The sequence below is a fragment of the Charadrius vociferus genome, unplaced genomic scaffold, assembly GCF_000708025.1.
Source record: "Charadrius vociferus isolate BGI_N301 unplaced genomic scaffold, ASM70802v2 scaffold240, whole genome shotgun sequence".
NCBI lineage: Eukaryota > Metazoa > Chordata > Aves > Charadriiformes > Charadriidae > Charadrius > Charadrius vociferus.
In genome coordinates, this window is record NW_009646417.1 from 433,455 (window position 1) to 496,190 (window position 62,736).

Below are 62,736 nucleotides of genomic sequence, written 5' to 3' on the forward strand. Positions count from 1 at the left end.
CTTGGAGATGTGCCTAGGAGGGCATCCACGGCTTAGAGGGGAGCCCAGCTTAAGCTCTGAGGCTCACAGACCATTCGGTGTGGCAGGTTTGAGAGAAGCTGGACCAGAAATGAAATGGTCTGTGCTTATTAGGCACCTGACTCATGAGACTGGTAGCTGGTGACAAAGTTCTGAGGGCTCTGATTTTGTCTTGAAGCAGCTCAACACAAGCCATGGTAAAACTTCCGTAAAAGGCAGGAGACTGTTTCATATGTGTGAGTTTTACAAATTGTAGATAACACTGACATTCCTCTGCTTGCCTTCAGGATTGCCTTTTTGAGGATGTACTCAACCTAAGTTTTGAAACTTTGAGGCTGGAAGCATGTGGATGGATTTTTTTTTTTAAAAATGCAAGCTCAAAAAATTAAACCTGAGAGCCTGGAATTAGTGAAAAATGTTGTGTGGATGAGGGTTGGAGCCAGGATACCAGCTGTAACATGGCTGCGGCAAATTCATGCACTGGGGCAAGCGAAATGCCTAGTGCAGAGCAGCTGCATGGCATAGCTGACATGTGCATATGCTTGTGCTCTGACTGTGCTGCTGGGTGGTGGGAAACAACAGTTAGACATGTTGGACCTAAGGGGAGGATGATAGATTGCTTGCAAAAGCAACTAAATTGGCAGGAAAGCATAAATTTTCCAAAGAAAGTGTTCTTTGCGAACTATCCCCCACCCCTTTCCTGTGCAGGAAAAGACAATTTCTGTTTTGAAATTAAAGAGCTATAGCTAGAGTAAAAGGAAGAAGAAAAGAAAATGGGATTGATGGTGTTACTTGCTGAGCTGTGAAACGTGAGCAGTGATTGCTCTCTGTACTTCTAGAGCTGTTGGAAAGCACAGACACCTTTACTTACCATGTTGCTACCACTGGTCTTTCCAGGCCTATTTATGTAGGAATACTTTTTCAGTAGAAGCTAAAGCCTATAATTATTTTAATACAATCACACCAGTGTTGCTGGTCCAGCTTGGCATGCAGAAACTAATCCAAAAGGGTACTTCTTACGGGGGAAAAGGTGAAGATGCTCTTCATCCCTGTCTTGCCGGAAGATAAGCATGTCTGCACAGGAGCATTTGTTGGTGTGCTGAGCAAAACCCAGTGGGAGTCAGGGGTGTGAGACAGCCTGTCCTGCAGAGAGCCACCAGGATGCACAGCGCTGTGGGCCTGACTTTCCACAGCAGGAGCAGCAAGACTTTGTGCAGCCTGAGAAGGTGTGCTGGGACAGGAGGGGTCCTGGCTCACTGATTTTGAATGTGGACTCCTGGGTGTTGCTGCAGATCTCCAGTCACAAGTGAGACAGGAGCTCTTCTCCTGCTGCACATAAGGCTTTCTGTGAGGGACCCGCTGATGATACAGATACTTGGTGTGCTGGACCTGGAGCTTCGTCTCGCGTGTTGAAAAAAACTGTTTCTGAAGCCTCATGAGAACAAAATCTTGGAGATCCTGAAGAACTTGCACCCCTGGTTGGCTGTTAGGAACAACAAGCAGTTTTCTGTCCCGCATGCAGTCCAGTCCCTGGATCCCAGTGGGTACGGGGGTACCTGTTGCTTAGCCAGTGAGTTGCGACCTAGCAGGCTTGGCATGCCCTGTGATCACCCCAGCAGCACAGTCCTGGCTGCCAGGGCTCACAGCTTCCAGTGATATTGTCTTCTTGGAAGGATAAATGCAGAGCCATTCCCAAACCTGGTTAAATTCCTCTGCCACAGCAAAAAGGGATGAGTGGTAATTTGGGCTACAGTGGGGCAGGTGACATTATGCAGTGCTCATTGCAGACGTGTGGGGACCTCAGTCAGTGCGGGCTGCAGGACACGTGAAGAACTGTCCGAAATTAACTCAGAGCAATTAGCAGGTTGTCCTTGAGGACTCTGCAGAGGGTAGAGGAGATTCCTGAGCTCTAGACAGAGTGAGGCCTGAGCCTCTCTGTAAGGAGAAAAAAAGCGGAACATGGGGGAGGAAAAATGAGATGAAAAAGGCAGAATGAGCATGGCAAAACCAATCATGTCAATGCACTCTGATTTCCTCTTACAAAAGGTGGTGAGCCTGGTGGATGTGGAGAAGCAGGAGACGTCATTTATCTTGACTTTAGGAAAACGTTCAGTCCTGTCCCACACACTTAAGGGAATATGCACTAGATGATACACCTGTCTGGGATATATAGACTATACAGGAGAGCTTACGTGACAGTTAATTATAAAAATTTGAGGATTCATTGAGAAAAATTTTGCAGGGTTCTTCCTGCCGTCTGATGCTGTTTGGTATTTTTGTTAGTAATTAGGACAAAGGAATAAATGACAAACAGGAAACCAGGAGGAGCAGGAAGCCTGCAGAAGCACAGAGCTCTGGTTTGAAATTGCCTTGATGACCTGAAGGAATGGCATGGGAAAACCAGGATGCAGTTCAGTAGTGAGAGGTTCAGGTCTTCAGATGACGCAATACCATCAGACCTGACTCAGTTCTGCAGAAAAGTGCCCAGGGGCTGCAGTTCATTCCAGGCTGAGCACGACCCAGTGACATGCTGTAGCAAGAAAATGATAAATATGAACAGGAGAGTATCTGGTAAATTATAAAGGAAGCATCTGTTCATCCATGTTAGTAAAATAGATGTATGCCAGTTTTAGGTACAACCGCTCTGGAAAAATACAGATCAGCCAAAGAGAGCGGAAGCGAGGAGGACAAATTCATCAGCTGTTGAGAAAATGTGGCTGACAGAAGGAGAATGAGGTAAAAACTGGAGAACGCTGGGAGGTGATGTGTCAACTGCGGAGGAAAGCTTGCTGCAGGAGGAAGGGAATAATCTTTTTCCTGCGATCTGGCTAAATAGGATAAGAAGCAAGGGACATTGATTGCACAAAAGGAGATTTAATTTTGAAAGCAGATAAAAGCTTTGTAATCATAAAGGCAGATGAATGCTGGTATAACTTCCACAGGAAGATGATGGTCTGTTCCATTTCTGGAGAATTTCAGAAAAAGATCCTTAGGGAAGGATGTAGAGAAATTAATTAGAAGAATAGGAAAAAAGATAGACTCCCAAGACCTGTGACAATATGTGTCTGTTCCATGAATTTATCCTTCCTGGGAGACACGTAGGTGTATAAATAGGGTGGTGGGAGTCTATTTCGAGCTTAAGCCTGCAGCACTCAAGAAGTAGATATTCCCCATTTTTCACAAACCACTTACCCGTTTGAGGACTTTCTTGCTAACCTCATGCTGCCTTATCACTGTGGTGAGCAACCATGCTGTTTGGAAACTGAGTACACTGTCACAGAGATTTTGGCTTTTGAGGCCTGGCGAGGGTTTACAAAAGCTGTGCTGACTCTCCACCTATCTCACTTTTGTCTGTGTATCTGCTAACTTTGTTCCATTGTTTACTTCTTTAATGTCATTTTCCTTTCCCCAGCCTCCCCTGAAAACCTTGTTTTCTTGCTTTCCTCATATGGTTAGATTTAAATGAGAGAGTTGACACTGTAATCCAGCAGTTTTTGTTGCTTTAAGTCAGCTGCTGGAGTGGCCAGTCATTTTCTTTCCCCTGAGCATGGCCTGTCTGGTGAGTCCCTGGCAGGCAATGTTGTGTAACAGGAACTTCTCCCATCTCCTTCACACTCAACACACGGGGAAAGTTCTGGTCTGCTTTCACCGTATCTGCTTGGGATGCTCTCCCTTGAGATCACTGGGCAAATTTCACAAGGTCATAGCATGGTTGAGGTTGGAGGCACCTCTGGAGATCTAGTCCAACCTCCAGCTCAAAGCAGATTCACCTACAGCAGGTTGCTTGGGGCGTTGTCTGGTTGGGTTTTTAATATCGCTAAGGATGGAGACTCAACAGTTTCTTGCAGCAACCTGTGCTAGTGTTTAACCAACCTCACAGTAAAAAGTTTCTTCTTACATTTAACTGCCTGATCAAGCTCAGGCTGAAGGGGTTGTGGTTCCCCAGATCCTCTGTCTTGCCCTTTCAAAGATGAGGGTGACATTTGCTTTCTTCTAGTCCTCAGGGACATTCCCCAATTGCCATGACCTTTCCGAGAAAACCAAGAATGACCTTGCAACAACATGGGCCAGCTTCCTCTTCTCCTGTAGGTCCTTCCCATCAGGCCCTTCTTCATGTCCAGTCTGTTTAAATGTTCCCTGACCTTATTCTCCTTCACCAAGGGTAAGTCTTCCTTACCTTGGACTTCCCACAGGTCTCAGGGGCCCAGGATGCCTGAAGGCTGCTCTTAGCAGTAAAGACTGAGGTGAAGGCGGAATTCAATGCCTCAGCCTTTCCTGTGTCCTTTCTTATGAAGTCCCCATTCCCATTCCTCAACAGGCTCACATTTTCCCTAGTCACCCTTTTTATGATGTTATACTGGTAGAAACCTTTCTAGTTACCCTTGCCAGATTCAAGTCCAGGTGGGCTTTAGCTTTCTTAAGCCCAGCCCTCCATCTTTACACAGTGTCTCTATAGCCCTCCCAGGACATTTGTCCCTGCTTCCACCTCCTGTGTGTATCCTTTTTATGGTTGAGTTTTATGAGGATGTCTTGGTTCATCCATGCATGTCACCTGCTGTCTTTGCTTCTTTTCTTGCATCTTGGGATGGACCGTTATGAATGTGGAGGAGGTGAACCTTGAAAATCCTGCTGTGGTTGTGCTTGAGAGAATTTAGTAGCTTTTGTGCCACTTAGAAATTGTTCTTCATCCCCTTAGTTGCACTATTTTATATTAAATCGGCCTAAACTTATGAGCCCCTTTCCATTTTCTTCATTTAGCTGCAACTTTAACTTCTCTTGCTCCCAGTATAGTGCTGTTGAGTATTTCCATGCCACCTGCAAGGACTTAACTATTTCAGCTGCTTCTTCTATCCCTCCTTTGTAACAATCTTCCTCATTTGTGCTTGGAACTACTTCCTGAGCCAAAACAAAGCTGCAGTTAATTCTCAGGCTTTCTGCCTTCTCTGGGCAAAAGGAAAGGTTTACATTTCCCTTAAGAAAAGAGCTGAAATGCTGGAGATCTCTTACGACACCTGCATCTTCCTGGTGCACCAGTGAGCAGCCTCCTAGGTGCCAGAGGACTGGAAGATAGCCCGTGCAGTACCACTGCCTGCTGTTGGCAGTTGTCGGGGACAAGATAACCTGCTAAATGTTCATCTCCATGATCAGTTCTTAGCAATATTTCCTCCAGAATGACAGAAGTGTATTTCATACAGCCTTACTGAAAACCTTTCACACCCCAAGACAAGAAATGCTTAAAATGAGAAAGGACAGCATGACCCTTTCTGCGCAAGGTTTGTATGGCTGTATGAGGGTTTGGCTTTGATTTATTGATGTACATTCTCTTGGGAAGAACTTGTTATAAATGAGGTGTCACCGAGCAGGAGAGGACAGGAGAGAGGAGCATTTGCCTTGTGATAGAGACTTTCATCATGGGGAAGCAAGAGCTGCTAGCTAGCAGGATGAGATGAAGATGGTCCCAAACCTATGGAGCAAAGGGTTGTCTTGCCAAAGCCTCCACCTGCTCTTGCAATAGTCTGACAGCGCAGTAATTCCCTTCGTGTTTTGAAGGGTCTCCTCTAGTTTCTTTGCAGGCTACAAAGCAGGGGCTGCCTCTGCATCTGTCTGGTGGTGCATGGGACTTGGTTTAACACCCATATCATTAGTGACCCTGTCATTAAGAGCCTTACAAGCCCAACCCAGCAGGCTTCCCCTGGGCTGCTGGCGAGTCCTCTCTGGGGGCAGGAGGTGGGTGTCTCTGAAAATACTCCTTGCTCTGCTGGTTCTCCAGGCCACGCACGGAGAGCTGTAAGCAGAAGTCTCCAGGGGTAGGTCAACCTAAAGAGGGTGGTGCAGGGCACCAGGAGAGTGAGGGTGTCTCCCTCCTGGGGGTTTGCAAGGCACAACTGGAGAAAGCTGCAGCCATATTGATGTGTCGCTGGGGGTGGCCTTGCTCTGAGCCAGAGGGTTGTCTTAGTCCCTTACTGCTGCTCATGATGAAAGAGGAGGGTGGGAACAGGGTGGGGTTGTGAAGAGCTGACTGCTCTGGCAAAATCACCTGGGAATAATATTTGTGTGGGGTAGAACCAATGATGACTGGACCAGACCATGCTCCAATAGGGCGACTGATCATGCCCGAGTCTGGTCCGTGTTAGCATGACAGAGTCTGTCTCATCTTCCAAAACCCTCCTGGGATGAGTGTGTGCTACTTGCAGAGAACTGTATCTTATTACAATACTTGATTTAGCAAGAGGGACACATTTGCCCACTCTGCTGTTTCTAACCAAGCCTTTTTCATTACCATGAAGGCTGGTGGCAAACAAGGACACATTGGATGGGAAATTGAAACCCAGCAGTGGTTGCTTGTAGCTAGAAAGTGGCACCTGCAGACTAGGGCAAGAAGCAGGCGCCTCTCTCGCTGCTTGCTTCTCTTGTGATCACTGTGCTCCTATCAGGGTTGCAGCCAACAGCCTTTTCTCTGCCTAAGTCAAGAAGAAAAGGTGAGAAATGCATGTGGAGCGGTGTGAGGCTGAAAGTTTTAAAGCCATCTGGAAGTGAGAAGTTCCTCTGCACGCTGTTTTGTCGATGCCTGGTGCTTTGCATGCTCTTGTTTAACTGCAGGGGCAGGGTGCATTGGCATGTGGCCTGCAGTACCGGGTCTCAGGCAGAGAGATCTTTGCCCCGTGACAGAAGCATTAGTAGTATTAGAGTAAATATAATGATGCGGTATATTTGTCTTTGCCAAAACTGTGCCAGTCTAGCTGGGTGGACCTGGGACTTGGTTAGTCAACTGCTAACAGCAGCTGTTTCCCAGTGAAATGTGCTTGTATGTGAGTCTTGCTTGTGTACCGTGTCCAGGTGACATATGTCTTCTGCAGGAGGTGTAAGAAATATTGACCTTGCTGCCCTGATGTATGTATTGCACTGCTCCCCAGCTGTGCCCTGATGCTGGCTAGGTAAGAGCAGAAAGTTTTGGAGTAGCCTGCTCCATAGCTGTTCCTCTGTTGAGATTCAGCAAGAGGCAAGATGTGGCAAGAAGCACATCTCTCTCTGATCAGAAGAGGCGCCAACAGTCTCTTTAAAGTGGAGACACTAAAGCCAAGACCTTGTGTCTCTGTGAAGGCTGCACAAGCCTGGTTTAGGTGCAGGTAGCTGATGTCTTCCCGCTTCAACATAAATCTATTGTGTGGACAGCAGAGTGAGGAGAGGGGAAGTGCTTTTTATGGATCTCTCTTAGACAGTCTGCTCCGTATGGAGTCAGGTAATGAAATTTACAGCGCATTGCAGAAAACCAGCAGTATTTCATGATATATTAATTGCCTTATTTAAAATCATGTATTTAACTGCTTTCTTTCTACAAGTCCTGGGGTACTGGGAATGGGAATGCGTCTCCTATTTCCCATGAACAGCCTGGTGTTCAGTGTAGGGCAGTGTTGAAGCTGACTTCATGTACATCTTGCTCTCCTCATCTGGCTCTAAGCACTATCTAATTGCCATTGCCAGAGACGAGATAGCTGAGAGGGCTTTTCAAGTCTTCCAGAGAGACTCTTCTTGTCTTTTGGCAGCAAGTGACATTATTCATTTTTTGGATGGGGAGGGCTGAATATTGAGAGGATCAGCTGTGTGGAAGAAAAAGACAGAGAGGGGAGGAGAGAGGATTTTGCAGGAGTGGCGAAGGATAAGATGAATGAAACTGAGTTGAAGACAATAGGAGAGAAGGAACCATAGAAAATCATGGACCTAGGCAGATTTCGGGAAGGCTAGTGATTCTTGCTTTTGTTTTATTTTATTACTTGGAGGTGAGAGTGCATGTAAAGATTTTATTTCATGAGTTGCTGATACAGGACTGAGAAGAGGCTGTGTGTCTTCTCTGGAGCCTTCTAGTTGTGTATCGTTGTGCCAGTTTCAGTCTGCTTATTTGCATGGAGTTTGAATCTCTTGTGGCACTCTCCTTGGACACTTGCAAACAATGCTGTCAAGAGGCAAGTAAGGCTGCCATATGGGGTTTTTGGCCGTAGAAACATCACCAAAAAATGATGAGGTTGAAAGGGAAAAGGCATTACCTATGCAATACAAGTTTAGCATTCCAAAACAGAAAATGAAAAGGGAAATGAAAAGTTTTCATGGCATTTCAGATTCAAATGTTCATTGTAACTTTCAAAATCCCCCTTATTAGCATTTGCATTCCTTCCTTTCTCCCCTTTTATCTCTTTTTGACCCTGCATGCAAGACAAGGAATGAGAGGTAAATTATTTGTTTCTGTGGGTCTCTCTGCTTTTCAAATTATTGCTGTGAAGAGATGGGGACCTCAGGAAAGTCTTCAGAACTGTAAATTCTCGTGATTCCCTGTCAAGAAGCACAGGGGAGAAAGAGACTTGCCAGGCTGGATCACCTGAACATCTGAAGTGCTTTTCAGAGTGGCAGGTGAGGTATAGGCAGCGTTTGGAAACCTGCCTATGAACAATAGAAAACAGTACTTAAAAGTGTTTTGGAAGATTGTCATGTTATGTGCTTTCTTGAGGAGTGCATTGGGGTCAGGTCTCCAGAGGTATGGCTGGATTTCAGCCCATGGCCCCTGATGCCAGGGCAGCTTTCATGCAGGCAACACAGGCCACGCGGAGCACAGGTCTCAAGGAGAAGGGAGGCTTCTTGTGCAAGACTCGGGGAGTGTGAAGCAAACATAACCATTATTAATTCATTGGTGTGTATTTGTACCCTGCTCAGAGGTGAGCAGCCCAAGAAAAGAGAAAACAATTGTTTGGTGAGGGGCATGTACCACACATGTTGTGCATGATGAACTGGAAGGCTCTAAGCCCAGGCATGGGGTGTTCTGAGGAGTGTGGGCATCTCAGTGTGTTTGGATGGGGAGAGGATGCAAGATTGTCCCTTCAGGAGATGATGTGCCAGATTCTGGTCTCCAGAAGAGCTCTGGCTGTTCTTTGATCACTGCAATAGTCCCGAGATCAGGGGCAGAGACAGGCAGTCTGTTCTTCCCTTGCTTACCTGAAGGCAGGCAGAGCTGGAGAGCTTTCTGTTAGAGCTTACAAACTGTTACTCAGTCTAGAAATTCTGCATTTGCTGAATTAAGTGCTGCTTCTGCAATCTATGCAGCCTTTATGTGCCCTGCTTCCATACCAGGATTGTAGTACAGTCTTGTATGTGTTGGTGTGGGGACAGAAGGGGCCAAGGACTTGTGTCTCGATGGATGCACGTTCAGTGGATGCATGCTGGGTGCTGCCAGGCCCCTGGATGTGCTGTGCACAAAGGTGGAGAGAGGGGCTTAGTTCAAATCTGGAGCCTGCTCCCACAGGAAAGAGGTGCTGGGATGGCCTGGAGGCAGCTCTGGGCATGGAGAGCCAGCTCCCTGCAAACAGGGAGGTGGTTTCTAGCCTGGGTAGCTTGAAAAACTTTCTGCAGACAGAGACCTCAGACACCTTTCCTGAAGGAGCTCCAGGTGGCCTAGCCAAGAGGAGAAGTTTCTTGTGCCCACTAGGCTTGTTCAAATCCATGAGTTCTCCAGATGCCATTTTGTGCTGCTTTGAACACTTTTGTGCCTCAGTTTTCTTCCTTTTCCATGATGTTGTCTGATCTGCTTCTGAAGGTCCCACCCCTTTTGCTCACCATCATCTTCCGCTCTGCACCTGGATGGCATGGTCTATTCCCTCTATGTGTCCTTTTTGCAGTGCCATCCACTTGTTGAGGTTAATAGGGGAAATAGGGCCTGCCCGTTTTGATGAGGGCAGTAGGGAATGTTTCAGCTCAAATGTTGCACCAAATGAATGAACTCAAACTTTTGGCTTTCATCTACCATTACACCACTCTTAATAGTGATCCTGAACAGTGATACATTTGAAAGGAGCTACTCTGACCTATTAATGGCAGGAATGATGGCCATTGGTAACCAGCTTGGCTTGCAGCGCGGCTTTTGGTACTGTAATACAACAGACTGCTCCGTGGTAGTGGTATCTCATTCAGCTGTTTTGCCCTGTATGTTAAGAATTGCAACTCTGACATTAAGTATTGCAATTGGAAATTGCTTAAAATGGAGATACTGGCTGCCCTGCTGAGGGGGTTAGTGTAGCCAGTGTGAGTGCACGTAGCCCTGCCACACTCAGGATGCAGCAGGTTTACTGCACATGAAATCACAACATTATGTGATTTCTCTGTTCCAGCTCTGTGAGTCTGTCTCCTGTCCAGATCAGTGTCAGCCATAGCTCTGTCGTCGTTGCTAGGCTTTTATCGAGTCTGCCTGGGAAACGCCGCTGATTATGTCTTTCCCTCTCCCACTCTTGTGACTATTAGAAAGTTTTACAGCTGCCTAATTGGAGACTTCTCTGATGTGGTTAAAACACATGGTTTTTGACTCTCTGTCTCCCTTAGACTTTGAAACAAGATGATTTATATGCTCTTTGAAAGAACTTTTTCCGTGTTTGAAGCCTACTGTCATGGCTTCCCTCCATCATCTCCACCCTGAAGCTTTTAGGATTTCTTAGCAGGTCACACACCTTTGATCACTGGTCTGTACCACTCTCCACTGAATTCTCCTCTAACTGTCTGGCCTCTTTCCTAAGAGCAGTGCCCAAAGCTGAAGTCTTTTGTCTGGTCTTTGTGTTGCTGATGATGGGAAACATAAGCTGAACTGAAATCCCAGTGCAGGCATGTGGAGTGGGGCAGGAGCACACAGTCCAGCATCATCCTCTCTGCACGCTTGTTGTGTATCGTTTCCGTCCTGGAAATACAGACAGCTCATGCCATGGTTAAGTAGTTCTGCACAGAGCCAGACTACCGCATTCCTTGCTTGTATTTTCAGAGCAGGGAACATGCCTGTAAGGAAAGAAAATACACAGAGAACATCCAGGTTGGTAAATGGTGGGATTGCCCAGCCTTTCCCCTCACATAAAGTCAGTGGAAAATTGTCACTGACGCTGAGCCAGTTGCTGAATCTAGATGGATAGCAGCAGACACTCTTGGCTCCAGAAAGGGCCATGCATGCTTAGCCCTTGGCATCCGTTTAGCGGATGGGGGCCTAGCAGCTGATAGTTCTGCTCTGTGCACCTGGAAATCAGAAAGTGAGTGCCCTTCCTGGCAGCCAGCAGTGGGATGCATGGAGGTCCTGGCTCCCACATCTTCTGGTGCCACCTCTCCCCTCCCACGGTGGGGATCCACTCTTACATTTTGTGTGTGTGACATGATAGAAGATGCTGGGTGGTAGATGGTGCATGCTTTGGAGTTTGCTGGTCTCTAGGGACTGGGAAAGAGCAGAAGGTTGGCATGCACTGAAGAGCGTGCAGTGTAGGAGCTGGGGGATTTCCTGTCCCCAAAGTACTTGGTCGGGTTACAAACCCATCTCCCATCAGACCTTGATGTAGTCTAATTTCCTCCCTGCTCTAACTGGGTGCAGCACAGCCTGTGACGTTCATGCTTACTCACAGGGGAATGAGGGAAGGTCTGGTTTGTAGCTACTCCTCCTTTCCTGGAGTGACACTGTCACACTGCCTGGCTGTTGTTCCCTGGGTGAGCTGAGGGGATCTCACTGCTGCCAAAGACACTCCAATTCCCTCTGCTTCCAACTGTGATGTGATTCCCATCCATTTGTGCTCTGTTTGACCCACATCAGATACTTTTTATGATCTGACTCTGCTCAAGTGCACAGGTTTGTTTTTTTTAAAATCTGCCCCTGGGTTAATTTTCTGTTCTTTGTGCAAGAGAAAGCCGCTCGTGGATGGGACTGAAAGTGCCAGAAAACAAATAGGCCAGGAGTGTGTGCTGAAGAGGTTAGCTTATAACAGCGTGTGGAGTCACACCCACAAACTGGTATTTCCAGGAGATAAGGTGCCCATCGATCTTCTTTCAGGCCTTCCTCAGGGTGTAAGGCAAATAACTTCCTGGTCTGTACTCCCACCAGCTCCTGGCACGATTGATGCCAAGGATATCAAAGATGGTAAAAGGCAGAATAAAGTGCTGCCAATGTATTGAGTTTCTAGACTGTCAGGGCTGACCTGGCTGCTGTGACTCTTTCACAAAGTTCTGTGCACCTGAGGAGAATGTGCTCTCAGTTGGGTCTGGATTAGGCTACCATATGTCTGGGTTTCCTCAAACATATTTCACTTTTTCCATGTGCCTATTTTGTCTAGGAGCAAGAGAAATTAATCCAGAATTCACAAATTTCCTGCACAGTGCAGGCAAATCTGTAATACTAGGGTAAGTGGGATGCAATGGGGCAAGCGGAAACATGCTGGCCTATGGTGAAGCACATGTTCAGTCAGTTGGACGTGCATATGCCCGTTTGTTTTGTCTGACATTTCCTGGAGAGCACTAAATATGCCGCAGCATAGCTCTCTGAAGACTGCTTCTGAGTGCTGCAGACATCCCTAGACTTCACAGCCCTTTTACAAGCTCACACTTTCAGCAAGGAGCTAGGACCTTTACAGTCAGGTTTCACAGATGAGTCACGAAAAGCTCACTTCTCATAAACAAGGTCGTAAAAGAGTCAGAGCCCTTCAATGAGTCAAAGAGGCAAAGTCCCTTCGATGCTGCTGCATTGTGGTGGACCTGGATTCTCCATCTTTAACTGTCTTGTTCTTTAGAGGTCACATAAGCATTTCCATGTTCACGTCTGGGAAGCACAAAAAGGCCAAGTGGGCTGCCCTTGAGGGTGTCAAAGTGCCCCAGTGTCTTTCTGGGCACCTTTTCAGGTGCCAGGAAGAGGAATCCCCACCTGTTCTGAGCACTGGGCTGAGAATTGCTACTGCTTTGCTGGTTTATCTTGTACTATCAGACCAAACTGCTGAGCCAAGGGCAATATAATTGTGTCTTAAAAAAAAAAAAAGGAACAAAAGGTCTTGCAAGCAGCAAACTTACAGATCAATTTTAGGTCAATTCCCTTCTGGTCTTCCTTGCACGAGCTGTTGCTGAGTGTGCTGCTGCATTTGTGACTTAACCTGTGCATACACAGAAACAGTAGGGATAGTTGCAGGCCAATTATTCAGTGAAGCCTGCACTCTGTACTGCACATTGAAGACATCTCCAGAGGTTTCTGTGCCTCAGGGCCCCATTATGCTGGGGCAGTTGTCTGAATCACTACTGCTTGCAAAGGGCTGGACCAGGGAAAGTTTCCACAGTCAGTTTGGATTCCGGCAAGACCCCTGTTCTTAGCACGTGCAACTTGCAGCCCTGACCTCACTTTCTTTGTCTCCTTCTGCTATATTCTGGACCTTGGGCAAGAGATAAGGACCTTTCTATTTCAAGGCCAACTTGCATGAAGGTTCCTCTGCTCTGTAGTGGAGGCTCTCCGCACAATCAGATCTGTCTTTCAGGGTGGTTCACGTTGTGTCCTCCTTCTTCTAGCTCAGAGCCAAGCACCCAGAAATGCCTGTTGTGAGAGGTTTCAGGCAATCATTTAAAACTATCTCTATGTCCTTGCTCTATCTCTTGCAGTTGCATTATCCAGCTTAGGGAGGCAGAGGTGCTGCTTCCTCTTTTATGCCAGCAGTGAGGAACTATGAAGCAAATGGATGCATTTTACTACAAGTCATGCAGAGCACTGCATATTCTTTCATGAGATGATAATGCTCCCAGGACTAGAGTTGCACATCTCAGTGGGAAGAACAAGTCTAGGAAACACTGTCCAGCCTGAAAAAGCTTGCACTGATTGCCCGCTGCAACCTGGTAAGCAGAGATCTGAGGAGTGCTTGCAGGGATCTCTGTATCCTACTCCAGGACCTCTTGCCAGCTTCAGAAGAAAAATTTCCATAATGTTCTTTGTTGGAAGAGGTGGGAGTGACAACCGCAAGGTCCTAGGACTTGGTCTTTGAGAGCTGGTTGAGGGCAGGATAGTGCTAAGCACATTCTTTGCATCAGCTCTATGGTTAGGAACATATGGATACTAATACAATCTGCAGTATCTCCATCCTGTTACCCTCTCCTACCAGAGAGAAGCTGGTGATACTGGGGGTTAGGTCAGGCTGATGGGGAGGGAAGGCAGGAGGCTGATTCTTGGACTGCAAAGACTGTGCTGCCTTCCTCCTTTCTTTTTCTAGGATGCAGAGGGCTCTATGCCATGCTGGTGGACGACCGGTCCCTTCATCCATCCCTTTCATCCTTTTGTCAGTTCAGCATCAAACTCTGTGTGAGGTAGTGGCACTGGAGTCCTGAACAGCAAGTGAGGGAGAATCTTTTACCTCTTTGACCAGATGAGAGGATCCAGACCTCAGGTCCAGCTGCTTCTCAGGATGGGGATATGCTGCCCATGGGCACTGCCCAGTGTGCAGGGATGGTCTGCGTGCCTCTGCTGTGGGCACCCTGGCTCCTTCCTGGCCCACAGGCAGGTGGGGTGAGCTAGGGACTCCAGAGCTGTGGCTTCAGGCCTTACGTGGTGCTGCACACCCAGGATTTTCAGGACCTTGGGCTCTGGCCATGCTGGCTTGCCCTGCTCAGACAGGGCTTTGCAAGGAGACACCCTCTGTACACTGGGGCGAGCCCCCCAGTGCAGGGAGAAAGTGAACCCCGTTAGTCCTAACAAACATCCAGGGAAAGCATATTGTTAAGGGACTATGCAAAACAATTAATTTAGGGCTCTGTAAAATTCACTAACATGTTTTTCTTTTTTGAGGTGACGGTGCAAGTCTTTGCAACGAAAATACACTCCTGTCTTGTTGACAAAATGTTGGGGTATTTTCCCTCACTTTCTCTCCCCCATCCCGTATACCAGTTGCTATTTGCACATTTTTGAAAATGGTTGCCCCTCCAAACAGCAGTTTTCATGGAATGGGGAAGAAATGCGTTGTCATCACTCTCTATCAGAGGAACAGGTGGGAGGGCTGAGCCTGCAAGGCAAACTTCAAGTTTATTGGGTTGAAAGTCCACATCATATGAATGTGCATCTTGGTATGTTGACAGGGGCATTTTTAGGCCAGTACAAGGTACACATGGCTGAGATCCAGAGGCCCTAAAATCACAAAATAGTTGAGGTTGGAAAGGATCCCTAGAGATTATCTAGTCCAACTCTCCTGCTCAAAGCAGGGTGAACTAGAGCAGGTTGTTCAGGACCACGTCTGGTCAGGTTTTAAGTATGTCTGAGGATGGAGACTCCACAACTTCTTTGGACAACTCATGCCAGTGTTTGACTACCCTCACAGAAAAAGAATCTTTTTGCAAGCTGCACCAGAACAGGTTCTCTGAGACCTGGATGGGAGATGCTGAGAAAACCATGTTTCCTACCCTTGCCTGTCCACAAGCGTTTTTCACACAGCTCTGCCTTTGTTGTGGTGCTTTCTGCTCTCCTTTTTGCAAGGAAGGGAGCGGAGATGCCTCTCTTCCCTCTGGCCAGTCCCCAGGCTCCACCTTTACTCCTGGAGGGTAGACATGGCTTGCAGTCATATTGTCTCTCCGAGGAACACATGTGACATTGCATCAAGCACAATGAGCACAATGAAGGGTGGAGGGTGGTCAAGATGGTTGAAGTACCAGATGGGGAGTGAATAAACCAACACCTTCCTTTGAGGAAAGTAGAGGGAGGAGGAGGAAAAGTGGTGGCTGGAAAACCTGCTGCTTTACCAAAAAAACAAGGAAGAGACTTGTCGCTGTTGTCTGAGGCCCCTTCTGTCCTGCCACGCAAGCACAGGAGCTGAGCAAAGAGTCTGGGACAGGACTGCTGATGGAAAAGGGCTACCAGTGGCCTGTGACTGGTTCCTACATTGTCCTGACAGCGGTGGAAGGGCAGATCTGGGCAAGCTGCATGAATGCAGGCTGAACTGGGGACCTGCTTGGGGGATAACACTTTCTATGCTCCTATACCTATACATCCATCTATGTATTCAGTATTGGGCCTTACATTCATACACAACACAGCATTTGGTGAGTTTAGAGCTCTGGTGAACAACTAGGAATGTTGACCTCTTTCCTCTGCAAGCATCTTCTTGTAGGTGCCATAGCTTGCACTGTCCAATAACTGAGATCTGTCAGAACCCTGGCCGTGCTGTTCGCATTAACAGACAGGTGGAAGATTGTCTCTTGCTGAGAAACCACATCTTTTCAGCTGCAGGGCTTGTAGCAGGCAGGCTGTGCACACAGGGGCTTATTTTACTTAGTGAAGGTGTGTCCTGGTTTGAGGTAAAACAGAACCAATTTTCTTTTCAGTGATTTTACTTTTCACTTAAGTCTCTCCTGACCAACTAACTGTCTGAAATTAATGGCATATTTTTCAGACAGTGTCCACTTCTAGCAGATAAGGTCTGATGTTTACAGTTAATATGAAGGAATGGTATGCAGAGAGACTCTTGCTTATACTTATTGCTATAACAATCAAGATCAGCTAAGTTTGCTGTTTGCCCCGTTGGAGGGTCGGAAGCAGAAAAGCATAGAGGGGTCGCACCTGTGGGGAGGAACGGACAGGACAGGGGACCCAAAACTGACCAACGGGGTATTCCATCCCATCTGCCCCACACTCAGTATAAAAGCAGAGGGATCAAAGGGTCAGCCTTCTTTCTTCTGTGGCCGGTGTCTGAGGAGGACTCTGTTCATCTGCCTTTGATCCTGATCCATGCAGTTCTGAATCCAGAACTGGAATCCAGTTCACGTCCGTTGCAGAGTCCAGTCTGGGACTTTCCCAGTGCCTGCTGGTGACGTGGTCATCATCTTGGGAGCTTGATACTAGTTTCATATACATTGTATATACTTCATTATTTTCTTATTAATATTATTATATTTTCTTATTATTATTTTACTATTAATATTTCATTAGTTTTAGTTTCTTTTTCAATCCATAAATCTCTCTCTCTCTCTCTCATTCTCCTATCCCTTGGGAGAGAAGTTAAAGAGAGCATCTGTCATTTATTTTAGTGGCCAGTCCAGCCCAAACCATGACAAGATGTGAGCTTTTTCAGTTGCAAATTGTAAAGTTTCAGTATGGTTTCATGGCACTGTGCCCTTGGTTTTCTCCAGTTCAGCCTCCTGTTCAGAGCAGGACTATTATGAACATTAGATCGAAGAGGATATGGCTTTGTCTAATTGAGTCATGAAAGGATTTCCAGAGACAGAGACGTATCACCACTCAAGCAATCTTGAGGGCAGAACACTCCTCCACACTCCTTGCATACAAGTTTTTCCTAATGTCCACATGCCTGCTTTATATGGGATCAGCATCTCCCACTGTATGAGATCAGTCTGTTGATACTGCACCTATTCAGGCTGTTTTTCACTGTATGTTATCCAAGAGTTTTTTCTTTTAATGCTGAGCTTTCTGCTGTGGCTGCAATTCTGTCAAGAGGGACACTGTTCCGCTGGGATTGTCTTTGCCAATTTTATGATATTCCCAGTCATATCTTGCCCTGCTGTCTGAATTGTAGGTGCTTGGAAATCCATTCCTGTGGCAGCTGAACCTTAATTCTACAAATTGAAACAGGAGAGAGCTGTCTTTCCTAAGCACCATCCGAACTTCGGCATTTAATTCCTTTTATTTCCTTTATTCCTTATTCACCATTACCATTTTACAGGCATCTGTAAAAGACATTTGCATGTATCTTGCTCTGTGTTCCTGCTGTCCACAGGAATGATATCGCAATAATGAGTATCTTCCGTGTGCTTGGTGACTCCTTTCTGCAGAGGAGCCTTGAACATCCAGACCACACACTCTCTCCCACCTCAAGAGCAGTTTAGCTAGATGTTTCTTGGAGCCGGGCAATTAATTTCCTTTTGGAAAGACAATGTTCGTGCTGTAAGAAGGAACTGCTGCATCCAGACAATACAGGGATTTTTTTTCTCTGGTGTGAGTAAACCTAACCACTAAAGCTGTAACGAATGTGAAGTTGTTTGAGAACACTGCACTTCTGGGGCTGTTTGGGGAGCCAGCCAATTGCATATAACATCCACTTTCTTTCTGCCTGTGAACATCTCTGCTTCCAAGATTATCTTCCCAGGGCCGCTGCTTTCTTTTTCAAATAACTTGCATTTCTTCATGTTTGTTTGGGATAATTAGCTCTCACTGCATCAGAGATCCTTTGCACCTAATGTTTTCTGCACAAGAAATTTAATCAGCTAAGAATATGGACAAATGCAGAGTTAACATAGGTAAAACATAGCAAGGTAAAAGTGAGCAATGAAAATGACTGTGAAAGCAACCGGTGAACTGCCAGGACTGATTTTTTACAGGCATGTGTATTTATTCAAGGTGGGGTTGGCTCTGAGCTGTGCCAGTAGATTGGGAGGAGGCAGGGAATAGGACAGGACTTGTGTCCTAGCACTGTTCACAGCCCAAATCTTCCAGTGTGACGTGGGATGTGAGCTTTGTGGATCTTTATGTTGACGGATGCTTGTAAAGCTGCAGTTCGACTGACCAGGATGAAGCAATACGGATTCCTAGCACTTAATAGTCATCCCATAAGGATGCAGTACCATGCCAGCAACAGGTACATTTTGGTTTAGAATTGCTTAGACCCCTGCTTGTCAGGTGATGATGCACTTGGCTTTCTGCCATTGAGTACATGCGCCCCTTCAAACTCTTAGCCACATGAGCGAGCAGTCTAAGTCTTGCTGAAACTCAAAAGCTGGTTGTTTGGGTTCCCCTCTCAAAGTGGAGTATTGTTGATCCAGTGTCACCAATAATACCATTCACCCAATGCACGTTAAACAGATCAATCTGGGGCGAAACCAAGCCCTCTCCCAGTCTTTGCCCATACTCCCAGCTGATTGCATGTATTTCATTTAAACACCATTTAAAATGCTGTCTGTCAGAGTGCTGTGATGCAGTTATACACCAGACATGCAGTCAGTGGGGAAAAAAAGCAACAAGTGACTATAACTATTCCTATGATCTGTTGAGCCTCTTTTTTCCCCTTATGTGAGCAAAATTTAAACTTGTTTTTGGTTCCACACCACCTGAGGGCTAAATGAAGCACGCATCCAGACTGGCTCGTTCACGCGTGATGTTTCAGGCTTTCCTCATCCAAGATGTTGTATCTTTCATGCTTCCCGAGGTCTGTGCTACTGGGATTCATCTCCTCTTAAAACATGCTACCATGTGGCCGTGTCCCAGTGATAGGGACTGCCAGCCCAGCTGGCTGGTGTTGGAGACAGATGTCTTTTCTCCCTTGCACTCTTCTTTCTCCATCAGAGATGTGCAATGGGTGCAAAGACAGGTCATGCCAAAAGGGTGAAGACCAGCAGAGAAAAATGTGGCTGCTGCTTGCTGGCTGGGTGTTGGTGCAAGAAGCCCACATGGGGAGGGTGAGTGTATGCTGGGGAGAGGGGAGTGGGGGTCTGCAAGCCTTGCCGGGGCGGCTGGTCCTTATGTCACAGGGCGTTGTGTTTCTCCCCTTGCAGATGTCGTGGCACCCACAGTACCGCAGCTCCAAGTTCCGCCATGTATACGGCAAAGCTGCCAGCAAGGAGAAGTGCTACGACTGCGTGCCCATCACCCGCAACGTCCACGACAACCACTTCTGCGCTGTGAACCCCCACTTCATTGCAGTGGTGACTGAGTGTGCGGGTGGGGGGGCCTTCCTCGTCATTCCCATCCACCAGGTGAGCTCTGCCAAGGCCAGCTGGCTTTCACAAGCGCGTCGAGAGGCTGGAGGGGAGCTGGGCTTTCTAGGGAGCTAAATTGCACAGATGATATTCAGTTAATGCTGTTGCCTGAATTGCAAAATGATGGAAGGGGCCCCAGATGCCCTGGGAGGTGATTCTTGTGATGTATTTACTTATATGTCTTACTTAGCTGCTTGCAGTTTTTTAACACCTTCCTTCATTTCATATCTCATTTGCCTTTCTTGTATAATCAACAGGAACTGTGCTGCTGAGCTGTTTGTCTCCTAGGAGAAATTGCAAATAAAAAAACAGTTAGTAGATAAAGAGGGCAAAAACTAAAAGGTGCTTTAGTGGCATGACTTCAGCTGTGGCCAAAGGAGAATATGGTACGTTTTGCTCTACCTTCTCCTTTGTGAAAGAATGGAGACACAGCTATCAGGCAATGAAGCTCTTAAGCTTCAAGCACTTAATGCTGGAAAACCGTCCCTTTCAGAAACAAATGCCATGTCTATGGGTTTTGATGACTTAGGGATCTGATGAGAGGGAGAAGCTGGCTGGCTGATGTTTATTGCTTCAGAAAAATTAGGCATGCACTAATGCGGATTAACTTCCGTATGAGATTATGAGCTCTCTGGAATCAGGGCAGAACAGATGAAAGGCAAAAGTTCAGCCTTTAATTAAAAGTTAATTGATGGTGTTATTGCAATGCTACTTTTTCAATGTATATTTGCTAAGGATGAAAGTGAACTGGCTATGCTTGAAGAACCTAGTACAGTTCCTGGCCCTTCTAGACTTTGTTTATTCAGCTCCTTCACCGCTGGTGCTGTTCAGAGACAGTCCTTCTAAAATTAACCACTACCCTGTTTTTCTTGGCTGAGTCACTTCTGCCCCTCGACCGTCATCTGTTGAGGCTGAAGAACTTGTCTTTATCACAGAGCTGCATCTGTAAGCAGGCACCTGGTGACTGTGGGACATGGGGTGGGACCCAGCTCTCAAAGTGTTGGCAAAATGAGCTGAAGGTGCTTGCAGTGCTTACTATAATTCTTCTGTCTTCTCACCTCTTCTCAGCTTGGCTAGTCTTTAGTAGCAGTTCTTCCATTCTTAACACCTGCTCAGATACTCCACCCAGATCTGAGATACTGCTTGCAGAAGTCAAAGGCATGGTAGAACTAGAAGATACAGAAAGGGATAATTAAAGTGTGTCAAAGAAAATATGAAACTGCTTTCATGTGAGGAAAGGCTTTGTGGGTTAGGCCTCAGTCAGTTGGGGGGGGGGACGGGACACACACGACACAAATGAGGGAGATATATAAAACTGTGAAGAGGGTAGGGAAGAAGTGTAAAGAGCAATTCTTCTGGATTTGTGTGGTGAAGGGGATCCTGGAGACCAGGGAGCAGACCGTTAGCAGCACATGTGAAGGCTTGTGCAATTCAGATGTGGAGCTCCCTGCTCTGGATGTTGAATTAAGGCAGAATTAAGGTGTTCAAAACAGGATGGTGTTATGGATAGGAACTGTTTTATGAACTGTATTTGTTCAGATGTAGGTCCCCCGGTTCAGGCAGTCCCTCGAGGGTTGACCTTTGGTGGTGGATCAGGGAAAGGATGTGTACATGCCGTGCTTTGTATAGCCATTGTCTGCATACCTGTTCCTGACCCATGCTGAGGGGGGAGAGCAGCCTCAGCCACCCACAGAAAGGGGTTCCCTGAGTCTGGGAGCTGCGACACCAGTTACTTTTTCTTGTGATACACTTCCAAACTGGTGTCATCTGGTGAAAAGTGACAGCTTTCAAGTTGTGCTCCTGGTGGTGTTATTTGTGGCTGCCACCTCCTCCTGTGGTAGTGACCCATGGTAGACAGTGTACTGGGCTTTTGGCCTGTGCCCACAGCTGCCTGGCACCAAAGGCAGCCTGGTCTGGAGACATGTGCCTAGGACAGTATTGCCCTCTCATGATGGACAGCTGATCTGTGGTTACTTTTGACTGAATTGACAGGGAGCAGCCACATTCCAAGCATGCCACAGTGTGGAGGAAAAGCCCAAGAGCCAGGATGCATTTACCCAAAGTGGGATACAGTAGCTGGGACAGGGAAGGCTGCACCTTCTGGGGAGGATGAACAACCTGCTCAGGTTGCTGCTTTTGTCCCTACAATCCTTTTTTGAGTTTGTTCTGCATGTACTACTGGAGGGGCTGCCTGCCTGAGGATGCACTCGAATTCAGGCTCAACCTTGCTCCATTTAACCATGCTGCCTTCCGTTTTTGTTGTGGTCCTCTGCTGCTGAGTCACGGACAGCAAGCTCCCATCTCTCCTTGAATAAATACCGCTTCTTGCCTTCTGCACCATTCTTCCTCTCTGAGAGCCTGGGCGTGAGGTAGGGTTGGGAGCGGCGGGGGTTACGTAGGGGAAGAGTTCTTTGCCATAGATACCCTCCTTTCAGCAGGCTTTTGCATTCAACCTGAAGAGGAATTAGTTGAATATTTGCCACTGCTTGGAGAATGGTCTTCTGTGGCAGGATGCGCCAGTTTGGTCCTCATGAAGATGTGCCATTGAAGCCAGCTGGGTGGAACGGCAGCACATCTCACCAGGGAGGGAAGTGGCCGTGGCCACAGGGGCTGCCTGGTGCCCAGAACAGACTGGGTGCCTTTGTAAATTGTGCAAGTCTGAGGAGACACGGGCTCAGTGACTGTAACTGGGAGATGAGCTGCTTTCACACGGTGTGGCCTGGGTGTAGCGTGGTGTCTGACACGGATGTGTTGGGAAGTGCATGCACTGCATGCCAAGGAAGGACCTTGACTCAGAGACAAATTTTGTGGCCTTCCTTTCAAAAACAGAGGTCTGCCTTTTTCCTTCTCCGGTGACCAGACTTGGTTGAGACTGCATCCATCTATTCCTTTGCAGCATAAAGCAAATGGGTAGCAAAACGAGAACAAAGTCCCAAGAGACGGGGATATATTTGTGTCCAAGACTTTGCAGTCTCCAGTCCTTCAATGTGTCAGCACCAGGTGTGAAAGGGAGGACATCTGTGATTCTCTAGACTTCCTAGACACAAACCCGCTGCCCTGTCTCTGGGTGGAAGAACTAGGAGATGAAACCTGTGATGACCCCTCAGGCCTTATCTAACTGATGTGAGTGCTGTGCCATGACGTGACAACAAAGTGTGTTAGCGCCCTTTGAAGAACACCTGAGAGGTGGGGCTGACCCATCTCATGGTAATCCACTCTGTATGAATCTGCTGGGAGAGTTTTAACAGCTATCCCACTAGAAGTGGTTTTTGTCAAGGAACTCCGAGTTTGGCTACTTATCAAAAATGCTGGGAGTTTAGAAAGCGAGTGGTTGAAAAATTACTCATTTTCAAATTTCATTCTGCAAATAACTGTGGAAGTAAGGTACCTCTGCATGAATGACAACACATCTAGTTATTGAAATAATTTTTGATCTGTGGAATGAAATTTCCCCTGCACATGAAGACCTTAACTTCCATGTGCAGATGCGCATCTGAGACTAACAGCCCTACCTGTCATATATATTTGTTGGCCGCCTGGGGGTTCATGCGTAGTGGGTCCTGCTCTGTCCCAGGGCTGCAGGTTTGCATTGAGGCAGGTGGGATTGGTGGCCAGGAGGGCAAGGACTCCTTTTGCAGGGCCAGTTGAGCCTGCTGGGGACGTGGGGGTAGGAGAACCTTGGAGGATGGGGCAGAGCGCAGCAGACTCCAGGCAGCCTGGGAGTCTCCCGAGTGGAGTGGGGAGCAGACAGGCAGCCAGCTCTGGGAGGGGACAGAGTTCCCATAAGGGATCAAGGGATCCCTGTGGAGCTGGCTGCCCAGCCCATTGAGTCGCCAGCTTGAAACCAAGCCCTGAAGCCTACAAAAGGACACCGTAGGCGGGGGAACGCTGCTTATTAAAGGCCTTTTATCTCTCTTCTGCCTTCCCAAGTCACTTTGCATTGTCGCTGTTATAAAAGGGAATTGTTTTAGACTGTAGTCTAAAAAAGCAGAGTCTTTTACATTTCAAAGACCTCTGGTTGTTCAGTTTAAAGCAGGTTAGTCCCAGTCTATGTGACAAACTTTCCAGTGAAGCCAGAATAGTTACACATCGTGTCCTGTTCTGCATTCAAAACTGTACAAATTTTCAAGGCTGGGAAAATTGCATCCTAGCTGCATCCAGGTTAGGGCCAGTCCCCTCTGCTGTGCGCTCTTGAGGACTGCCTCTGGAGAGGTGCAGGAAGTACACCAACAGAAGTGTCTGCTTTCCAGGAGAGCATGCATTTGCATTTATTTTGATTTACGAGTCTTCCAGGTGGGATAAAAGTAAGCAGGTAAGCATCACCAGCTTGCCACCATGTCTCTCTCCTTAGGTGACCGGCTTTTGGACAGATGTCTGGGATGCAAGGTGGTTCCTGGAGCTCCCCATACTTCTGCTCCTGACAGGGAGAAGCGAGTGCTGCTCCAATGTGAATAAATTCCCCAGCACCCTTCCTAGCACATATTAAATATACCGACTTGACTTTGTAGCAGAGACTGTGCCTGCAGTATGGGTTTATCCTGATGCAACACAGCCCCCATGTGGCGCAAGGCCGTCAATACTCCTTAGTGCACTTCGTGCAGGATTTCTACCACTGAAGACACCGTCCAAACATGGCATTTTCTTTTGGGAGTCTGGAATGCTGATTGAGTCCGGTGACTGGCTGGATTTGAACGCCATCAGAGAGAAATAGATAGCTTGTTGGAAGAAAAACTGCATTTGTAATTTGTGTCACATGTCTTTTTGCTTAAAAAAAAAAAATGCCAGCTGATTGGGCTAAAAAATAAAAGCTAAACCTTTTTTTTTCCCTGCTTGTAAGAAATGTCTTCCGAAAGAGATTCTGGATTTTTTTTTCCCTCAAGATCTTTAAAAAATGTGAAAGATTCACCTCATTCATAAGTGTTTCCCCTCTAAGTTTTATCCTGGTGTCTGAAGCAAATACTGTCTTCTATCTTTAGCAGTCTTGCTGCATGTGTACAGATTTCTTGATAGCAGTGTGTACTTAGGAAGGCCTGAGGACTTCTTTCCTTTCTTTTTGGTGGTATCGTAAAGACTTGCCTTGCAGGGACAGTAAAACCCCTTTCTCAGCAGATAGAGAGCACACAGGGCATTTGGAGCATAACAAGCAGAAGGAGGTTTCTTGCTGGAGCTGGCCTGGATCTTCCTTGAAAATGTCCCATAATTCCATGGCTCACCTTAGGTTTGATGATATTTGTTTTTTCCAGACAGGCAAGCTTGACCCACATTATCCCAAAATATGTGGGCACAAAGGGAATGTTCTGGACATCAAGTGGAACCCGTTCAATGACTTTGTAATAGCTTCATGTTCAGAAGATGCCACAGTAAGTTTACTAACTTCTACTCTGTGTTATTACCTGCCTAATGTGCTTTTTGGGGAAAGACATAAAAAAGAACCCAAAAGACCCATGGATGAGGTGTGAAAGCATATATATACACACTTATAAAAAAGTCAGGTAAGAGTAAGATTCCTGTCTTTCTCTTGAAGTCAGACCTGTGTGATCCTGTCCATATCATGTGCCAAAATCAGTGTGAGGAGGAATATCTGTTTTGTGGGGGCTTATGTCTTTTTGCGTGCACTGCATGAGAAAAACAGAATATGAATTCATAATGGAATGACTATTCAAGTTTGATTGCTGTGAAACTCTTCCTTTACTTGAGAATAAAAGCTTTGACACAACATAATCTGGAACAGCTATTTCAGATTAATTCCCTGTAGAGCAAGTTTGAGCTTGTTCCTGCACTCAGTTACTATGTAAAGTCATGCTGGATCAGTTATAAGGTATCTAAGGAATCTGCATCATATTATTCTGCAAAAGGCATAAGTGAAATGAGCATTTTCCTACTGAAACCACAGAAAGACTCCAGAGGTGCAAAGGTTCATGCTAATGCAAAAAAAAAAAGATACCGAATACATCACATCAGGTTTAAGTTTTAGGCAATAAGTGGTTTGGTTGGAGTTAGTATAATTAAGATACAGTCACATATTTTACTTCAGTGAAGGTGCAGACTAGTAATTAGGAAATGAAAGATTCAATTCATGTTTGTGGAGGACAGTTCAGCCTGTATTTACCCATTGTTCTATCAAAAGTGTGACATTGACTTCTGTGGTAGTGAGGACAACTGACTAACTACTGTGCTCTTTTCCAGACATCCCACATGTGTTTTCTCCCACTGTGTATATTCACCCTCGGCCACACAGTGTGAGGGAGGTTTCCCTTGCTGTTTCCTCCATCCCTGGCTTGGTGAACATCCTCTGCCATTTCAGCTCTACGAAAAATCACTCTTGAATTGGAGATTGAGGGTCTTGGAATTGTCCTTCCTATTTAGTGACTTGCCTTTGCTTCTTTGGATATTCATGTCTTTTTTGAAGGCTTCGTTCAGTTTCTGGGCTGCCTGTGAGGGGTTTATTTTATCTTCCAACCCATATGCCAGGTTTTCATGCGTCTCAGAAAGGACTTGTGGCCATAAGGCACCACCATGACCTCTCTTTTGAGCCTCAGATGAGGAATGAATACAAACTTTGAAGCTTCCTGCTGTAGTTACAGAATCAGAGAACCATTCATGTTAAACAGCACGTTGGGCGGTCTCTACCCCCACCTCCTGTCCAGGTCTGTGGAGCTGAGTCTTGAAAACCTCGAAGGATGGAGATTTCACCACCTCTCTGGGCAACTTGTTCCTGTTCTTCACCGCTCCCATGGGGAAATTTTTTTCCTTATATGCAGTCAGAACCTCCCCATTGTAGTCAGTGACCACTGTATCCTATCCTCCCACCCTGCACTTCAAGACAGCCTGGCTCTATTTTCTCAGCAGTCTTGTAAGTATTGAAGGCTTCCATCACTTCGCCCTGAAGCTGTCTTTTCTCAAGGCTGATCAAGGCCATGTCCCTCAGCTTCTTGCAGGGCAAGTGCTGCAGCCTCCTGAGCATCCCGGTAGCCTCCAATGGGCTCACTTAAGTTTATCAGCATCTTTCTTGCACTGGGAGGTGCAAAATTGGATGCAGTATTCCAGCTGTTGTTTAATGATTGCTGAGTAAAGGGGAAAATTGCGTCCCTTGATCTAATGTCTATCTTGCTGTTGCTCCAGACCAGCATGTTGCTAGCTTTCATCCCTGCCAAGACATGCTGCTGGGTCATATTTATTCTATTGTCAATCAGGACTCCGGGATCTGTGCAGAAGGGCTGCTCTCTGTCAGCTTTCTTTTCCAATTTCCTACAGAAACTTGGCACTGAATCATTCTCCAGGCTAAAGAATGGGAACACTGAGCTTGGCACTGGTCTCAGCACCAAAAGTTGTTCTGAGAAGTGTTGCTGTTTGTGACTGTACTCTCTGTTTTTGGTACTACACTCCCATCATCATCCTGGCACCAGGAAACAGGATTTTAGAGGTCACCTACACAGTGACACAAGGACACCTCTTCCCTCCCTGCTAACTAGTGAGGGCAGCAGACTGTGTTTCTTAGTGTGACTTTCTTTCCTGGTACCTGGTACTATGGAAGTCACTTAGTCCAAACCCTGCTCAAAGCAGGTCAGTTGAATCAGGTTGCTCCAAGCCTTGTCCAGATGAGTTGGGAAAATCTCCAAGGCTGCAGATTCCCTGGCCTCACTGGCCCTTCTTCCAGTGGTTGAGTACCCTTCTGGGGAAAACTGGGATCCTCTGATCTCCAGAGAGTGCCCATATTGCCATTTTTGTCCATTGCCTTTGATGCACTTCCAAAGAGCTTGGCTCCATCTTCTCTGTGCCTTCCTGCAATATAGTTGAAGGGCACCTTTGCCTTCACCTCCTGGAGCGAACAAATTATTTTTCCAGCTCTCCTCAGGTTTGCTGTGCTTCTGTCCTCTCCTAATCTTAATGGCTGCTGTTGGACTTACTCCATGGAGTCAACATCTGTCTTACTTGTCCTGGCCTGTACTGGAGAGCTCAGATTAGACATACTGTTGGGACATCTCCACAGCAACACTTTATCCTGTGAGAAGTCTGAGGAAGTTTTTGGGGTCCCAGAGGCATCTGTCACTTCCACTGGGCTGGACATTAGAGACAAAGCCTTCCTTGCAGTCTGTTGTTAAAGGCATGGTGCCCTCTGCCATTTCTGAGCGTTAGCATACACAGCTGTTCTGGCTTGTGTGCAAGGATGTACCTGATTGCTCTTACTGGCCTGGATCTCCCTGGAGCTTTTAAGTAAGGCCACAAGCTTCTGTGACAATGGTGGAAATTGTCCATCACCCTTATTCCTCAGAGGCTTCTTGGCCCTTAACCAGCCTTTCTGGAGCTTGCCTTAGTGGTACCACAGCTATCTTGTGGTGTGCAGCTGAAACGTGTAGGGTGGTACTTTTCGGCACAGGAGGGGATGTGTAGTCTCTGTGAACACTCAGTGCCCTTTGCAGTTCCCACTGCTGCTTCAGGCAGGCTTAGGACTGAGGCCAGTGCAAATGGCCGGGGGCTGAGAGTTTGAATGGTACAGGGAGAGGGCTTATCCTCGTACCCCGTCTTGTTACCTTTGGCAAATCATCAGACACATATGAATTCAGCTTGCTGAAGATCTTCTCCCCTGTGGTTAGAGGGGCAAGTCTGTGCTTTTTACTTTGCTTTGTCAGGTTTTCTTCAAGATGCAGCAGGGTAGACAGCTCGTGGATTGTTCCTGCTTGGCCTGGCAGGTCTGGCTCCAAGACCTGCTTCTTCTGTACACTAAGCACTGGCAATTTCTGTCATTTAATGCATCCTTAGATTCCAGCCAGGGGCTTTTCCTTGCCTTTATCACCAGCCATTTCATAGGATGGGGAGTGAATGGTTCATTCTAGGCAGTTCTCAGTGTGAACACAACATATTTTTCACTTTCCTGATCTCTCCACCCCATTCCTTTCATGGTTGCTGTTGAAGCTGTAGAGTGTGATGCTTTCTCTTACTACTGTAGAAGTTCACGTGGAGGCTACAGGACCGCACAGTCTTTAGTTTTCTGATGGGCTTGATTCCTCACTGGGATAAACACTGTTGAGAAGAGTGCTCATGATCTTTCCCAGCAGGTCACAGAATTTGTGCCTCTTCTTCTTTGGCTTAGAAAGGTCTAATCCTCATCAGCCAAACAATAGGAGGCTTGGGCAGGTGTAGCTAATTTCAACAAACTATTTACTTCAAAGAGCATTTCCCTTTTTCTTCAGGCTAAGTCCTAGAAAAATTATGATGAGCATAGTAATTTTCATTGAGCCAAAGGGTTAATCATCTGCTACCATCCTAAATACTTGTGCTTCTAGGGTTAGTGTGAGAAAGACTCTTTCATTTTACCTACATAGGTTCAGCCCCTTTTTCAGGTTTCCTTTATTGTCTTCTTCCACGCCAGAAGGACAGAGGATTTTTGTCTTCATTCAGCATCCTTCTAGAAGAACCCAGGGCTGCAGGTAGACCTGTTATGAGACAGCACGCTCCCAGTGTAGAGTGATTGCAGTGTGGTGCTGCCCAGTCTCTCTGCTCAGGGCATCTGCTGTGTGGCCATCTGGGTGGTCTTCTGTGTACTTTGACAAATGGCTGTGTCACTGCAAAGCGTTCAGCACTGGTGCAGTTTATGGGACAAACAGTACTATGGCTGGCATCTGACCAGGGGAATTCTCAGTTCTTTTACCAGGTAGCATTGAGGGGATGACTGTTTGGATCAGTCACTGTTATCATATCTTCTGGGACTCTTTGCTGAAGTTTATTTGAGATTTGCTCGTTCCTGCTCAAAGTTTGTTAGGAGGCAAGGTCTGCAAGATCTGTGGTTTACTTCTTCCCCTTGGGAATAACTTTTCATACTTGTGCTGACAGCTTGGCCAGGTATAAGGGTTGGATTGCCAAATTAAAACAAACTGGTAGAACTGCTGGCTAAAAATAGAGGGTAAAGAGGAGTCTTCAGGCCTACAGAAAAGTAAAGATGCTAATTTAAAGGACTGGCATTCAATAAAGCCTGAAGCATTCCTGTTCGCTACCAAGGGAATAATAATACCAAGGGAATAATAGTTATTATTAAGTTCCAAATTAGCTCCTTACTCGGGAATCTCACAAAGACCTATCCTGTGCCATTTAGGTTAAAATCTGGGACATCCCCAAGCACTTGCTGACAAGAAACATTACCAGCCCGAAGAAGGAACTTCTTGGGCATGTTCGAAGAGTAGGCCTCATTGAATGGCATCCCACTGCTAATAACATCCTCTTCAGCTCCGGTTATGACTACAAGGTGGGTCTGTTCTCTGTGGACCTCTCCTGTGACATCCTGTTTGGCAGTGTGTTTTGAAATTTGTTTTAATTTCAAGCTGTAAGATAATACTACAGAGTTCCGAAACCTTCTTCAGGAAGAAATTCCTTAGTGACCCCAAAGGCAAAATGACATTGCTACAAGTTCAAATGGACTTGCTAATTTTCCAGTCTTCTGATGAACTTCAGTCTAATCCCTTCTCCTTTATTGGATTGGATACAGTATGCAATGCACATTGGTTTGGCTTCATTCTTGTGCTAGTGCAATTGTCTGCACTAAGGCTGCCCATTTTTATGTATAAAATGTGGTTGCAAAGAAAATCAGAATATTGAATGTTTTGAGTAGACACTGTGTCCCTAATAAGTAAGTACTAGGAATTATTTTAAATGCTGGAGAAAAACCACCTACAATGGTAAGACCTATACATGTAGAGAACAGAGGAAGAAGTGAATAGGGTACACAAAGTCTCCAGTTGGTCAGGCACCAAAGGGCTGATTTTTTTTTTCTCTTTTGCCACCAGATAATGATCTGGAACCTGGACACCAAGGAGGCTGTCATCTCGAACCCGGTGAAGATCCTTGACGCTCACAAAGATGTGGTCCTCTCCATGTCATTCAACACAGATGGCAGTCTCCTTGCCACAGCCTGCAGGGACAGAAAGATACGTCTTATAGACCCACGTGCAGGAACAGTCCTACAAGTAGGTTGGGTTCAGAGGTTTGTTGTCCAGCTGATCTCACCCTTTGGACTGTTTCCTCTTCTGGGTAGATTCGTTGCCATTAAAGAAGATGCACGTGTGCCCTGCATTGCCCAAGGCAGCAGATGGTGCTATTGCCTTCTAATTTTCATGGAACGCTTGCTGTCATTGTTGAAAACAGGCTTTCCGCATCTTGCTACCATGCTCCTTGCTCCCTGAAACCATTCTTGAAGTGCACTGTTTTGATAGCTCCCTCCTGTTGTCCTCTGTGTGACACCTTGGGAGGGCTTGTAGAGATCAGGTGGACAGGTAAATGCAAGCGTACGTTTGTCCCACTGCCAGGGTTGTTCTTGTTGCCTGTGCTTTGTATCTGTTGGTAAGGTGAAACACTGCTTTTTGTAGGTGTTTGCACAGATTTGTGTATACAGAAAGTCCTGCCTACAACTAATAGGGATTGCTCTCTTGGAAATATGTAAGTCAGTAGTTAGAGAGATTGATTGAGCTTTTGGGATTGGTCCTGAAGAGTTTAGGCCGCCTTTCTTGGATCACTGTGAAATCCTGCTTAATGTAGTTCAGCCAGGCTGAGCAGATATTTCAGATGTGACTGAATCAGAGGTGTCATATAATGTGAAATGTAGCTATGCAACAGGTGATGTCTCTTACTTATGCAGTGTCCTTTCTCTTCCTATAGGAAGCCAGCTACAAGTCTCACAGAGTCAATAAAGTCTTGTTCCTTGGAAACATGAAAAAGCTGTTCTCTACTGGAACATCTCGGTGGAATAATAGGCAAATTGCATTATGGGATCAAGTGAGTTGTACCAGCAATCTTAATGATACCAGCTTCAGTTTTCTCTCTTTTCCTGTCACTTTAACTTTTCTACCTGCCAAATACCCAATAATTGGTTTATAACAGCAATTCAGAAGTGATCTGTCAAATTCTTAATGGGTGATAGGTCTTACTGCTATGACACTGTTAACCGAGTATGAGTTTCTGAAGAAGCTCTCAAAGCTTTCAGCATAGAAATCCACCAGAACAAAGAGAATGCCATGCCCACTGCAGGAAGAAATAATTCAAAGGACCTTTGGGTGGTCACTGTAGCTCTGACTTAAAAACAGCTGTTACTGGTCTTACTCGCAAATTGTTACTGATACTGGAAAGAGAAATGAGCTCTAGACACAGCCTACTCAGGTGAAACCCTCAATGGAGAAAAAGATGTGAAGTGTTTTTGATTTCTGATGATTCCTGACAGTAGAGTATTGAGGTAGCGCTTACTGGTCACTTCCAAGACATGATCTCCTATCATGATGCCTGCTAGCCTTACAAAACCCTGCTCTCCTCTGCCCTTTCATATGCAGTGAGGTGCTTTTTCTTCGGCAGCATCTGTTTGTCCCTTGGTGTCAGCCACCTTGCCACATAATCTTCTGCCTCTCTGTTGTGCTGCCACCCTTTGTACCAGACAAAGCTGGTAGACCAGGTCTATGATTTGCCATTTGGCTATCTTTGGACACAGCTTCTTTGCATATGTGAGAGGCAAAGCACTGTGCTGCTGTCTGAAGGCTTTCCACAAAGCTGAGCAGTGCTCTGACACACCGTGGTCTTGCATGAGCGTTTCACTGCCTTCAGAGCTGCTGGAGGAGCTGGCTACACTGAGTTTGAGAATACAGTGGGACGGCCTGTGAGGCCAGGTGTGTGCAGCCTCCTTAGGGACAGGCGTTGGCACAGGACCTGCCCAGCAGGCATCTTTCTGAGGTCCATATCCACCCATGTCATCACATCTAAACAGAAGCTCTGGCTTTCTGAAGCCTGCAGCTGGGCGGTTCTGCAGGACAAGAAGTATGTGTTAACCCTGTGCTAAATACATACTTATGTGACAGTAGCCACAATGGCAGCCATGGGATGCCATACTCTGCCCCGTTGGTCTTCCTGACATTGCTCCCTTCAGCAGTGCAGGGATAGCTTTATATAAGATGTGCCAGCTTTCTCTATGAAGTGGTGTGCTATGTCCTCCTAGATGGCTTACCTGCAAAAGGCTGATGGGAGCTTTTGCCCTTGCAATGGACACTTTCCCACCGTGCAGCGTGGAGACTGCTTGGCTGATGTCAACTGTTCTTGTGGTGGGTGGTGCACTATTATGGAGATACTGCCTTGACTAGAGGTAGTGAGGGAGCATGAGTAATTCCGTGTGCAATGCAGACATGCCCCAAAGGCCCCTCCATCTCCTTGAGTCTGGTGGCCCACACAGAGGTGGGCAGTGTTTCTTATTGTATCTACCTGTCATCAGGTGCCTGATATGTTTTAGTGGTAGGTACTGATGTCCTGAGGTGCTGCACTCATTCAAGACCCAGGGACAGAGCACCCATTTCACACCCACAGAGCTTGGAAGAAGTCTATGCATGGCCCTCTGCTCAGGGCAGCTGGCCATGGCCTAGGATCATTATAGAGCTGCACTCACATGCTGCTGCCAGGAGGGGTTCAGGTAGGGTGTCCCTGACTTGAGGTGACTCAGAGGTGATTGCAGCTGTCTGTTTTTCCTGTATCCTGCCCAGAATGACCTTTCTGTGCCTTTACTGGAGGAGGATCTGGATGGCTCCTCAGGACTTCTGTTTCCCTTCTACGACTCAGACACCCACATGCTTTATGTTGTGGGAAAGGTAAGTGCTTTCCATGTCAGCAAATGCTGGCTTGGCTGATTCTTCTCCCAGCCTGCATCAGGCTGAAGTCAAAGGTGCTCCTGAAGCATGTTAACCTGATATGGGCTGATGGGAGAAGGCATGAGGGTGCTGCAGCATCAGGCCACATTTTCCACTGCAGGTGTACCACATTTACTGTGGGGAGGTACACTGCAGAGCCCTAACCTTCCCACAGAGGAATCTGGGGGGGGAAATACTTGGCTCATTCTCAAGCCTGCATGGCTTCTGGGGTCAGGTATTCATCTCAGACCCTCATTCTGAACAGCAGAGCCTAGCTTATGTTCATTTTTTTGCCTTTAGGGTGATGGAAATATACGGTACTATGAGGTGAGCCCTGAGAAACCATACCTGAACTACCTGATGGAATATCGTTCTCATTTACCACAGAAGGGAATTGGTGAGTGGCAGCATATGTCTAATGCTACAAAAGCATGGTGGCTTCTTTGTTTTAGAGGCTGTCAGTGTCCAGGGCTATCCAAAATAACATTTACAAAAAAAAGTGGATCGGATTCCAGTCTCCATGCAGGTTTACAGGTGCACAACAGTCAGCTTGGCCCAGCTTACTTATTTATCACAGGTGGTATTACAGGGTCCCTTGTGTGTGTCTGGCCAGAAGAGCATGGGCTGAGCAGCTTTAGCAGTCACTGCTTCATCCCCTATCACATACCGGGTCAAGGTGGAAGCGAGGATAGTCTGCATTTAAAGATGGAGGATGCTCCTTGCCCTTTATGAATCTGCTGCAAGATTTTTGGCATGGAACTCTGTTGACATTGTTTATGCTCTGGGATTTCTCTGGTAATGAGTGCTCCACAACTTAATGCCTTCACTCTTATCACTTGCCTGCCTTCTACTGTATTGGCATGTCCCAATTAGAGATAGATCTGTTGTGATTAGGTCACCTTTCTTCTGTTGGAGACCCTTGCTTATTAACCTGCCTACATACTACTCACTGTTTAACTCATTCAAGCTACAGAATTTGGCCCTCAGACCCTATTGGTAGCCCTTTCTTGAACCTTCTCCAGTCTATCCTGTAAGCCACGTTCCTCTATAGACTGACTTGTTTTTAGGACCATTTGCCACCCCTCCACACTACCTGTGGACATTCCCATTCTTCCAGGACATTGGTACAGATATTTAGCATCACTAGATTTTGTGCCTGCAGGTCTCCTTCAAAAAGCTGTTATTGAAAAGGAATAAATTAATTAAAGCTTAACTGGAAGATTTCTCCATCATTCGGCTTTTATAATCCTTCCAATGCACATCCTGATTTTAATGTCATAGTGTCTTTAAAAATCATTCCATGAAAAGTAAGTGTACAAGTGTTTTTAAAAGGCCTGAGTGAATCAAATCTCCTTCCCTAACCTGATCTGTTCTGCTGTTCAAAAATGCAGCTAAGGTTATTGCACAATAGCTTCTTTCCCAATATCGCCAGAAGAAAATACAATGTAGACGAGTGGAGTTTAGATTCGCATTTAGATGAATGCATAATATAAGGAGCAACAGTCCGTCATGTAGAACCTACTGTTTAATGAAGTCATTGGTTATTAGTAGAAAACAAAGCTTCTGTAGGACACCATGAAGCAAGGTCTCCAAGGAGAGGCAAACTCTTTTGTTAAGGGAATTGACATGGCTGTAGGCTTTGGATTGTACAAGCTTATGGGAGAGAAATCCACTGAGGCTACCAGGTACTTAGAGACCTTGTGTGCTGAGTCCCTGAAACACAGATGCTGCTGTCTGACCGAGTAGATATACACACCCTGCTCAGATTCCATTCTGCTTTGGGACAGTGTTGCTGGGAGGATACTGGGCTGGAAGGGCTTTCAGCCTGACCCATATAGCTATTCTGGTGGTGTTTTTGTGTCCTGAAACCTCTTCCTGCTGCTCCTGGTCATCAAATCCTGTGGTATCACCTGGCAGTTCTGCTCAGTCCTGGTAACTCTATTTGCAGCTCATGAGAATGAATAAGGAACAGAAGGCTTAGAACAAGAACTCTCTGTGTGACTGAGTGGCCTAACAGAAAAAAAAATATATTATTTAGCCTTGTAATTTGTGCCACTGAGCCAGTTTTGGGTGCAGACCATGCTGCTGTGGAGCTGATGCTGTGACTTCTTCTGTTGTTTGGTGACCCTTTTTCTATGGCAAATGACATTAACGTTCCTAGGGAGATTTATACTCTGTTTCTTTCATTCTATCCCACCAGGAATGATGCCAAAGAGAGGCCTTGAAGTGTCAGCTTGTGAGATTTTCCGTTTCTACAAACTGATCCCAACTAAAAGCCTGATTGAGCCCATCTCCATGATTGTGCCTCGACGGGTAAGTCATGCTCATGTCTGGGACAAATATCAGTGAAAAAGAGGGTAGTGCCTCCTCTCTGTGACTCTGGAAGGCAGGACATAGGTAGAACAAGGGATTTTCTCTCTCCTGGTCTGAGGGACAAAGCCAGTCAGTTTGTGGGGAAGTCCTGCCAACAAACCCTGGCTGGATAACTCGAGTTAGGTCTCTGTGCAATGGGCAACTCTGTAAGACATGCTCACCACCGATCTGCTCTGCTTGGGTTCAACAAGGTGTCTCTCTGACTGTCAGATCAACTAGCTGGCTGTAAACTTCCTCAGTTGGTGGCATCTGTTTGACATAATGACAAAAAACAGAGAGGGGTTGAGGATGATGTTGGGTGACATGAAAATCTTGTTGTGGTAGGAAGAAGAATCACGCAGGGAAAAGGGAACGATGGGTTACCAGGTCTCTATCCAGTGGGTGCAGATGTGTTACAGAGAGTTGTTCTGCAGCATATATGACATGACCCTTTGCTCTAAGAGTGATGTAGAAGTAAATCTCAGAGCTGGTGTGGCTAGAGAATGTCCCAGGTTATGAATCTGTAGCTAGCTGAGGTAGCTCCCATGTGACTGTGTGAGCAGGGGTACATCGTAAATGTCAGCAATGTGCCCTGTGCTTCCAGAAACATTGGAAGGTACACGTGCCTTGAATTCAGAGAAGCAGCAGAGCTAATGCTTATTGCAACTACCAGTCAGACATCTTCCTCCATTATCTCCTTGGCCAGTTTTTGTCAGCTGATGATCAGCTGATGATTTGTGACTTGTGTGCATCCTTTGTATCCACTTCTTCATCCTCAGGAACACTGCGTCTATGAGATTCAGGTTAGCCTGTGTCAGCAGCCTCCCCCAGTTTGTTGTCTGGATGTGTAAAGGCCTTACTGGCAGGAATTAAAATAGGCTTTTGGACAGAATTGTTCTGAGTTGGGGTGAGGAGGAGAGAGGCTTAGTGCAGGTGAGATTTTATGTCCGTGCCAGTGAGTGCTGAGGGGGAACAAACTTCTTTTCTCCACCACAGTCCAGTATAGTACTTCTAAACCAAAACCTTGCTGACATAGTGACTCTGAACTTTTGGTTGCTTGCAGTCGGAGTCGTACCAGGAAGACATCTACCCCTTGACCATAGGAGCCCAGCCAGCACTGACAGCACAAGAGTGGCTGAACGGAGTTAACAAAGGTCAGCACATGGAGAGCTCCCCAGCCCTTCAGCTCCCCAGGGCTTGGGTAAGCTGCCACTGGCTCTCTGGCCTGTTAACTGCCAGAGAAAGAGGAAGGGAGGAAAAGGAGAGACATAACAAATATGGCTCTAAGCTAAAATTAATTTGGTGGCTAAATTATTCACTGCTGTGAACTCTGGAAGCCTCTCCAGTCAAGTGCCTCCGTGTTTATCCCTGCAGGTTGTTTGAATGAATTGCTTACAGCTGATTTCTGAGTGTGGTTTATAAGTGCTAACCTGTCACCTGCCTCCCTCCCTAGGGCCCCTCTTGGTATCCTTGAGACCAGGCTCTGGAGCTGTGAATTCCTTACCACAGTTTCTTGAGCCAGAGCCACTCACAAAAACTACTGACGTGAGCCAGCACCAGGGTCGAGGAGGGAGGATGCTGCAGGAGGACATGAAGAAGCCAAGTGAGATTGAAGACAGCAGAAAACAGCTGAAAGCGGTGGAGAAATTGCCAAAAAATGAGCAAATGCGCCTCTCCAATGGCTTTGACATATTTGAGTGTCCACCACCAAAAACTGAAAATGAGGTGTGAATGTCTGGGGTGAAGGGTTGGGGCTGTGGGGGGAAGCCCAGAGTCAGCTGGCAAAAGGATGCTGTTCACAAGGTGACAGCATATGGGAAGGGTTTATTTTGCAGACCTGGGCCAGTGTGAGCTCTGCCAGCGTGGGCTGTCACATGGGAAGCGGAAATGTGGCCCAGCAGCACCCCAGCTGAGGGGATTTAGAAAGGAGGGAGCAATCAGTATTCTTGCTTCTTAGGCATTCTTGTGGCCCAGGCCTGCCTGCTGGCTGGCTGGGGATAAGGAGGTCCTTGTGACCTCCAGATTCTGGAGAAGAGAAGGGGGTTGATTTAGTGTAACCCTTTTATGAGAGCAGCCCTCAGAGAGCCTGGTGAGGCAGCAGGGATGCCTGTGGAAGGAGTGGGTGTACCCTGCTCCCCTGGCCCACAGCACATCCATGCAGTCTTAAGTGCCTAACCGTACTGCGCACCCTGACATGGGAAAGGGGCTGGCTTTGCCCTTTCCTTGGCAGCTCACTGCTGGGGGACAACTTGGCAGTGTGGTGCCGTTGAGGCTGGCTGCTGGGTGCAGCCTGCTCCTGGGAATGACTCCAGGAAAGGTTCTGGCAGGTCCGTGGTCTGCTTTCAGCCATGGCTAACCCCCTCCCTGTATAGTAACCAGAGCTTGTATAGTGTTAGATCTCTGTGGTGATTTGTAAATCATTAGCAGGGATGTTTGTGAGTACTTGTTTGCTTTCAGGAACCCTGGAAGGATTTCCTTCCCATAGCCATGCTTATGTCCCCTTTTCAGCTCTGCAAGATTTTAGCATCTGTAGCTTGTTGGGGCAGGAATTTCCACAGCTGAATTTCCCTGTGGTGTGAAAAAGGATATTCTTCTGCATGCTTCTGAGCTGGCACCCCAAAGTTACAGAAGCAAACCGTGCAGAGCTGTGTGCTTTGCTGTGTGCACAGTGAAAGGCCATACTAGTCCCAACTGGAGAGGACAGAGCATGATACACAGGAAAAAAGAGAATTAAAAGGACTTGCCCAAGGTCAGAGTAGGAGATGTGGCAGATCCAGGAATTTAGGCTCCAAATACTCCCTGTCTCTAGTCTCTCTTTGAGTATTCAGTGGTATGAAGGTTATTTTTTCTGATCTTTTCCATTGAATTAAGCAGATGGAGCATTACTAAGTGGTGCTGCGAAACACCTTCACTTGTAGCCCAGGCTAGGGAACAGCAGCAGCACTGCTGATGTTCAGTCTCTTGGTTGAAGGCTGTCTCCTTAGATGCTGTTTCTCTCAGAAGTGACGTAACAGGGCTGGTGGCATTTATCGGTTAAGCCTGAATTTCCTTAGTGTAAAATGTAAAAGTAAAAAGCGACTCTTCTTACAGCTTTTGCAGATGTTTTACCGGCAACAGGAAGAAATCCGTCGACTACGTGAGCTGGTAAATCAGAGAGATGTCCAAATTAAACAGCTGGAGCTGGAGCTCAGAAACCTCTGCACGGACCCAGGTGGTTACTGAGGGTGCTGGCCTGCAGCTGTTTGCACCCCTGGCAACTGGACCGGACTCCTAGGGTTTTCTCTGGGGGAAAAATTGATGCTTCAAGTAGCATGGATTTCCATGGCTTGTGGTGGTCACATTTCCCTAATCATCACCTGACAGTTATTGATGGACTTGCTGCGCTTCTTCAGGCTCCCCTTGCTTGCCCACTCACTTATGTCAGAAGCTCATGTATTAAGGCTAGTGAGAGACTTTGGAAAATATTGCTCTTCTGGTCCTGGAGAAGCCACCTGTTAAGCTCTAGGAACAAACTGTTCTGCTGCCCCTTTACATGACGTGAGGATGGGAGACTGAAGGCAGCTGCCACCTTCTTTTCCTGCCCCTGGACCCAGCAGTGCAGCTCCTATGGCTGCTGTCCTTCTGCCCTGGGAGACCACTCTGCAGCTGAGCTGCACCTGTAGCTCCAAAGTGATCCTCATGCGCCCCTCTTGCCTCATGGCTTGGCCCTGCTGTCTGGTGGCCAGGCAAAGCTGTGGCTGCCCTGACCTGGTGCTGGGGATAGTCCCGCTCCAAGCGGGAGGCTGCACTGGGGCTGCCAAGGGACAGCACTTTCGTGATATGTAAAGGGGAGCTGGTGTTTGGAGGTCCTACTTTAAAGGGGTGGTGGTGTGGGCTGGTTCTCACCAGAGAAGCTGCAGATGCAGCAGAGGCCTCTGGATCCTTTGGTTCGGTGGCATTCTTTCCCTCCTTCTGCCAAAGACTAGCTGCAGTCACCTGGGGGCTGTGGTCCTGCGGTGCTCATCAGACAAGTGAGGACAACATTTAAACCTGCACAGTGTTGGCAGCGGGGGGTTTGCCAAGAGGGATTAAAAGGACGAGGGAGGAGTTGGACTCCCCAACCCACTGCAAACCTTTCAGCAATGGTGCTAGAAGTGTGGTGTCAACCACAGGAAGATCATTGGACCATGGCCTGTCATGAACGGCCCTCCCTGGTTGCTGGAGTATTGTTCGTCCTTGTGCCCGCAGCTGCTGCTTCCTTAGCTCCCAGGTGCCAGGGCCTTGTCCCATACCTTCAGCCACCTATAGCTGCAGGCTCCCTCCTCCCAGCTGTGTTGCCCAGTCCCCTGCATCCTCCAGGGCTGCCCCATCTCAAGCCCCATCAAGCCCTGCAGCCACACTCATCTGTGCCCTTCGGCACCAGCTCTCTAGCTCGCTGCCTTCCCCAGCCCTTTGGTTAGGGCAGGAGCAGCTGCCGGCTTCAGGTCCCATCTTTATGGTTGCATTTATGCAGTCTGCCTGCGATGTGCAGATGGGCCAGCAGCAGCACCGAGGGAGCGCACAGACCTGCCTGCCTTGTCGATCCCTAGGGGCCTCCTCTCATTCATTCCCACAGTGTGGGGCAAGAGAGTGCACCGTCAGTTGCCCTGGGGTCTGAGCACAGCAGCAGCACCGGAGGGGCAATGTTTTTTCTTGCCTCAAATGCAGAGCTCATGGAGATGTCTTAAACACAAGAAGAGCAAGCAACCACTGTTTAACTGTGCACCGCTGTTCTGACACATGTAGGAATGAATACTGTGCCCTGCTAGTTCCCTGAAGCCTAGTGATTTCCCGAAGTCTAAAAATAAAATAAATAAAAAAAATAATAATCCGTAGTCAGAAATTCCTAGAAACAGGACTCCTTAGCAAGGGGACTAAAGGCTGTGCACTGCCTGTGCTCATGTGAGATGCCCCTCTGGTTATCCCTGAAAGCAGTAGCCAGCAGGGAGCTCATGAGCACTAGATACTCTTATATGAGAATCACACGCATCCCTTTTGTTCTGCTGCAGAAACTTCACCCAGCTTTCAGAAATCATTCATTCATCTGTAAAGAGCAACAAAAGATGTGGGTGCTAATAAGTCACAAATATTACTGTTTCTTTCTACAACATTACAGAGAGGGGGTAGTTGTTCATGTTCTTCAGGAAGAGTCCTTCAGCATCAGTCACTTAACTAACACTACTCTTTTTGTAAAAACTAATATACTATAACAAAGTTGTTGAAACAAACTTCAGCTCATTTCACGTCCTCTAGAATGGGCTTTTCCTGTGCCCTGGGAGCACTGCAGTACGCAGTTACATGCAAAAGCAGCTCACCCCACATACAGAGCTTTAATCCAAACACATGGATCTTACACCAGAAGTGGTCAGGCTTTCTCACCAAAGAGAAGAGCTACGTAAGAAATTGAGAAGCTCACAGTTTTTCAGCCATGTCAAACAGGCCTGACAGCTTCAAACTTCAAAGCCATTTTCACAGAGGGTAGCCCCAGGGATATGACACTCTGGTTTTCAAGATGTCATTATCAGAAGGGAGAGCACTTGACACAGCCTCAACAGTCCAGGGGATACGCCACTTTCCTTGTCACCATATGTATTTTATTTGCTCGATTTTTTTTTGCTTATTTTTCATACAGAATAAATTATTTAAATTATTTCCAAGTTAACATAATTTTTCCAGGGGATTTTTAAATCCCCTTGAGGATTGCTTCTTTCTTATCCTATGACTGGCTAGCATAGAAAATGGTCGGCCACCATGGTTCTTATCTTAGGGTTGTTTTGATTTCAGCATTTCTGGAAAGGAAATTGCTTTCATTTAGGCTTTGCTGGCAACATTTTCTATGGCAAGACTATTTAATCAAAACTTCTTTTTTAGACAGTATGCCCGTAAGAGCGTAGACTGTGAAATGTATTTCAATTTGGAGCTTAAATGCAACCATAAATCTTTCACACAGAGGAAAAAAGTGGAGGAAATGGAGTTATGCGTTAATGAACTGTGCCTAAATAGACTTAAGTGATCGTTTTAACAGTTTCTAAAACTCCTAACAGCTTTGTAAAAAAAACTGTAAAACATGGGGATAAAAACCAAATTTGTGCAATGAAAAGCAAATGTAACTGAATAATAAATATATTTAGAGTTTTACTTTTTGATACATGCAAGATTGTTGGTTTCTTATTATCATTGTATTGTTGAAGTGACTAAAATTAAGCTGAATCAAGGTCAGAAAGCAGTCTCACCTGCTGTCTCTTTTGCTTGCATGAAGTTGTGGCCTTACATTAGTAGGCAGGTTGCACACAGTCTAAAATGTGCACATGGGGCGTCCTCTTACACCTTTCCCATCTTCCCATGATGCTGCAAAGGGGTGGCCATTTCAAACCATTCTCCATTGTACTGCTGTGTATGTTGCCTTGAGTAAACTGAATCCCCTGGAGATGCACGCTGTGTGGTGAGGTGTTTCCTGACCATGCTGCCTTGCAGTCCCAAGCACTTCTCTTGTCCAATACACTCTGACCAGGCTCTTTCAGATATTCCATCTGAGAAGGGTTTAATGTTATTACCAAATTTACTTATTTGAAGACATTTGATTTTCAGTGGGATTTTGATTTAGCAGAGTGAAGCAGCAATCACAATACAAGCACGATATCGCAGTTGCAACATCCAGTTGGATCACAATACAAATTAAATTCCCGTTACTGGGCTCCATCTGCTCACTGTCATAATGCTGGCTATCTCCAGCCACCAGGAAGAAATATGTGGGTCGAAGCCAGTTCAAGCCTGTAGCTCTCTTCAAAGTTTATTTTGTTGGCTGTTCAGTTTTTATGCCTTATGTTGGGCTGAGCCCCATGCTGTTCTGGCTGGCTCAGGAAGACATTCGCACCTTTTGATTAACTCAGGCCACCTCCACAACCAGTTGATCACTCAACTGATACTGCAATTAATCTAAAACAAATGCCACCCTCCAGTCCCTTTACCATTGCGACGGGTTCAGCTTTACAACAGCTGTGGTCGCTCCTTGTATTGTTCCCTGAGCATCATAAGTGCATCGCCTTGCCCATCTCCTCTGACCTTCCTTCCACTGTAGGGTTGTGTTGATCAGTTACAGCTTTGGGCATGGAAATGTTCATGGCTACATTCAGGATGTAACTTTTGTTTGATAAAATGTATTTTAGGCCAGTGTTAGGGGAAAACAAAAAGGTTAAAAGTGCCGAAGAAAGTCTGTGCTGGGAACTTTGTGCACCAGTCATGCAATTAGGGCACTGTGACCTCCTGACCGCCCTGTCTTGTAAGGGACCTTGTGCTGGGGAGGGTGGCCAGGCAGGCAGTGCCCTGGGACAGACACCAGGACACTGTGTTCCTCCTCTGGTGCTGACATAGGCTCATTGCTCTGAGCAAAGCCTAGGAAAAGGCAGCAGCGGACAGGTCTGTGTGGGAGGCAGTGGAATAGCCTCCAGCACCTTTGCTCTCTTGTGGCTATGGCCACTGAGCCACAAAGAGAGAGCGAAACAGAGTGTCACTTGCCTGCTGGATTTAGAGCCACAACACATCACATCTTCACCCTTTACTCCAGGCCAGCTGCCAACTGCAAAATAAACTCCACTCAAACCTATGCAATAGTTGTCATTCTCATTTTGTTTCCCACTGCGGGAGTTTATACTGCGGGTGTGCTCAATATGCTGTGAGCAGAAGCGAGCATGGAGCTGGGGCCCCCTTGTTTGCCCTGCAGGGAGAAGCATCGTGTCACTCTTGTTAGCCCTGGGCTGGCCAGCAGCCACTCCCTGGTAGTGAGGCGGCTGCAAGCTACAAGGGGACATTGGAGCAAAGACCCAGTGCCAGGAATTCCCTCTTGAGCACGCTGCAGCACCATTTTGGAGCAGGATCTCAGAGCCTGCGCTGGGGTTGCTCCAGTCTGTCCACAACTTGCTCATACTGGGCAGCCCAGAAACAGATTTAGCACTCCTCCACGTGTAGCCTCACCACCACTCAAGAGCGAGGGAAGGACAACTTGCCCTGACCTGCTGGCAATGCTCTTTTAAATACAGCTCAGGATACTGTTGGCCATTTTTGCAGCAAGCCAGCATTGCTGGCTCAAGCTCAGCTTGTTGTCCAGAATGACCCTAAGGAACTTCTCAGCAAAGCTGCATGCTATCTGTGCAGTCCCCAGCATGGGGCTACTCCTTCCCAGATGCAGGACTGTGCAGTTGCCCTTGCTGAGCTTCATCATATTCCTCCTTGCCCAGTTCTGCATTTCTCCTGTTGAGGTCCCCCAAAAGGTGGCACAACTGTCTGCTGTACCTGCCAGTCCTCCCACTTTTGTGTGCTCTGCAAACTTGTTTGAGGGTACAGTCTGTCCTGTCCTGCAGGTCACTAAGGGAGAGATTCGATGGCTTTGGATTTGTTTTGTAAACAGTTTTTGATTTCCCCTTCAGAAATCCAGGCTCACTACTCTTGAGCACCTTCTGATTCTTCATGCCTTTGGAAATGCGCTCCAGGAGGATTTTCTCCACCATCTTCTGAAGGACTGCATGAGGCTGACTGGCCTGTAGTTCTTGCATCTTCCTCTTTGCCTGTTTTGAAGACAGGACTGAAAGCCAGTCATCTGCAACCTTTCCCAGCCATTACCACCTTTCAAAGATCATTGAGGGTGGCCTTGCAATGCCATCAGCCGCCTTCTCCCTCAGCATGCTTGGGTGCAACCCATGTGGCTCCACAGACTTGTGTACATCCAGGGTGTTGAAGTACTCCCTAACCTGGTCTTCCCTATTCTGGTCCTCCCTGATCTGGTGTACAGAGGATATCCACCACAACGGTACCCATTTTTCTCTGCCAGCTTTCACTCTCCTTAGTGCTATGTGAAACTCTTCAGATTCTCACCATGGCCACTGTGCTAGTGGAAATCAAAAGCCTGCTATGAACAGCAGCTGTGCAACTAGTGGTTCACCCACAGTTGCTGTTGAGTCCTCCTTGGATACGATGGAGAAACCCAACACTTCACTTGGGTGCCCATACTCTTAAGCAGTGCCCCTGGAGCCTGCTAGTCACACTTGATGCTTCTTAGGTCACCGCTGGCAGTATCTTTGGGGCATACATGAAAACGCACCACTGAAGAGGGGTGGTAGAGCCTCAGTAGCCTCTGTGTAGTATCATTAATGACAGCCCCATCATTAACAGCAAACCTCCCTGATGATAAGACTAGTTGGCAGCTACAGGGCTTCTGACACCTGTAGTGGACAGTACTTTCCTCTAACTAACGCTTGTCACTTTCTTCAGCGGTCCCGAGTGCCTATTGTGCACCCAGGAAAACCCTTTTTGTTGGCCGTGACAAGGCTGGGACTGAGGCCACATGGCTGGAGCTACCATGCTTAAAACCCTGCTCCTCCAAGCCGCTGACAATTGCTGCTTCTGTCAGCAAAGAAAGTTCTCCTGAATAAACCCCTTGTGCAGAAGCAGAGGAGGAAAGCTTCTGAATTTCATTTTCCAGCATCACAACATGGCTAGTAACACTACACCCAATTCTTCTCAAACCCCTATTTGCAAAGAAATGATGCACAATAATGTGTCTAAACGAGTTCTTAAAATGAGCGTATGCATGTCGTGGTTTGGCCTCAGTCAGCAATAAAGAACCACACAGTCGCTCACACAACTCCCACAGCCGTGGAAAAAGGAATCGTCAGGGCAAAACTCGGGGGTTAAAATAATGCAATTTAACCGAACAGCACACAGAAAAGATGAAAACCCCATTACAGGACCGCCGCGATGTGCACCGACCGGACCTGCACCGCCGCAGCCCACCCCCAAGCGGCGACTCCTCTCCTCGCCCGGGCTAGCTCCTCTTATAGCCCGGGCATGGGTCAGGTGGGATGGAATACCTGCCCCCTGCCGGCTCCTGGGGACATTAACCCCATCCCTGCCGGAACCAGGACAATGCATAAGTCAAGATGGTTTCCTCTTCTGAATTTCTCTCCTCTTGTTTTTACCTGTTTTTTCCTCAGCAGAAATTTGCACATCCAAAAACTTCTGATCCAACCACAAACACCCCTGAGGATCTACAGATGAAGGGGCTTAACAGCACAAGGAGTTATTAATATTTTGCGTCTTTCTCAGTACTCAGCCATCAGATATGGAAGGCATGGGTGAGGAGCATTAGAGGTGGCTTGAGTCAGTATAATTTTTGTTTCTTTTACTAGGAGAGAGCTTGAGCCTTCATATGCTTTAAATGTTGCCTATTACATTCTTCCCTTTGGATTATAGTGGGTGACTGTGCTGCTGGCTACATAGCTCTTCTGCTTTGTGTTTAATTTGATGCATTATGCTTTCACCATCTTGACCCACATGGATATATTTGGTCAGATCTTGCAAGGTCTATGGCAAAATATCAGCAGTACTTTAGCTCAACTTCAGGTCTATGTGTTTTACATGCCAAAGTCAAATCTTTGCACTGATTCCATATCTCAGCAAAACTCGGTACACAAATGGACACATGAGCAAACTTGAGTAAGGAACAGAAAATACTGGTGTGTAAACCCAAGAGCTAGTCTGTAGAGTAAAATCACCTAAATGTGAAGGTAATGTGTTTTGAATCAAACCTTACTTCCTACCGATAGCCTTTGCAGAACCTGTCAGCTTCTTTGACTTGGTGCAGCCTGGAAAACCTAATTTCTATGTCAGTTTCTGTGTATCTTCTAGTGATGCTAAAGGTTCGTGTACATTTTAGCAGAAAGTCTAGCATGTATGCATAAGGCTGGAGAGTTCCAACTCAACTTAATCACTGCAGGAAGCTTTTTTTACCAGGGGCTGGAACCATCGATTCTTCTCTTCAATTTTCATAATGATGTTCGTGCAGAATTTTTGCATGTGAATTTATCTGAGGCTTTAACAAAAAGAATGTTTTATACACCCACTGCAATTTGTGAGGCAGCTTCTTTGGGAGGATTTGAGTGAAATTATGCTATTTTCATGAACAGGGACATGGAGCAAAGACTCATTGTTCCAGTTGGAGTCTGAAAAGTGGTGGAAATAGTGGCGTTTATGGACAGCTGCAAAATAAGGAACTTATTTCACTTTCCATTGCTCTTGAAACTACTTGAAAACAGATTCAAGGGAGGGACTATGAATGTACTGGTGTTCCTAAGGCTTGGACACGCTATGATCTGAGGTGTGTCATACAGTTTTTCACAGTCATAAATTTTGGCTGCCCACAAGCCCACAATTGCTTTTGGTGATGGTGAAGTTAAAAGTGCACTCCTTCTCAAGCTAAATACAGAGGTCTCTTTTAAGGAATCAAAGAACTCTGAAAAAGTGAGGGGCAGATGAGAATGCCTGCCTTTCATCTGAGAAGGGTGGTGAAAAGGGATATACTTGTTCTTAGGGCTGTGGAAGTGAATCATAGCAGCTCCTACCCAGAACTGACAGCGCTTTTGGCCCTGGCCCTTGTGGGCAGAGGGTTGTTATGAGGGAAGCTTTGCAAGTCTCTGGAAGTGAGGAAGGCAGGCTCAAAGGAAAAAAAAAAAGCAAAGCCACTATGAAAATCAGATGCGGTCAGCAGAAGTGCCAACAATACAGGATGAAGAAAAGCTGAGTTTTAGTTCTGCTTGCTCACTGGAAAGCAGTAAAATCACTGACTCTGGCCTGGTTCGTCTTACAGTGATGAACAGGCATCTGAGATACTTTCATAAAAAGAACATACAAAGAAACACCTGACTCAAACATCTGCTTCTCTCCCCATTGGAAGCCAACTGTGGCAGACATGTTTGACTATTCATTTTAATTCAAGACCAGAAAGGAGCAGCTCAATATTCCAACTATTGATTTCTGTTCCTTCAGCTAGCTACAGGTGACCGTGTTGCTACAGAAGATGCTCCTCTCACAGGGCTTTGTTGTAGCCTCAGGCTCCTTTGTATGTGTGGAGATGAGCTTTTTATCACATTTTCCAACAGCAAGCATTGGGTTATTAATTTTGGAAGTATGTATCTCTTGGAGCAGTATCTTTTAGACCTCAGAGCAGAAAAGGTTGGCCTCCGCCCAGTTCCCTGGCAAAGTTCAGTCTGTTTTTTTTGCAGCCCATTATTAAACGAATCAAACACAGAAAAAATGGAAGACACATTTATCCGTCTTTTCTGCCTGCCTAGCTCGAAGGACATACTGGAGTCTGCCTGGGCTCTGGGCAAGTTTTTTAATATGCTGTGAGCATTTGGAGTTGACAGAGTCTTGAATAAAACTTTCTGATATTTAACAAAGACTTTGATTTTCTGGATTGTAGGCTCTAGAGCTGGACTTGGATATAGAGCTTTTTCTCTCCCCAGGTCCGTGTGAACCTCTGCAGAGTCTCATTCTTTCCTTTCAGTGGGGCACTTTTATTTCAAAGAGAGTGTGCTCTCCTAACGGGCCGTTTTGAGCAATCTCTGTTAGGGATGGTTTGGTCAAGTGTAACACAAATACAGGCCCTTTCCTGCAGTGAGCTCGTAGCAGCTGATCCTTACATGGACATAGGTGCAAAGCGCAGGGACATGGCCGTGGTGTCACAGCCTGCGGGTGCCATCGGTCCTGGGTAAAGGCCAGTGATGGCCTTCCTGCCTGTGTAAGGTCCTGCCCAATGCCTGCCATGGCTTTAGGCCTGGAAACACAGCATGGGAGCTTTGGCCAGGAGGTGTGGATAATGGCTTCTGGAGTGAAGGGATGTGTGGCTGCTGTCAGGGCGATGGCTGCCAGGGTCAAAGTCTGCATAGTGCCTTCTTAGTACCCACAGCCCCATGTCTCTGGCCCATCCCCTGTGCCTCTCAGCTGCAGTCAGAAGGGGGTTGGCAGCATTCGAAATGGGACAGCTCAAGTTGGAATGGAGTGATGCCATTGCCACTGCAGTCCCTGCCAGTCTGCAGCTCCTCACATCCACAGGCAGGACAGCACAGGGCCAGCGGCCAGCCTTGCTGCAGGCAGTGCCAGCAGGGATCTGCCCTGCTGCTGCCCAACAGCCAGAGGCAGCAGCCATGCAGCCTTGCGTGATGCCCATCACCTCCCCTGCTGCGTGGCCCTACCACCAGACGATGAAGCTGTTCATGCAGCACAGGGAGAAGGTGGCTCTCTGGAACACATGTGTGGTGCTGCTGCCTGCATGGGGCACAGGGGCTGCTGCTGGGCACCTGCAGCACCCCATGGCTCTCTCTTTTCTGCCCCAGCCTGGATGCTTTCTCTCAAATCTTCGACAAGGTCAGCATCCTTGGGGGTGAGAGGTGGTGAGTGGAGCCACCAGAGAGGCTCCCTGAGCTGTGACACCCGCCTCATTTGCGCCACATATGGTGGATTGAAGGCATTTTGCTGGGGTCGTACAGTCCATGTGCCTGGTGCAAACCAAAGGCACCAGGTTGGAGCAGGTAGGATGTCCTGCCTCCCCGAGCCATGGACAAGCTGGGGCCATGGGGTGGGGAAAAGGAAAGGAGAAGGGGAAGGAGAAAGGGAAAGGGAAGGAGAAAGAGAAGAATGAGATGGAGAAGGAAAAGGCATAATCATGCATGGGCTCCGCATCCAAGTGGAGGGGATGTTGCTTTCACCACAGCAGCCCTTCCCTGCCCTGGCCACCACTGGAGCAGCGTGACCATCAGCAAAGGAACACTGTTTGACGGAGTCCCCTTCTCCTTTGCAGGCTTGCTGGTGGGACCAGTCAGGGACACAGCATCCCCCGGAGCACTTCAGGAGACCAGCCTATAAGTTTGTGCACCTTGAAGCCTCCCCACACTGCCCATCCCCTTGAGGGAGGAAGGGCTGTTCAGGGAGCAGAGCCCCTTTACCCCCTGGCTGCAATGGAGACCTTGCCCCACTCTGGGTGGAAAGCTCTCCCCTCCCTGGGGCCTGCCCCAACCTCAAGGCCCATGGCTCCTGGCTTTCCTCTCTCCTGGGGGTCTCGCTGCTTGGCATACCCACTGAGGCAACCCCCGCTGGAGACCCTTGCCCTGTGTGGGCCCCTCAGAGGAAAGCAGGCTGTGGTGAGGCTGCATGACAGCCACAGCAGCACCTCTCATACCTTCACGTCCTCTGCTTTTCACCTGGCACAAGGAGACCTCTGTGGGGGCTGTCAAGTTTCCCAGCCTCTCCTTGCCAGCCAAGGCAAGAATCGTGAAGGTCTGTGAAGCAAGGCTTGCAGCGTAAAATCCCCTGTGTGTGTTGTTCTGGAGGGGATTTCAGTACCAAGATTGACTCTGTAGCTGCCGTTTGTCTTCAGCTGTAGGTTCCTCAGATGTTCCAGCTCTTCCATATTGTATACTTTACCCTTCTGGGCTGCTTTTCACAAACAAAAGTCTGGAACTTAGGAGAGAACAACAGCTAGTTTCATATGCTTGTGCTCCCTTGCAAATTTATTTCCTAATGCTTTGCTCAAGGTGGAGGTGAGGATTGGTGTCTTTGAGGGGTCACTTTGTTTTGTGAATCTGGGCCCTTAAGATTTTTCTGCCTTTCTTCCTTTGCCTAGTGCTCATTCTTTCTGTGGGTGGTTATTTCTAATCTAGTCTCTAGCTGGTCTTTGGTTATATAATTCATGCTCAGGTCCCAAAGCACAAGACCTTGAATTAAACACTTGTTTAAAATAAATTCCTCCTTCCAGTTCAGTGATTTGTACAGTTGTTTTTTTTTAAACACTGAGAGTTTGGGAGTCAATGCATCCCAGAGAATTCATGTTTCACTATTGAAATGGTGACAGGTCCTTACTTACAGCTGTTGTAGCTATCAGTGCCTTCAGCTGAAATCAAATGCAAAAAACCACAATCAAATACTTCATTGATTTCTTCACCTCCCTTTCTTTATATGCTTGACTTCTTTGTGTACAGACCTTAAGGCTTTTCTTGTTACTATAGGGTTGTTTAATTAGGAAAAAAACCCCAAACCCTCAGTAAATATTAACAGGAATTCCATTCTGCAGTGGTTTCTCTGCAGTAAGTGCAACATTACCTCAGTCCAGAAGAGGGTACTATTGTTTCATGTATGGCAAGTCCAAGCAAATAGTTTAGAAAACATTCTAAAATCTACAGTAAAGATGAAAATGGGCTTATATAATGATAACAAAAGATGAGGTGTGAAAACTGAGCTATTTAGAGATTTTAACAACACAACAAAAGATCAGAGCATACAAATTCCATCTATCTTTGCTTTTAGAGTATTTGTACATTGGTGATTTATATAAAAATATGTAGGTTAAATTGAGCTGTTTATCATAGAACAGGAACACCTGACATCCTACTTGTTTTCTGGCATGTGAAATAAATTATATTAATTAGGTTACTTTGCTAATATACTTGGGTTTAATTTGATTTTCTATTAAATGCCTAAGCCTTTCTGGGGAATAATAAATTCCCTATTAAAAATGAATCCTTTCATTTGCAGCTTTCTGCTAAAGCCATTGCCAGAAATCCGAAAGGAGGAGTGGTTTCCTTCTGACAAAGATTCCTTTAGGTGAACACTGTCATACATAGAACTTGAGTTCTTGTCAGGCTCTCGTCCTGCTGGGGGACTTCAACCACCCCAACATCTCTGTAAAAGTAGCATGGCAAGCTGTAGGCAATCCAGGAGGCTCCGGGAATGCATTGAAGATAACTTCTGAGGCCAGGTAATAGACAGACCTACCAGAGGGGATGCAATACTGGACCTGTTGGACACCAATGCAAGTGGGCTAATCAGTGATGTCAAGATTGGAGGCAGCCTGGGCTGCAGTTATCAAGCATTGGTGGAGTTCACAGTCCTGAGAGGTATGGGTCAGGGGAAGAGTAAAGTCAGAACCCTGAATTTTAGGAAAGCAAAGTTGTAGCTGTTCAAGAAGTTAATCAATGGGACCACCTGGGGAAGTGCCCTCAGGGACAAGGGGGCAGAACAAACTGGCAGGACTTTAAGAACACTTTCCACAGAGGGCAAGAGCTCTCAATCCCCAGGTGTAAGAAATCAGGAAAGGAAGGCAAGAGACTGTCAAGGCTGAGTCAAGACCTGCTGGTCAAACTAAAAGGCGAGACCAAAATGCACAGGCAGTGGAAGCAGGGACAGGTGTCCTGGGAAGAGTATAGGGATACTGCCTAGTTGCGTAGGGATGGGGCCAGGAAGGCCAAGGCGCATGTGGAGCTGAACTTGGCAAGGGACACAAAGAATAATAAGAAGGGCTTCTACAAGTATGTCAGCCAGAAAAGGAAGGTCGAAGTAAGCATACTCCCGCCGATGAACACGACTGGCAAACTCGTAACAACAGACGACGAGAAGGCTGAGGTACTCAACAACATTTTGCTGCAGCCTTCACTGGTCGCCTCTCTTCCCACACCTCTCAAATGGATTGACTGCAAGGCAGGGACTGGTGGAGAAAAGTCCCTCCCACTGTAAGAGAATATCAGATTCATAACCAGCTGAGAAACCTGAACATACAGAAGTCTATGGGACCTGATGAGTTACATCGCAGAGTCCTGAGGGGATTGGCTGATGTAGTTGCCAAGCCACTCTCCATGATGTTTGAAAAGTCATGGCAGTGAGGTGAAGTCCCCAGAGATGGGAAAAAGGGAAACATTGCACCCATTTTCAAAAAGGGTAGAAAGGAGGACCCTGGGGGAACTACCGCTGTCAGCCTCACCTCTGTGCCTGGGAAGATCATGGAACAGGTCCTCCTAGAAGCTATGCAAAGGCATATGGACTATAGGGAGGTGATTTGGGACAGCCAGCATGACTTCACCGAGGACAAGCCCTGCCAGACCAACCTAGTGGTCTTCTATCACGAAGTGACTACATTGGACAAGGGAAGAGCCACAGATGTCACCTATCGGGATTTCTGTAAGGTCTTTGACACAATCCCCTACAACATGCTTCTCTCTACATTGGAGAGATATGGATTTGATGGGTGGACTGTTCAGTGGATGAGGAATTGGTTGGATGGTCACATCCAGAGGGTAGTGGTCAACAGCTCAATGTGTGGATAGAGATCAGTGATGAGTGTTGTCCTTCAGGGGTCCTTATTGGGACCAACTCTGTTTAATATCTTCATCAATGACATATACAGTGGGATCTAGTGCACCCTCAATAATTCTGCAGATGACACCAAGGTGAGTGGTGTGGTTGACATACCTGAGGGACAGGATGCAATCCAGAGGGACCTTGACAAGCTTGAGAAGTGGGCCCATGTGAACCTCATGAGGTTCAACAAGGCTAAGTGCAGGGTCCTAAACCTGGGTCAGGGCAACCCCTGGTATCAATACAGGCTGGGGGATGAAGGGATTGAGAGCAGCCCTGCTGAGAAGGACTTGGGGGGACTTGTGGATGAGAAGCTGGACGTGAGTCAGCAATGTGCGCTTGCAGCCCAGAAGGCCAACTATATGCTGAGCTGCATCAAAAGAAGTGTGGCCAGAAGGGCAAGGGAGGTGATTCTGCTCCTCTACTCTGCTTTGGTGTGACCCTACCTGGATTACTGCAACCAGCTCTGGAGTCCTCAGCACAGGACAGACATGGACAGGTTGGGGATGGTCCAGAGGAGGTCCACGAAGGTGAGGAGAGGTCTAGAGCACTTCTTCAATGAGGACAGGCTGAGAGAGTTGGGATTGTTCAGCCTGGAGAAGAGAAGGCTCCAGGGAGAGCTTATTGTGGTCTTTCAATACTTAAAGGGGCTTATAAGAAAGATGGGGACAAATTTCCAAGCACAGCCTGTAGTGATAGGACAAGGGGTAATGGTTTTAAACTAAAAGAGGATGGATTCAGACTGGATATAAGGAAGAAATTTTTTACTCTGAGGGTCATGAAACACTGGACCAGGTTGCCCAGGGAGGTAGTAGATTCCCCATCCCTGGAAAAATTCAAGGTCAAGGTGTATGGGGCTCTGAGCAACCTGATCTAGTTGAAGATGTCCCTGCTGGTTGCAAGGGGATTGGGCTAGATGGCCTTTAAAGATACCTTCGAACCCAAACTATTCTATGATTCTATGATAAATACCTCAGTGTCTTTGGGCATAGCTTATTTGGAGTGATTTTTTTTTTTTAAAATTATTGTATTATTCAGTTCTTGGAAGTATATGCAGAGAGAATTTAACAGCAAGTACTCTTGTAGCTAATATTTGACTTTGGAGAAGAGACACCTTTCTTACATCTGCTCAGTGATGATGGTATGTTTCCATCTTTAGCTATGTTGGTTTTAGCCTATATGCTCAACATTAAATGAAGTATGTGTATCCTGACATATTTTGTATGTTTCTGTCACCATGCATAAAATCATGCAAATGAGTGCCGAGTAACAAGTGAATGCACAACATAAAGCCATCAAACGGCTATCAACTTGTTTGGAGAGTGGGACTGGGTGTGTAGTTGGGGATTGAGAATATGATTGAATGCTATTTTAACTGTCTTCAGGACAATGTGTGGACAATATGTCCTAGGTATGGTCTCCCTAGTACTAGTGTGTACAAGAGAGCAAGTCTGCTGAACTGTTAACAATGATGCTAGCTAGCATCTGTGGTTAGATTTGAATAGAAAACTGAGGGCTACCATAAACTTCCAATTAATGGTTTGTCAGTTAAACCATGCCATTATTCTCATTGCTGCTGCTAAACGTCAAGGTAATACATTCAGACCAATAAAACCAGCCTTCTGGCTTTGCCTTTAGTCCTGCTGATTTGTTGCCCGATGCTGGCAGCTATTTTGTGTGCCTTTTTCTGCTTCCTCAGATAGCCATCACCCATTCATCTTGCTGACAAAAAGCAGAACTGATAAAACATTTTAAAGTGTGGCTGTCTGGGAGATGACACCATACAGTGACTTCTGGTTACCACCAATAGGCCAAATGCATTTCTTGGGTAACTCCAGATAAAACCAGTGCGACAGATTTTTGGATGCTGTATGTCAACACTGCAATTTACAGTAGACCTATACTGTATTTTACAGTCTGTGGTTGGGAAGAAATAAGCTTGGCCCCTTGTAATGAATTTGTTTTCACTCTTTCTGTGTTTTCTAAGCAATAATATCTATTATGTATGGGTTTTATATTTGTTCATGCTCCTCTTCATCAATCCTTTTATTTTCCCACTAATTTTTTAATTTTCCCTAGGAATAGTGACACAGTGGCAAGACAGCTATGGTGGTTTACCCTATGAAACATCAAAAAAATCACAAGTTAAAATTCCAGCTCTTGAGTCTTGATTGACAATGATATTCCAAATAGAAAGAGCACAGTTTAATTTGCAGTTAAGATGGCAAGACATTTCACTGACAGTTTAGAGTAGCTCATCTTTTGTCAATAAGCTAAGCAGATAGGACTCCAGATGATACCTTGAGGCTATATTATAATCTTTCTCCACATATTACTTGTATTTGCATTTACAGCTGTAATTTGCCATGATGTGAAATGCTTTACAAGTTATCTGTTTAAAAGGTTTTTGCTATACAAGCAAACAAATGTATTTCAGATTTACAAAATCAAGCAAATATGATGTGGAACTCTCTGGGGAGAGTAAGTACAGTCAACACCAATGTCTCTTCCTTATTAGCTTTTTTGATTCCAGTTATGTATAGAGCAGAGCTGAAAAGGACTAAAGGGGTCATCAATCCGTCTTTCTGCCCGAGGCAGGATTAACTGCACCCATGCCATTCCCGGCAGGTGTTTGTCTAGCCTAGTAAAAACCTCCAGTGTTGGTGATCTGTGTCCTCTTCAGTCAATCTGTGCCAATGCCTTTCCATCTTCACCCTCAGCAGGATTTACACAAATGTCTTACCTGGCTTTTCCTTTTTGTAACTTAAGGCTGTTACTTTTTGTCTGATTTTGTGGAACTGTAGAACAGACTATTCCTTTTTTTCCTTTTTATTCTGTAATAGTTCTTTGCCCTGCTGAAGACAACTAAATCCCTCCTCTGTAGGTGAAACTACCCTCAGTTCCTTCTCTTCTTCATCACTGGATTAATCTCACTGATCTGCTGGGTCCTTTTAAGTTGGTCTATTCAAATCTTGTGATACAACACTGTACACAGACTCCCAGAGGACAAGGGTTCATTCAAAGGTTGTCTTGGCTGTAACTCTGTTTCTGAATGCCTGTATGATGCTTACTTTCCTACAGAAATGCATGAAATCACGCTCAGAATATTCACTGTAATCCTAACCTCCCTTCCTGTAGAGATGCTGCATGCTTTCCTCCTTGTATTTTTCAGATGATGATTTCTGCCTGTGTGTAGCATTTCACCTGTCTTTGTTAAAAATACTTTTTAAACACCTTGAAATAAAATATGAGTGAGGAGGAAGGAATGGGAAGTTAGACTTCAGCAGTGTGCCATCAGGAATTAGCAGGTGAAATTTTTTTGCCTGAAGGCTACAGTGCTATGTGAAATTACAGTAGCTGGGCTGTCTTTATTAGTGGAAATCAAGAAACAGTTGTCCAGTCATTCTTGCTCAACCATACTCAACAATGTGGTTCATGGAGTTGTGTGAGTGCTTACCTGGCTCAAATTTTACTTTCATTTGCTCCTCTTATACTAGTAGTCAATGTGGCTTATACAGAGCGGAGAATGAATAACAAAGTAAAGGTTCAACTCCATCTGCTGGAGTCAGATGAAAGGTTGCTGCAGATTTAAAAACTCCATGGGCTGGGCTCTTAAAGTGCCTGTAAGTCATATGGGACTGTAAATATATACATGAATACATGTATACACACATACATACTTAAGAAATTGGAGTGAGTTTGTTTTGTTTTAAATCATTTTGAAGGATTATTTGGCAGAACTTGAAAATGGAGTTGTCTCCAGCCCATGAGAGAAAGACATTACAGTGCATAACAGAGTACCAAGTGTGGTAATAATGGTTGGCTATTTTCTGTGCAGTTGTGGCTTTCTTAAAGATGACATTAACAAGCAGCTTTTTAAAAAAGAGTAAACAGTGTATCATCTTCATATTTCAGAAAAAAGCCAGGTCTTAGGTGTAGGGACAAAGAAAGCAGCAGAAAGAAGTGTACCCCACCACAAAGAGTGGTGGGGTATACACTTTCTGGTAAGGGTATGAGTCATTTCACTCGGGCACTGCCTGTTAATGTGCAGAACCATCCTTTCTATTGGCATAGGACAGAATATTTCAACTGAGCTGTCAGATGAAAGCACAAATATCTCTTCCAAAAATGAGAAAACTAGACAGCTTTGATAAAGCTTGATTTTACTTCTGACCTTTGAATTGGGGATGTGGAGGAAAGGAAGAGAAGGGAATGATTTTGGTGGCAATACTTCTCTATTAAACATGTTCAATGTTCTGGGTCAAAAATAGCATCCATCAATATTGCAAGATCGCTCAGTGGAGCAGCTGTGGTGGTCCAGCATATGCAGGTTACAAACCATTGCCACATATTAGCCATCTGGGGATGATTGGAAATGCCTGCCTTTATCCGCCTGGGGCAGCAATTTGTAGGAGCTGCGATGCATTATGATGGATTAGCTCTGCAGCTGAAGGTGTCACGACCCATTTCTCTGCATCTTCTTTGGAATAACATTGCAAAACAGAAGCTTTTATTGTTGCAGTTTTGGGGGCAGGAATCTAATTTGTAATGATGCTGTAGGACAGAAGAGAGGAAATGCTTAAATAATAACCACTATGCCTGTGAACTAAACATGCACTTGAGTTCAGCGCTTGGCTGCTACCACACTTTCCTGCTTCAGGGAATTCCTTGCTCAAGCATTGTTTACATATCTCCATGCACTCAGGAGCTGAGCCATTAACACCAGTTTGGGACTTGTTTACCAGGCTACTTCTTCAAGGGTTGGTAACCTGCCCTCTCACTTCCACCTCTCCACTTCCAACTCTCTAAGCTCTTGCTGACTTCAACTACCATCAGTCTTATGCTACTCTGATAGTCCCTGGCAGCCCAACTCCCTGCAGTTCCTGCCTCGGGGAAGGCAGAGCCACTGAGTCTGTGGTGCCACTCTACGCAACACTGGCTTGCACTCTCTTGTAAGGCATATTAGTCCTCCATTATTTTCACCCTTCATGAGATCCTTTCTGAGGGATCTCTCTGTCCCTCTGATGGCTTCAGGACTATAATGAAGTATTGCTACGTGCGTTTTTCTTTTTTCTTGTCTCATCTCTGTGTCCTCTTATCTTCTCATTCTGCCTCAGTCCAGTAGGTTGTACAATGGATAGAACAGTTCTACTGTGACACAATTCAAGGGTTTGTCACCTTTCTCTTAACACTGCACGGATGCTTGTTTGGGTGACTAACCTCTACAAATATATGCATATAGCCGTATGTATGTATAATCTCATGCATATGCACATGCACACATAATAAGATGCACTACTGCTAATGTGTATGTAAGTGCTTTGGTTGTAGATTGGTTTCAGTGTGGAGCTGGGCATGTTTACATTGTTTCTGAAGCAGGTAGCAACAGGAAGTTTTTTCCTTTTTTCTTTCTGAAGGGCCTGGATGGTGTGCATTTTTATTTTTTTAAAGCAGAATAGCATCTGGCTGTGTGGATCCCAACTACCTTTTCCTCCTCACCACTGCTCTGACCTCTGTCCAGGCCAGTTTCCCCAAAGCATCAAGGGAAATATAATAACATATTTATTGGGTTGACTGCTCAGACTATTGCTGACTGTTGGGTGATCTTCCAATTTCCCAGCTCAAGAAAATAACTACAGCAGACCCTTTGATTAAAAATCTTTCAAGTTGGCTTAATTGTGTGTAAGGAGGAATAAAGCAATCTAAAGCATCAAGCAGGTTGTTCCTACACTTCAGTACTTTCTTTGGGTCAGGTGAGTGAGCTTTTTGTACAGAAATACAGAACATTGGAGAGGGAAAGGTGGATATTTTCTTTGTCTCAGACACTCCTACAAAGTCCTGTATCTTCTGGCAGATTTTGTCCTTGTCCCAGCAAACAGAAAAGATGATTTCTACTTTCTGGGAGCTCTGTAACTCCTTTCACTGGAATTTGAATCTGAATCTGAGCAGCAGTTAGTGTGCATTACCTTCCACTAGAGCAAAACAACCTCTTGGTTGGGTTATCTTGCAGCACCCATACTGTCTCATGTTGACATTAGCATCAGTAACTCCATGACCTCAGCCCTTACTGATTTCCTCTGCAGTGACAGATACCTAGTCCTATGCAAAAATGACAGCATTAGCAACAGGACAAGAATTATTTTGATGGGGACAGGACTGACATGGGTACAGGGGACCTGCTATCCAGATAATTCTGTAAAAGTCCGTATCACATTCTTTTCCCCATAAGACAAAGAAAACACTCTTAAACTGTAAACTCTGTCACAGTAAGATAGATCTTATGTGGACTTATTCTTTGAAATGTGAAGCATAATCTACACTTGCAATGATATTTATGCATCCTTATTCACTTATAACCTTACAGTACTCTTTCACATGCCCTTTGAGAGACTGACAGTTGAAAGACAGATATAAAGTGCAGTATAGATACCAGCCAAAGACACATCTATTTGTTGCTCCTGAGTGCTTCACAAATGGTTGGAGGTTGGGATGGGTGGTTAACTGGCATGTATAAGACATCCCTGGCATATTATGCAGGGGCTGGGAGATTAATGTTGTGCTTGTGACACAAAGGGATGAGTCACAGAGCAAGTCCAAGCAGACAGATGTAGGAGAAAACGTGTCATGAAAAGAAGCAGATTGAGCTCCAGCCTGCCTCAGTGGACACTGCCCTTTGGAAACATGCTATTTGCGTACGTCAGTGGCAAGTAGCTACAGACAGATGGAGTTAGGACAGCGCTAGGGAAAAGCAATCCTTCTGTGGCTTTTACTCCTAGAGTTTGTGTCTGGAGCAAGGTTGTAACAATCTTCTGGTGCTACCTCTACCAGGGTTTCGGTTGCATGTAGTGAAGAATGGCATGATTGAAAGAAGCACATCAACTAGAAATAAACTTCAGTGAACCTGCATGTGCAGAGCATTGAAAGCAGTGTCAGCTCTCCTTGCTTTAGGCAGTGACCAAGAAACTTATCCCTTTGGTGAGAAATGGGAGAGGGAAACAAATCCTTGTGTGCTATATATAGGTTTGTCATTACTTTTGTGTCTGATATACTTAAGAGTTAGCCACTGTGCCACTGAAGCTGGAAAGTCTTAGAGAACAACTGGACACTTTTACAAAGAGCTTCTAGTGGACCAGTAGAGCAACTTTTTTCTGAAGTTCCATCAGAAACATGAAAAAGAGGTTACCTGTTGGGGTTTTAATTTAAAACTTGCCACACAAAATGATGGTGGATTGTATACTAACTTTGGAAGAGGTACCACATATGGCACAGTAATCAATACAAGCTTGTGAAAGTGCAAGTGGAAGGCAGATAAACTCATGGGAGAAAAGGGAAAAGAGTAAACTTAAGAGTGAAAAGAAAAAAAAAGTTAACAATGTTCCTTTAAAAAGCACAGAATTCCCGACAGATCTATGGACAAAGTGTCAAGGAATGAGGGAGTACAGGGGACACAGACAGCTGCTGTCATTGCTCTGAAGGAGCACTGGGGCAGGGAACATGCCAACGTTCATGTTGCATCCAGGGCAGAAGTGAGTGGGCTCAAGGAATGGCTACAAATGTTGTTTCCTTGGGATCTATAAAAAACCCCAGCACCCAGACAAGCTTAGGTTTATACAGGTGGTGTAGTGGTGCTGGTACTTTTCAAACTGCATTGAGGTGATGACACCATAGGCTTGAAAAGGAAAACCCAAGCCGTCTGCCAGAGCAAGCAGTAGTGCTTGTGACTACACACAGGTGGATGAGGTATGTGGGGTTACTGTTATGCTCAGAACATTTAAAAAGGCACGGGAGTATTTAATATATGGGTTCCTGGAAAATTAGCTAAACATTTCTTAGAGAAATATTAATCTTCTACCTATGTGGAGAGACCTTACATGTTGCTCCTGTGGGTTTTATTCTGGAGCGCTGGCAGGGTGTTTGCTGGTGAGGTATGACAGGGAATGAGCAGGTAGGATCATGTCGTACCACTGCTTTCTACCCTGCTATCTCAATGGATACGTGACTTTGGACCAGCCTCTGGGATGGATTTTCATCCCGTTTAGCTGTAGGCACTTGGTGTGCATCCATTGTGCTCCAGACCAAAGATGTACCAACTGTGGACTCAGTGGAGGAACAGCCGGCTTCCAAAGAAGGAGGTTTTTGCCTTGGGTAGGAAAAGTTGGTTTCACAAAATGGTGAAGTCTGCATGGTGTGGGGATCCTGAATATGGTGTCACAGTAATCTTAAGGGATTCATCAAAGGTGCCAGTTAGATAGATCAGTCTCAGCCTTAATCTGTCTGAGTGTCACAAATGCAGAAGTTTCCTGGTGCTCGGATATCACAGTAAGGCACTGAAGGTACTGCAGATTTGCAAAAACCCATGAAAAGACATATGCAGCACTAATTGGCTTTTGTTATATTTCCTTAGAGCACCTTCTGGAGCATTCATTTGTGTGGCCTCATTTCAGCTGCATGACAGGCATTCATCATTAGTGCTTCTTTGCCTGCTAAGTTTTTTCCTTAGCATTTTGAAAAGGCCTAATTTATTGTCCCAGGGATGCCTCTGGAGAAGTTCTGGCTGTTCATGCTAGAGCTGCTTAAGATGTTGTGACCCTCAGCTGTCAACGGCAGTTGCAGAAGTAGGAGGATAGGCAGTGTGTCTTCCACTGGCTTGCCCAGGGTCAGGGACAGGTAGATTAAAGTAAATTGAAACAAAATGACAATCATCCCTGAACAGAGCAGACCTCTTATACCGGCAGACTAAGTATTTGGGTTTTTGAGGTGTATTTGGTCATAGGTCCTTTTCATAGCCTTCCAAAGATCAAAAAAAAAGTTGATCCCTTTTTCTTTTCCTTTCTCCATGAAGGATGGCACCATGCATTTTCCTGCTTCCAGCTCCGTGGTTTGATTCTCCTTTGGCCAAGACATGGGTGCAGTCTGAAGTATGGCAGGAACGGGTGGCTTAAAGATGTGCTTCAGCAGGGGTGAGTTAGGTAACAGTCACCCTCTTGTCTCCTCTCCAGGCTCAGAAAAGTTTTCCAACAAGGTACTCAGTACTGTGATTCAGGGGAACAGAATATTTATAGATGTCCCTTCAAAAAACAAATGTTAGCAGTAATGAAGGCTGGCTACTGCTATTTTTATCATTGTATCATCTCCAGATCTGGAAAATCAAGCCTTCCGTTGAGCAGTTTCCTCTTTTTCTGTCTCCCATTTATCCACAGTAAAGACAAAATACATCACTTAACATTTTGTACTTGCTGATTAACGGCTGCATTTGAAAGCAAATGTGGGAGATCATTACTGTGGAGTCAAGGGACCTGAGATCTGCCATTGAGCTCCTAGGATTATGCAGCAAAATGTTATTCTGTAGCTGGAATTATATCATTAAATGATTTCAGTTTTGTTTCTGAAGCTAGCTATTTATAAACAGAAGTAATAAATACATGCTTGCTGTGCTTACCTGAACAAAATATCTTGCAATAAAGACTCAGGGACCAACATATATGGAAATTCATTTTATAAGGCTTTTATTGAAAAAAAATATCTGTTCACATAAACTTGAAACTCTTCAATATTTCAGCCATGCTGATGAGTTTGTCAGTACATCAGCGTGTCACTTGACAACACCATAAAACTGTATAAACATACACATATACCTCACAAGCTAGTACACAAGTGTGCAAGGGCACAGGTAATTTTTTTCACTGTGAAGACTATAAAAATGATCATGGTGAACTGGACCAAAGTTCTACCTAAGGCAATATTCTGTCTTCAATAGTAATCAAAACCAGATGTGTAGGGGAAAACAGGAACAGAGCAAACATACATGAAACTTCCCCCAGCATCCAATTATTTTCAGCTTGAGAACACCCTTGTTTTGAACTGGGATCAGTTTGCTTTTCCGGCTTACTAAATATTACACAAGTGGACATAGGAGAGCAGTGGGTGATAAGCTAGTGGAAAGGCTTTAAGCCTGTCCTACTGTGAAGGCAATACTTTAACAAATCACAGAATCAGATACCACAATAGTGAGAGAGTTTAGAAAACCTGGCTACATATATAATTTTATGGTTAACATGTTTTGTAACGAAAGATGTGATTAATGTGTAAAATAGTTAAAATGTGGTTTGCTATGACTAAAATGGCTGAGCAGGTGATCTCTAAGCACCTACGTAGCTGGATGACTGCTACAAATGCTTATGCCTACTTTCTTATCTATGAGCCACTCCCCTGCATTTCTAATCACAAAGTGTTTACTCCAAGAACC

At 46.0% G+C, this 62,736-nt stretch overlaps 1 protein-coding gene across 1 annotated transcript; it reads left to right on the forward strand.

The window, feature by feature from the left end:
- Positions 1-19,314: 19,314 nt before the first annotated feature.
- On the forward strand, positions 19,315-38,738 carry CORO2A (coronin, actin binding protein, 2A). Its single transcript, XM_009880778.1, has 11 exons — positions 19,315-19,515; positions 24,762-24,878; positions 29,609-29,758; positions 30,297-30,476; positions 31,165-31,281; positions 33,021-33,125; positions 33,465-33,561; positions 35,365-35,477; positions 36,580-36,670; positions 36,970-37,241; positions 38,607-38,738. Exons 1-11 carry the CDS (start codon positions 19,315-19,317, stop codon positions 38,736-38,738), a joined length of 1,575 nt encoding a protein of 524 aa, XP_009879080.1.
- Positions 38,739-62,736: the final 23,998 nt, after the last annotated feature.

What these genes read in the sequence shown, in the direction of transcription:
- CORO2A (XM_009880778.1), top strand. Translation starts at nt 19,315, where the DNA reads ATGTCGTGGCACCCACAGTACCGCAGCTCCAAGTTCCGCCATGTATAC. An exon ending in CATGTTCAGAAGATGCCACA is followed by an intron (nt 24,879 to 29,608) that starts GTAAGTTTACTA and finishes TGTGCCATTTAG; the next exon opens with GTTAAAATCTGGGACATCCC. An exon ending in TTTACCACAGAAGGGAATTG is followed by an intron (nt 33,562 to 35,364) that starts GTGAGTGGCAGC and finishes CTATCCCACCAG; the next exon opens with GAATGATGCCAAAGAGAGGC.